We start from the raw sequence: 72,089 nt of genomic DNA on the forward strand, positions 1-72,089 counted from the left end.
CCCCGAGTCCCTCGATATCTGTGACCTTCCCGGATCCTGAACACTGTCAGATCTAGCTTTCCTTCCCGGCATCAAAGGCTCTCCAACATTTTAGGAAGGGTCTTCTACCCACTGCACTCTTAAGAACTCTTGGCACTTTTCGTGTTGTTTCATCTATGACTAATGCGTTTTCTCCTAAAGAAGGGTGAGCCTGGTACTCTTCTAATTAGACGTGGCTCCGGAGCGCCAGGAGGTCGAATGAAAGGGAGTTTGCCAAGAAATTAAACAAAACCGTTAATGGGATCTTAGCTGCCTGGTCGCAGGGAGCAATTGTCATTCCCGGAGGCAGAAGTTCCAGGCGAGCCCTGTCACGGGGGAGGAACCTGGGCTTGGGCAATGTTGAAGGGACTGGGCAATGAAGATAGTTTTATATCCCATTGGGGATAATCCTGTGATGCGCAGTCTTAAACCTGAGGAAAGAGTCAACAACACATAGGCAAGAAGCCAAACATGTTTTCTTACAAAGTTTCCAGGCCACCCTTTTCCGGTGTTGGTGTGCCAGAGGAGATGTTCTGTTCAGAGTGGCCATTCCCAAAGACAGTGGTGGGTCTGGGGAAGAAAAGGACAGGGATGCCTGGAGGCAAACACTGTTTCAAGGAGTCAGTCTGAAGTTCTAGTGTTGGCTCCCAGTCCTCTAAGTATTACTTTGTCATTGATACAAGGATCTGCAGGTTAGGGCCTTGAAAGGCAGTTTCAGCTGTCCAGGCTAAAAATTCAGTAAGAAAAACAACAACAGAAGGGGAAAGAAGGAAAGCGTGATAAACAGATCAGTGGGAGGACATTTGGAGGCAGAGCAGCAGAAATTAAAGCCAGCTTGACAGTCCATTTTTAACTCCCCTCAGGCAGCTGTACTGCCTGAAGGTCAGGCAAGCCAAAGAAGGAGATGCTGATAGGCTGGTCTTTGAAAGCAGATTTCCATTTCTATTTCAATAACAGAAAAGTGGAAAATAAAAAAGCCCATTTAAGCCGATTAAAAACAGTTTCTGTGGCTAGTGTGTTCATTACCAATGGATATGTGCCCCTGGTCAGATCTCAGGTGTCAGCTGACAGACAGTGGGAAGGGGGCTGGGTAGGTGCAGGCAGAGTGTGCTTTCCTTATCCCTGGGACATTATAAATGGGACTGCCTCTTAACTGCTTCCATGGAGAGTTGTTAGGATTAATAATTTAGGATTAATGAGTGGTCTTAACATGTACAGTGAAATAAAGAAATTGTCCATTTCAATTTCCTTAGGGTATTTAGGCACAACTCATAAATTAAGTACTCCCAAAGGGCCAGAAAGATTATTCGTCGGCAGCCGTCCGTCTCGAGAGACGATGGTGTAGCTTCTTAAGAGTCTATCTGCACCGCTGAGAATGGCTGTGCAGTCCGACTCGGGAGTGACACGGTATCTGTCTCCTCCCGTGTTGAATCGACATCTTGCGATGACGCTGGAGTGTCCTCTCCAGTGAAGCTGAAGCTACAGAGCCTGGGCAGGGTGATATGGAGGGTCTGCTGTTGCCCATGCAGCAGACCCCCCCCTCTCTTCGCAGCTGAAGGGTCCAAGGGAAAGACGGAGTCGATACAGCTTGGCTTCAGGTGCGCCGCAGGAGTTGCCGGTGTTGACTACAACGTCAAACCGCCTTAGGGACTCCGGCTCCGGATTTTCTGTCGGGGTTTACTCCCCTAGCCTTTCCCCTGAAGAGGTATGCCGCAAGGCAGCGGAGGTTTTTTGGAGTCAGAGTTTTCCTTCTCTGCAGAAAGATTATTAGACCTTCAGAAAGTAGTAGTTACTCTCAGATCACCTAACTAAAATTTTGCAAAGCCCTTTGGGATTTTACTACAAGAAATAATTTACCTGTGTTACAAAAGACTTCAAATAATATTCTTTTGCCAAATGGGCCTTGCTCCCAGAAATTACAGGGCATAAGAAATGATTGCTGTGGAACACCTCTGAAATAATTAGTGGGAATTGTCCTTTTTAATCTACTTAAATAGGTAAAAAATAAAAAATCCAATCTGTTACCACAATGTTTGTATCTTTGCAGTGTTATATAAACAGAGCTGATTTTTAAAAAGGAAGCATATAACAGAATTAGGGAAAACTAAGTGCCATAATAGTGTTGTCATGAGATGACATACTTATTCTTGATTTTTTTTTTAATGATGTGGATACAGTTAATTATTTATAACTGAAAGTTCATCATATTAGTGTATTTCAGGTATTCATCAGGTGCAGTGATGAAGTACACTTCATTACTATTTTACTATATCCTCTATAGTTAATACTTAAAAATAGTTCATGAGGGTGCTTACTTGGAAATAATAGTTGTATATGAAGGGAAAATCTAATTGATTAAATACTTTGTTTTGTCTTTTATATTCCAATATATTATAGCAAACTACCAAAATTGTAAGCATGCTTGCTTTTTTTCCTTACTATGATTTACTCATTCATCTTCTTACAAAAAAGAAAGAAGTAGCAGTAACAAATGACAACAGTTATGTTCATCTGATGTACATGCAAATATTTAAGTTCCAGTTCCCCTGATGAATAAATATAATATTCATAATATTATTGCTTATATCAAGTATAAATTCAGAATCAAAGATATTTCAAAAAACAAAAAAAAAGTATTATTATAGGAAATACTGGTGTCTTGTGTATTCATGATATGGAGTGTTGAATATTTACTACATCTTTTACCAGTCAATTTTCTCTCTTTACCCAGTATGAGCCATTGTTCCTTAGGTCTCATTAACACATTTACATTCAGTGTTTTGCTTATTTCATTTCATAAACTATGACACCAAAGGAAAAATGACTTTCTTAGTCTGTACAGTAGATTCAGGGAGCTATTTACAGGACATGAAGGTTGATTTCTACAACATCTTAAGACTCTTAGCAAACTCATAGTGTTGTGAGGATTAAAATAGGTCCTAATAAATGCCATATATATATATATATATATATATATATATATATATATATACACTTTTTAATAAACAAATCTGAGCTCTTTTAATGTACATTGTCACCGGCTTTCCTTGGCTATACTAAATTGGTAAATCTAGTGCCCATGTCATGTCTTAGAACAGGGCCCGATATAGCAAATGTTTAATGAGTGATAGTTATTATTACTGTAGTTATTATTGTTCTGAATTATAGTTCTGTGGTTCAGTGCAGCAAGCAACAAAGGGGCAAAGGGGGTTGTGTAAGTATTATTAAAGTAGAACAAACATTATGATCTTTGCTGTTGGCAGGAAATCTGGAAAATATTTGCCATTGACTGGGAAAGGCTTTTCTATTATAACACATACATAACTGTATGGCAGAGCAGGTGGGAGATCTCCCAATGTAAGAAATGATGTAGGTAAATATGCAATATGAATCATTCTATAGAATGATAAAAGATGTTTCATTAAGGTAACATGGAAACTTATTTAGTTTATATTGGACAAAAAAGGCCCAATATAAAATAATTAGTAACATTTGCTGCTAAAAGCTGAATCATTCAGTGGCAGAAGGCATTGCCTCTAAATTCAAGCAGAGAAATGGTTACTATAGTGACTTACCTCTTAAAATAGTCATATGACTTTTTTCATTTCAAGAACAATACTATGTATTATCTTCCAATAAAGAAAGCTGACATGTTTAAATGCACACAGCCTCTGTTTTTTCTTGAATATGCAAAGATTTATAATTCAGATGACCACGGAAGAGAATGTCAACCAAAAACATGGAGTGAGTCCTTACCATATTTTCTAGGAATACATCCTACAATCTTTGCACATCCCAAATTTAGAATACCACCATAACGTGTCATTTCTCTGGAATTCTTATGTGCAAAAAGATAAGAACAGAAAAATGAAATAAAGCTATATGTTCATGTAGGTGCTGTTCCTTCATTGGTCTCCCTCCCTATACCAGTCAAGTGTCCTATTATGGTGAACAGCCTTTGCATAGCTTTTATTGTGTCTCAGAAAATTCCACATTGCTTATAACAGACACCTGTGGGGTTGCAAAAAATAGAATTAAGTCCAGGAATGTCAGTGTGAACTAGATAGAGGATCCTGCAGAGTAGTCTTTACAATGGGTCTGATCCCCATTTTGCAGATGTAAAGCATATTAAGATTAAAAAAATCTGACAAAGTCACAGATTTTTTTTTTCCTTCATTTTCTTAGTGTTGGAGTTAGATGTATAGACTGCGGAGACTGACTGCCCAGGTTCATATCCAGCAGTGACACTAGCTGTACAAACTTTGATAAGGTACTTAAAATGTCTATACCTCTTTTTCTGCCTTTAAAATGGGAATTATAATAACATTACCTTATAATAACATTACCTCATAAAGGACTTTTGTGGGGATTAAATGAGTTAACACACAATACACTAAGAAAATTAGCCATGTATATAATTATGAATTTTGTTCTGATTTTGAAAAATCACTAATGACTTGGTGACATCTTTATGAAAAGGTAGCTACAGGAACATTTACATTTATTTTAGGATGTATATAAAAGTGTATCTTGTACAATTCATTCATTGGTCGATCAGTATTAAGTGTTTATTGAATATTAATTATCCACTAGGCACTGAAATACAAGTGTTCCTGTCCCCTAGGAGATTATAGTTTAGAAAGGAATGTAGACAAATCAATAAAACAAATTACAATTAGTGTAATAAGTTAGGGGCAGCACAATGATATAAACACAAATCTATTTTGAAGGAAAGTTTATAGTCTTGCTACTCAGTTTGTCTCCTGGACTAGGTTGTAAGAAATGTAGGACCTCAGTCCTCAACCCAACTGAAACAGTTTCTGCTTTTTAAAAATGATTCCTAAGTGACTTATGTTATATACAGCTAAAATGTGAGAAGCACCAACTTTTAAAGATAGTAAACAAAACAGACCATTTAAGCATTTGTAAAACTTTTTTCTGAGCCAATTAATAAAAAATATTTATTGAGTTCCTACGATAAGCAGAGCATGGCCTTGGTGAAAGATGGGTTCCCAGCCTTGCCCTTGCGTGGGTGGATTCTCCATAGCTCCAGTCAGACTCACTAGCGATAATGAATCTAATCAGTCCTGTGTGATTCTTAGCCATTCACAGCTATGTGGAAACAGTGCAGCTTTTTTGAGAAAAGTAAATCCTGCTTAATAATCTTAGGACACTAACAACATGTAAATTGTTTTCAACCTTGATGAAACAGAAGCCAATTATGTAACATCAGGAATGGGCTTACATTGTAAAATGTATTTAAAATGACTGATCTGTGGAAGGTTATATTGGGAAACAAGAATTTTGACCGAAAAGGTATAATGTACAAAGATATATATCTTGTTACTTCCAAGTTTACTGGAGAGAGTAAATACAGTTATGCAAGTATTAACCTCTTCTTCTACAATTATATCATAAATATACTTTAAAACATTGGCTTGACTTTTTAAAATATTGTGCTGATAATTAAGAACAATTTTTTCAAGATGATATATATTATGGAGGAGGTTCTAAGTCATAGATGGCTAAAGCAACTTTTCAGGATATGTTGGTATAGCTCTAAGCAAACTGGAGTGCATTCAGTGTGTGACACTGTTGATGCATCATATCTAAGCTGAGTAATAATGATTACTTAACAAACTTATTTATAGCTGTACCTAATTCCCTTTGAAGTAGATTTAGATGTCCATATGCTGAACATAAGCACTTCTGTATGTGTAGCAGAGTAGCACACCTTAATAACTTGACTTCAGGCTCTAACTCAATCAGACTGGGCTACAAATTCTCGCTGGGACACAAGAAGGCATTGAGATAAAATCCTTTGTATCTGAGCTTCTTCATCTATAATATGGAAGAGTCAAAGGAACAATGTATGTTGAGTTTCTGGCAACATGACCCCTACATGTTAAGAGTTCAGTCAAAGGTGACCATCCTAAGTACACATGGCTTATGTGAATTTATTCGTGTGAATGCACATTCTCTTGCAGGAAATAACTCATCATGTGCCTTTTTGGATTTTTCAGAATGGTAGTAGATTTTACTTTGTACATAACGGATAATAAATAGTGTCTAGCTAGAGTATAAGGAGACCTGGACACATATGTAGCTTTTATACTGACCTGACCTCTGATTTGGACAGGATAAGTCTCAGAATCACCTAAGAGTTTAAAAATACATATATTTTCTTGATTATGCTATTATAGTTGTCTAAATTTTTCCCCCTTTGCTCCCATCACCCAGCACCTCCCACTCCCTCAGGCAATGTTATGCTCTAACCAATGGAGCTACTTGGCCAGGGCCAGAGACCCTGTTTTAATTGGTCCAAATTTGGCCTGGAATCAGAGTTTTTTCATGTGTGTGTGTTTAAATTATATTTTATTGATTATGTTATTAGATGTCCTGACTTTTCCCTCTTTTTCTACCTCCATCCAGCAACCCCACTCCCTCAGGTAATTCTCCCACCATTGTTCATATCCATGGGTCATGTGTATAAGCTCGTTGGATACTCCATCTCTATACTGTACTTTGCATCCTGTGGCTATTCTCTAACTATCTATTTGTACTTATTAATTCCCTCAGCTCTTCACCAATTCCCACACACACCCTCCCATCTGGCAACCATCAAAATATTCTCTGTAGGCATCATTCTGTCTCTGTTCTTATTTGCTTAGTTTGTTTTTAGATTCAATTGTTGATAGAGAGTTATTTTTTTCCATTTTATTGTTCATAGTTTTGATCTTCTTTTTCTTAAGTAAGTCCCTTGAACATTTCATACAATAATGGTTTGATGATGATGAACTCCTTTAGTTTTGTTCTTGTTTGGGAACCTCTTTATCTGCCTTTTGATTCTAAATAATAGCTTTGCTGGGTAGAGCAATCTTGGCTGTAGGTCCTTGTTTTTCATGACTTTGAATATTTATTGCCAATACCTTCTGGCCTGCCAAGTTTCTTTTGAGAAATCAGCTGACAGTCTTATGGGAACTCCCTGGAGGTAACTAACTGCTTTTCTCTTGCTGCTTTTAGCATACTCTGTTTATCTTTAAACTTTGGCATCTTAATTACTATGTGTCTTGGAGTGGGCCTCTTAGCATTCATTTTGGTTGGGATTCTCTGTGTTTCCTGGACTTGTATGTCTATTTCCTTCACCAAATTACAAAAGTTTTCTTTCATTATTTTTTCAAATACATTTCCAATTGCTTGCTCTTTCTCATCTCCTTCTGGCACCCCTAAGATGCAAATGTTGGATCACTTAAAGTTGTCCCTGAGTCTGTATACACTATCCTCATCTTTTTGGATTTTTTTTCTTCTTGTTCTGATTGGTTGTTGTTTGCTTCCTTATGTTCCAAATCATTGATTTGATTCTCGGCTTCATCCACTCTACTGTTGTTTCCCTGTAAATTATTGTTTATTTCAATTAGCATTCCCTTCATTTCTGACTGACTCTTTTTTATGTTGTTGAGGTCCTCACTAAGTTCCTTGAGCATCCTTATAACCAGCCTTTTGAGCTCTGTATTTAAAAGAATCTTATCTCCATTTTGTCTCCTGCTTTTTCTGGAGTTTTGATCTTTACTTTCATTTGTGCCATGTTTCTTTGTGTCCTTATTTGGCAAACTCTCTGTGTTTGTTTCTATGTTTCTTTGTCTCTGTGTCTTGGTAGTGTGGCCTAATGTAGTAGGTGTCCTGTAGGGTCCAGTGACACAACCTCCCCTGTTACTCAAGCTGAGAACTCGAGATATATCCCTCATGAGGGCTGAGTACACCTCCTCTTGTAGTTGAGTCTTGAATACTGTTGGCAGATCAATGGGAGGGATTTACCCAGGCCAGTTAGCTGCAAAGACTGGTGATGGCCACCAGCTTCCACCCTTCATGGAGGATCAGCTATGCAGAGGCAGGGTGGTGGTGCTCTTACATAGTCTGTACTGGTCTTGGATACACAGATTCTTGTGTTTTCCGGATGGTGCCGGCCAAGGTCATCCCACCTGTGTTCTGCCTAGGGCCATCCTACTTGAACTATAAAACAATCTGACATGGCTGCTACTTGTGCTAGACTTGGAGATTTCCAGGTGAAGCCAAGCTGTTAATCTAGGCTTGTTGTTGCTAATTGGGGGTCTGGGGGCTCAATGAGACTGGCTTTAGCTTGTTTGAGAAGATTTAGGAAGTTGTGAAACATGAGCCAAACCCAGCCATTCATATGGAAAAGCAGCTTGGATCGGCCCATACATTTGCTGGGACAGAATCTTTGGGATTCTCTAGGGTGGGGCAAACAGGGGAACCAGGTTGATGGAGTCTCCAATATAGCACCAGGGTGCTGTCTCTGTGGCTCTGTATGGGGAGGGTTCAGATAAGAGACAATGGTTCCCCTTTCCCTCTAGGAAAAGGCTGTTCCCCAGATCTCCTTGATGCCAGACATTTTGCATTTTCCCTGTATGCCACTGGTGCCTTTCAAGATGCTACCTGGTGTTGGAGCTCAGAGGGAGTGAGTCTGAGTAAGTCTGTGTGTGGGTTCTTTAAGAGAAACTGCTTGGAACTCCAGAAGTTTCTTCCATTGACTCAATCCCCACTGGTGTGTGCAGCCAGATGTTGTGGGGACTCATCTTCCTGGCACTGGAACTCTGGGCTGGGAGGCCTGTTGTAGGACTGGGTCAGAATAATTACTAAGATGGATTAATTAGACTTACAGTCAAGATGGAGGTGTAGGTAAACATGCTCACATCCTCCTACAACCACATCAAATTACAACTAAACTGTAAAACAACCATCACTCAGAACCATCAGAAATCAAGTTGAATGGAAGTCTAACAACTACAGAATTAAAAAAAACAACATCCACTCAGATTCATAGGAGGGGTGAAGATGGGGAGACAAGAAGGTATGGAACAGGCTGATCCCATACCCACCTGTGGTGGATAAAAATTTGGGAGAGTTATCTTAGGAACGAGAAGTGCCAGCCTCACAGCTGGCTCCTCAGCCCAGAGTTCCCATACCAGGAAGATAAATTTCCATATTTTCACATTGTAAAAACCAGTGGGGATTGGGTAGGTGGAAGAAACTGCTGAATTCCCAAGCAGTTCTTCTTAAAGGGCCCATGCAGAGACTTACTCAGACTCATTCCCTCTGAGCTTCAGCACTGGGGAAGCAGCTTGAAAGGCTTGAGTGGCATATGAGGAGGAACCGAAATGTCTGGCAGCAGGGCAAGAGCTGGGGACAGCTTTCTTCCAGACAGAGTGGTGAACAGAGGACATTGTTTCTTTTCTGAGCCTTCCTCCAATAGAGCCACAAAGCTGGCAGTCAGGTGGGTGCCATATCTGAGACTCTGTTTGCCCCACCCTGGGGATTCCCTGAGGCTCAGCTTCACTCAATTTACAGGCCCACACAACTGTCAACAGTGGCTTTTCCATATGAATGATTTGTCTTGGTGCATGCAGTACAGCCTCTTAAATCTTCTCAAACAAGTCACTGCTAGCCTCAGGGAGCCCCTAGCCACCATACCACTTGCTGAATGGCTTCAGGCCTGGCTAGTAGCAGCCAGCCTAAGTTCACAGCTTGGCTTTACCTGGGAACCTTCAAGCCCAACACAAGTAGCAACCATCCGCAGATTGCTTTATAGCTCATGTTGGGTGGCCCCATGCAGAACACAGATGGGGGCTGACCTTGGCCTGCAACACCTCAGGAACCCCAGAGCCTACACACCCAGGACAGCTACAGTCCATGTAGGAGCACCACCACTCTGCCCCTGTACAGCTGATACTCCATGGAGAGCAGAAATTGGTGGTCAGTGGTCACTGCCAGTTCTTGCAGCTGACTGGCCTGGTTAAATCCCTCCAATTGACCTGCCAACAGTATTCAATACTCAACCACAAGAGGAGGGTGCACTCAGCCCACATGAGGGGTACCTGTCGAGTTTCCAGCTTGGGAAACAGGGGAGGCTATAATACTGGACCCTATAGGATACCTACTAGATTAGGCCAACCTACCAAATACAGAGAGTCTGCCAAAATGAGGACACAAAGAAACATGGCACAAATGAAAGTAAAGATCAAAACTCCAGAAAAAGCATGAGACAAAATGGAGATAAGAATCTTTTAGATGCAGAGTTCAAAACGCTGGTCATAAGGATGCTCAAGAAACTTAGTGAGGACCTCAACAGCATAAAAGAGATTCAGTCAGAAATGAAGGGAATACTAATTGAAATAAAGGATAATTTACAGGGGATCAACAGTAGAATGGATGAAGCTGAGAATTAAATCAATAATTTAGAACATAAGGAAGCAAACAACAACCAATCAGAACAAGAAGAAAAAAATCCAAAATGATAAGGATAGTGTACACAGTCTCTGGGACAACTTTAAGTGATCCAACATTTGCATCTTAGGGGTGCCAGAAGGAGATGAGAAAGAGCAAGCAACTGGAAATGTATTTGAAAAAATAATGAAAGAAAACTTTTGTAATTTGGTGAAGGAAATAGACATACAAGTCCGGGAAACACAGAGAATCCCAACCAAAATGAATGCTAAGAGGCCCACTCCAAGACACATAGTAATTAAGATGCCAAAGTTTAAAGATAAACAGAGTATGCTAAAAGCAGCAAGAGAAAAGCAGTTAGTTACCTCCAGGGAGTTCCCATAAGACTGTCAGCTGATTTCTCAAAAGAAACTTGGCAGGCTAGAAGGTATTGGCAATAAATACTGAAAGTCATGAAAAGCAAGGATGTATAGCCAAGATTACTCTATCCAGCAAAGCTATTATTTAGAATCAAAAGGCAGATAAAGAGGTTCCCAAACAAGAACAAAACTAAAGGAGTTCATCATCATCAAACCATTATTGTATGAAATGTTCAAGGGACTTACTTAAGAAAAAGAAGATCAAAACTATGAACAATAAAATGGAAAAAAATAACTCTCTATCAACAATTGAATCTAAAAACAAACTAAGCAAATAAGAACAGAGACAGAATGATGCCTACAGAGAATATTTTGATGGTTGCCAGATGGGAGGAGGATGTGGGGAAATAGGTGAAGAGGAGAGGGAATTAAGAAATGCAAATAGGTAGTTACAGAATAGCCATGTGAAGTACAGTATAGGAAATGGAGTAGCCAAAGAACTTATACCAATGACCAATGGACATAACAAAGGTGTGGGGATTACCTGAGGGAGTGGGGTTGTTGGGTGGAGGGAGATAAAGCAGGAAAATTGCAACAACTGTAATGGCATAATCGATAAAATATAATAAAAAATGATTAAGTATATGCTACCATGACACAATGGAGTATTCTATTATAAAGATACATCACACCTAATTTTTTACAAAATATAAAGTATTACATCTTGTGAATGTTTTAATTTTTAAAACATAAATTAACTCATATTTGAAATTTACTTTATAACCATTACAACTCTCCTTTGTGAGTGGGAGAAGAAGGAGAGTTATTTTTAGCACGCATGTCATTGTGTATGGGGGTGTTTCATACATGTAAATAATGCCTGTTCAGTTTGTAAAGGTGGATCATCAATTGGCATGAAGTGTGGTGGCCATGAGTTAAATGGCTAATGGTTATAGGAGGCCACATTCTTAACCCTAGCCAACCATCTTACACTAAAAGAGCCAGGAAAAAGAGTAGAGTTGCTCACCACAAATACATGACTGCTGTTTTCTGTAAGGAAAACAGAGCAAGCTCATATCTCTTCAATGGAGGGTTAGTTGTGACCTTTTGGGAACATCAAAAAGACATGTAGACATAGGAAGATCTTGTTCTGAATTGATTTCTACATGCACATCTTTTCAGAACATTGGGCTCATAGCTCAACATTTTTCTGAGTGGAATTGCAGATGTTTATTGACCAGCATAATAATATAAATGAATTTTTATTTTTCCTTTTGCAGCAGCACATGAGGTTTTATAGACCTGCAAGATTATTAGAATTGCATGATTCTACTTCCTCATTAATAACATTTTAGACTATGCATTGTTTATATATGTTTCTCAGAAGATGAATTAGCTTTTATATACCCACCTTTCAAAAAATAAACATGCCCAGATGGAGATTTTTCCTCGGATAAAATACTTTTTAGATTATACACTTCAAAGAAAAATTATCATACTAAGCACTTCTGGAAGGAAATGTTTTCTTGAGTTCCTGTTTAGACATCCCTACCTTTGTACTAGGAATGCAACAAATCCTAATTTTTGGTATGCTGATTCAAGGTTAAAGAAAATCTTCTACAGTCCCATCTTATTGTTGACCCCTCTAAATGCGGAATAAAGGAGAAATTTTACTGTAATTGAATTCTATAAAGTGAAGTTAGCAGTGGACAAGGAATGGACACTTTTATTTAGCTCCAGGGCTTGTGAAGAGACCACGAGAGTCAAGGCAGCATGACACTGATTGAACTGACACACATCGTTCTCTTACATACTAGAACTGACATTTAAAAACGTTAAAAGTGAGAGGAAAAAAAAATCAATGATTGACAGTCTAACAGGACTAGTTGATTAGGTCAACAATTTGTCTCATTTCTGGAAGGAATCCAACATTAGTTAATTAGATTTTTTTCTGGAAGTTGAATCGGTAAAAGCAGGTCAGTCGCCTTGGACTTTGTCTCCTCTTTCAGCTACGGTCTGACGTAGCACAGTTTGTCTCCTCACACGTCCCTTAAAGCTCAGAGATGTGGAAGGGTTTGCCAATACTGTCCGCGGGTACTCGCTCATTTTCGGAGAAGAGACCTGACCAGTCAGTCTCTGCATATAGCAACGTTCTTGAACAAACATTTTGTACCTGAACAAGGAGGGTCAGTGGTAAAACTAAATAAAATGGGTGGATTTTACCTTTAATGACCCTCCACCCTTCTTCTCTATGCAAACTGAGCACCCTTTACTCATTTCCACCCTGGCTTTCCAGTGTTTCCTGGCTTTCTGAGACACAAACTGAAAGCCCTGGCTTCCTCAGGTGGGACTCCTCAGCTCTGCTCTGCAGTGCATCAGGCTCTAAACCTCTCCCATTTCCTCAGTCTTGCTCCAGAATCTCCCTGGCTTAGTTCCACTCCCTAAGTGTTCTTATTTTTAGGCAAGAATGGGTGGCCACTACACACTGGACATTCTATAATTCCTGTTAATACATTAAATTGCTTATATTTTTATCTCTCCTGGATAATATGATGTCTTAGTCTAGTTAAAAAGGTAGAAAATCAAAACATTTTGACAGACAAATGGGGAGGGCCTTTACAGGCCACTTAACTTATGTTCTTTCAGTAATTGCCTATTTCACAAATGCCTAGAACTAATTTTGTGGATATATTTATGTTTCTTTTTTCCTTCAAGACATTTTAAAGTGACCATAATTTAAATAATTTGGGAGTTACAAAAGAAAAAATAAAGGAAAAAACATTCCAGATAAGTCTTTAGGATTGAAATAGTCTCAGAGGTTACACAGATTTTGTCTATTAATCTTAGTACACTTTAAAATATAATCTAGTCTAATTGTCTTGCTTAAAAAGCCAGGAAACAGAGATACAGGGAAAATTAATATTTATATGGTCACAGAGATTGGTTAACTGGCAGAATGGGAACAAGAACACAATTTTAATGTAATTGATGTAATACTTTTCATTTCAATAATGATCAATTGTTTTAAGTATTTATTATAAATATAAGGGTAAGTGCTGTTATAAAGACAATTCTCTAAACACTACCCTCTCATTCTTTTCCATAAGCTGTATCTCTAATTTTTTTGTAAATCTCAAATTCACTTTCTTATAAGAAAAGCGTGTGACTCCTTTACTACAAACTTGACATTTCATCAGCCTTTTGTTAAATATTTTTAGTATGTTTATGTTTAGCATGCATTCATTTATTTACAAAGGAAGTTATTGTCTAGTTTGTCTTATTTACCCATAAATAAGTGTTTTCCTTCAGAGCACCCAATGGATGCTCTGAAATGCTGATGCCAAAATACTTTTGATTGTTCTCCTTTTCTCATCCTGCATCTTCTACCCTCTTTCTTCTGGGCCACAGGATTCTGAAAGCAGGGTTGTAGTGAAGAAAAAAACCAAGCTTTTTCAGGGCTGATTGCAATAGAAAGCAACTTCATTTGGTCTTCTGAAAAGTGTAGCCTAAGGGAAGCTAGTATCTTTTTACTTACAGTACATTCACAGCCAAGAAATATGTAAATAAATTGTCTGGAGTTACAAAAAGGTAGTTGTAATGGTGAAAAAAGTACAAGAGTTTTAAAGGCATGAGGAAAACAGTATTCAATTTAGGTCAACCTCCTATCTCTGCTTTTTATATTGTTACTGTGAATTCAGGAAAATGAGCTCCTGATTTAATTATACTGTGGGTGTGTGACTATATTCAGACATCTCCTAAATTTTTGCACATCAGATGATCCCTATAATTCCCTGAAAGAACCCAGGCTTCCTGGAAAATCCCAAACTTGCTCCTTGGGAGTTTATTTCTCCCTGATGCAATCTGATTCATGATGATATTTATAGTGGGTGTTTTGATTCCTGGCTGGTGTTTTAGACTTACAGTGCATTTTTCTACATGGTGTTGTCATGAAATGTGATTTGCAAAGCTATTTAAAGGCTAAAGCAGACTTTATTATTTATTTATTTATTTAAAGATTTTATTTATTTATTTTTAGAGAGAGGGAAAAGAAAGGAAAAAGAGAGGAGAAGAAATGTCAATGTGAGAGAGAAATATCTATCAGTTGCATCTGGTATGTCCTCTGACCAGAGAGACTGAACCCACAATCCAGTCATGTGCCCTGATTGGGAATCTAACCAACCAGCAACCTTTCGCTTTATGGGGCAACACCCAACCAACTGGGACTCACTGGTCAGGGCATATTTTGTTTCATGGTTGAAGGCTGCACTATTTATTAATAACTTCCTCTACTCTTCCTTGCCTCTGCTAGACCCTGACCAGGATATTGATGCTTAAGGAGTAATACAAGAAAACAGCAGAACAAATAAGATACAGAATCTCACTCTCCTATCACTAATTGAGGGTATAGATTTTAGTTCCTTTCTCTGAGTTACTAGAAGTAAAAGTCAGTCTGATTTAAATCTATTATTGAAAAAGTTATATCATTTTGGGGTGCTTATCATTGAGGAGGCTTGTTTCCCCACTTCTGAGGTTAAACAGGGTGTAAAAATATTTTGAGCAAAGGTGATTCTCTGTCTCTTTCTCTTCTTCTTTCATTTTATTCCATGGGGAGAAGGTATAGAGGCAGAAACTTTGTTTAATAATACTCAGAAATTATTCTATAAAAATATTCAATATTAGCAAGACAACATTTTTTTCTTGCCATTTTTGGGGGTGGGTGGGTAGAAGATGCTTTATTACGAAGAATCGGAATGACTTAAACTTAGCCCTGCAATTGTCAGTAAATATTGTGCACCAGGTTTTCAGGACAAAAGCAAGAATAGGGGTCAGTGCAAACTTGAGAAGCCTCTAGGATGGAGCCTGAATGTTGTGGGAAAGTCATAGGAGTTGCAAATACACATGTGGAATCGAAGGCAGGAAAGAATAGGAAGGGAGGTCAGAGAAGGGAGGACTATAAAATACTCATCCCAGGCAGACTCCAAACCAGTGATTCAACAGGGACATTTTACCCCACCTTTATTTGGCAATGGGCGACATTTGACTATTTTGTTGTTACAACTTGGAGTAGTGAGCAAAGCCAGGAATGCTGCTAACCATCCCATGGTGCACACACAGGACAGCCCCTATAACAGAGATTCATTGACCCAAAATATCAAGAGTGATGGGGCTTAGAAACCTTCTCTAAACAAACTGAGAAGAAACTCGATGGGTACCATTAAGTTTTGCAGTACCCTCTCTACCTGCATTCACATCAGCTAATGATAGATGTTTTCTTTCTGGTAATATACTGGACCTACAAGCCCTCCAAAACATTGCATGCATAGCTGAGGTTTTACATTATCCTCTACCCCATTTTAACCTGAGACTCTATATAAAATATAATTAATATTTCATTAATATATACAATTTATAATTATATGTACATATATAGTCTGCCCAGAAGGTATCCAGCCATGTAATATGAAAAACAGAGACATTTACTGAAGAAGATATAAGATCTAGGAAACATTGTACATAGGACAGTGATGCCTCAGTCCCCTTCAAGGTGGGCACCTTGGGATCTCACACAGTTCTCCCAATCGCCATCAGCTGCCCCATCATATTTTCCTAAATCTCATTGATGATCTGAAATCTCTTCCCTCTCAAAGGTGATTTTATTTTTGGGAAAAGCCAGAAGTTGCAGGGTGCCAGATCTGGGCTGTAGGGTGGCTGAGTCAGCTGGGTGATTTTATGTTTCACCAAAAACAACTCTGCATGAGATGTGATGCATGAGTGGGCATGTTGTCATGATGAAGCTGCCAGCCACCAGTTGCCCATAGCTGCGGCCTTCTGAACCATCTAAATAGTTTCCATGGAGGGATGTTCAAGCCTAATGCAAAATTTGATGCAGATCTGTTGCTCTACTCACTCAGTCATTTTGAATATGACAGCCACACAGTACACATGCTCACTTAATGGTGTCTACTTCCCATTACTGTTCATGCATGTGCATTGCAGTTCACTCACCTTGGCTGCCAAGTTACATCGATATCACTCAAACTGTTCTCCTTATATTAACAATGGTTGGAATTAATCTTTTTTGGCATGTTGTATTTCTTTAATATTCTTATGCTTAATCTTTAGTAGTTCTACTCTGGCCCTTATCTCATCAGCAGATATATATATATATATATATATATATATATATATATATATGTATTTTTAAAGAACACTTCTTGAATCACTGATTCATTCATTTCTTCAACAAAATTTTTGAGGGCCTACTGTATATAAGGCGTTGTAGATTTTTCAGATATATCAGTAAACAAAAGAACACCACTAGCATCCATTCTAGCAAGGAAGACAGTCAATAAACAACATCATAGATAAATACAGGATATAACATAGTAGAACGTTACAAGAGGAAAAAGGAAAAAGGTAAGGCCATGAAGGAGCAGCAGGTGGTGTGTGCTCTTAGCCAGCATAGTGAAGGAGGCATGCACCGACAAAGGGGCACCTCGAGCAGAGGAGATGCAGGGAGGAAATGGTCACATGCATTCCTGATTTCCTCCCAAATGCTAACCTTCAGTAAACAGAGCTCCGAATGCAGTGACATGCTCAGTAATCCTGAGTGCATCCAGCAAATTTTCTTTCAAGGAAGCTTGCATCCAGGGCCATGTTTTTTAAAACAGCTTTGCCAATCCAATTTGTGAATTGGTTCACCGGTCTTAAGTTTAAAATGTAGTTCATCTGGAAGCACAGGAGTTGGTTATGGTTCAGTAATTTCTTAAGGCCTCTGTGGTTTTAATGAAAGTGAGTGAAGGTGGATTTCCAAAAGCATGGCTATCTGGCCGGCACAGTTCCTGCTGTCACTCTTGCTGTGCAGTCATGAACAGCACACATCAGCATTTTAACCCTCGCAGCCGTCCTTTATTCACCCACTTCAGAGAGGTTTCCAAATACCTATCAAGGGTAGGGCACTGTGTACAAAGACGTGGAAGGCAGGTTTCTGAAACTTAAGAGCTCCCCTCCAGAAGAGGTAACATGGGTCACATTTCCTCCTAGAGTGTAGTTACACATAATCAAGACAGAGACCAAATACCATAAAAATACAGGCATACCTAGTTTTATTGGCTTCACTCTATCATGCTTATTGGATATTGCATATTTTTACAAATTGAAAGTTTGTGGCAACCTTGTCTCAAGCAAGTCTATTGGCACGATGTTCCCAACATGCTCAGATGATAGCTACCATTTTTTGGCAATGAAGTATTTTGAAATTAAGGTATAGGCATTGTTTTTTAGACATAATGCTATTGCACATTCAATAAACTATGAAATAGTGTAAACATAACTTTTATATGCACTGGGAAATCAAAAAATTAGTGTGACTCACTTCACTGCAATATCTGCTTTATTGCATGATCTGGAACCAAACCCACATTATCTCCAAGGTATGTCTGTACAGAGGACAAAGAAAAATAAATCACAGCTGAGGGCACTGAGGAGGCTCCATGGAGAAAGTGGCATCTGAAAAAGTCTTAATGGATTCACATAGTTGAGATAGGCAGAAAGGGGAAGTGGGGAGGGTATTCCCAGAATTAGAAAGACTAAGAACAAAGCAGTAGAGATGGGAGGTTGCCAAGAAGTGTTTTAGAAGCTGTGGGATAAGCGTACGTTTTGTGATCACAGGCAAATTTTGGGAAAAGAATTGCTTAAAGCTGTTAAGGGCCAGATGTGTTCAGACAATAGAACCTGGGACAACAAAGTTCTCTCATCCTCTTCCCAGTTCCAAAATGTGGGCCAGTATGTCAGCAAGATTATGGGACTATTTGGGAAGAGCTACATTTTCTTCATACTATTTTGCTAATGTATACTTAAGTTTTTCACTTGAAGATCCTTGTCTAATTAAAAGATTTCATTAGTCTGAAGTCCTCATCACAAGGCCCCTGTGCTTATCTGAACTTATACCAAAATCATGAAGTCTGCATTTCTGTGAACCCTCCCTCCCCTTTTGGAAACCTTCCCCTCAAATTCATTCCTCATATTCTGCCTGGATATCATTCATTATCAGTATCATCACTGTTCTAGCCTGCAACTGTATTCTTTTCATTGTTAAACTTTATGATAATTGCTTAAAAGGGAAATTATATATTAACTTAATAGGCCAATAACTGTTACAGAGTGGGGGCCCGCCCAAATCCCCAGAGCCTGTGGGTTGGGGAATGGGGAGAAGGGAACAGCTTTTAAAATGCCTTTGCATAACTATGGCTGGTAGCTAGTGTCTTAGTTATGCAAATGGCTTTGGTTCTTCCAAGGCCCCAAGGAGATGGGAGGGGTCTGACCATGGAATGGTGCAGAAAGAGCATACAAAGCCTGAACAAGGTTCTGTGAATGGTCAGAGCTGGTTACCATGCCCACTGAGTCACAGACTATGGTCAGGAATTTAAAAATAAGGCGACAGGCATTTAGGAGGAGGATACAATGCGGCTTTGAAAGGGCAAAGGGAGAACCATGAATGATCCAGTGCAACATGGCACATGTTTTCCTGGACTGTTACACAGAGGCTGATGTCATCACACCCCAGATCCTGAAGGAGAAAGCGGACAGATAAGGGATGGGGAATGTCTGGGCATGTTTTTGGCTTCTAGCCTTTTGGGGAGCAAGGAGAGTACTGGGTCCCATGGGAGAACAGGGCTCTGAGCTGAAGTGCTCACTGTCCTCCCCAGGTTGGAATATTGTAAATAAAGACCTGTTTTCCTCAACACTAGTTGTTAGGTTTTACACCATGGTACCACGTGAAAGAACCCCCTTTCCCTCTGTAACAGCTATGGTACAATAAAGCAATTGCTTGAAATTTTGTTACATTTAAAACCAGATTTTGAAAATGTATTATTCATTCTTTACATGAAACAAAATATATGCTCAAAATCTAATAACATTCATTACCCTGTTCATTTCATAACTGTAGATAAGCCTTTGAGAAGTCATGTATAACAGTTAAATCTTCAGAACTGTGTTACTTGATTAGAATGAATAGTTATTCAGCATTTATTAAAAGTTCTAGGAACTTTACTTATTTTTTTAGCATTGCCACCTTATTTGTTTCTGACAGCAACTGTGTGACCTAGGGATTATTATTGTGGCTAGTTTGCAGATGGGGAGACTGAGGTTCAGAGAGGTTAAGTAACTTGTCTATGGTCCAGTAAAACAAAATGTGCAGCTATCTGAAGACCTATTTCTTTTAAAATAAACTTTGGGAGAATGGGACCCACTTGGTTATCCTATGTTGCTAGCAGGGAAATTGTATTTTTGCATCTCTACTTAAGAAGTGAAATGCTCCGACTTGCAGAGGGGTAGCTTCCTTATTTATCTCTTGGCTGGTGTTCTCAGTGTTCAGTGTACCTGGGCTACCATTAGGTCTTCCTTGATTTTGATTTAAAGAGGAGGAAAAAAAAAAAAAAGGAAGCCAAATTAGGTTTCCTGACATCTCTACCTTATCAGCACTTACTCCATGCACTCTTCTTTTTAATAGCACTGAAAAAATGAAACTTAATTTTTCCATTTACCTCTCCTGACTCCTTCCACTCTCCTCTAGTTGATGAACTTCTTAAGGATAAAGGCTGCCTCACTTAATTTTGTATCACCAGACTCCACATGGTCCAAACAATGTCTGGAAAGTAATAAATATTCAATACACACCTCTAGAATTGGTGACTGACTTGACCGATTGTGTATATTGTCTTAAATACAAAAGATTTCCCAGGCCCAAATTTGCAACTGTTTGGCAGTACAGTAATTAGAGAATTCCACACTTTATGGTACTTTATTTATTTATTTATTTTGTGGTACTTTATTTGTAACTTCCCTAAAGTCACAAATAGTGATCCATTATTCATCTAGATCTGTTGTTTCATGCTGAACTGCTTTAATATGAGGCTAGTTTTTGTGCTTAATGGTAAGAGCATCTTTAGAAGAAGTTTTTAAAAATATTTCTAAAGATAGTTGGAGGTACAGAGTCTTTTCAAAATTGGCATTATTATTTAAAAACTTTCATTTTCATAATCCGTACTTAGGTTGACTTAGTGGTAAGTTTGTATTTAACTAAAGCACTTTATAGAAGATGAGATGGATATTTTCTTTTGGAGAGTAAATTTGCTGAAGGATGATAAGCTTCTACTTCATCTTTTTAAAAGTTTTGTTTTCCTGTTTCTAGTCAAGCATTTATTAAATAAGTAGGAAGAAATTTTAGGTCATTCTTTTAATGTGCAATGGTCTTTCTACTTTTACTTTCTAAGCAGCAATTTGAACTGGATTTATTGGGGAAAGTAGATGTTCAGTCTCCCATTAAGCCATAGAGCACAGAACAAGAAAAATTTACACAGTCTAGCTATGCTATGCTGCCCCTTTCTCCCTTTTGGTGTCTTTGATTCTAAACTTTCCTCTCAGTACCAAGGTCTTGTTGGACCAGGACTAGATGTGATTAACTTGTTTGGTCACAGTACATGATCTTCTATTAAAAATTTTATAGTGATATTTTTTATATAAGCATGGTAATGATTCTAAAGTTGTGATGTTGCTAGAATCCTCCCCTAAATTAAAAGGGCACATTAACCAATAACTTTTTTTTAATAACTTATTTATTTGTTTGTTTGTTTAATTATTTTAGAGAGAGGGGAAAGGAGGAAGAGAGGGAGAGAAACATCACTGTGTGGTTGCCTCTCTTGTGCCCCCAACTGGGGACCTGACGTGCAACCTAGTCATGTGCCCTGACTGGGAACCAATAACTTTTTAGTGAGCAATGGAAGTAAAGATCAGTGGCACACAGTGTTCATTGGACAGTTTGAAATTGTGCATCTGACACCCTCAATGGTCTCTACTGCAGTTGTGATTTCAGATCCCTAGACGAGGATAGTAGTCTTGTGTGCAGTATTTTTTTGTCTTTATTTTTTTTATTCTTGTTTATTCTATTGCAGTTGTCCCAATTTTCCCCCTTTGCCCTCCTCCGTCCACCTGACCTCAGCTCCACAGTCCATCCCCATACTGTTGTCCATGTCCATGGTCATTCATATGTGCTTTTTGACTAATCCTTTCCCCTTCCTTCTGTCATTCCTCTCCTCCCCCATTTCCTCTGGCAACTTTCAGTCCATTCCTTGTTTCTGGTTCTGTTTTGCTCATTAGTTATTTTGTTCATTAGATTCCTCTTATAAGTGAGGTCATATGGTATTTGTCTGGCTTATTTCACTTAGCATAATTGTCTCCAGTTCCATCCATGCTGTTGAAAAGTGTAAAGCTCCCTTCTTCTTTCTTTCTCCTGCATAATATTTCATTGTGTAAATGTACCAGAGTTTTTAAATCCATTTATCTACTGATGGGCACATGGGCTGTTTCCAGCACTTGGCTATTTTATATAGTGCTGCAACGAACATAGGGGTGCACCAGTTCTTTTGAATTGGTGTTTAGGGATACTTAGGGTACATTCCCAGAAGTGAAACTGCTGGGTCAAAAGGCAGTTCCACTTTTAATTTTTTGATTAATTTCATACTGTTTTCCACCGTGGCTGCACCAGTCTGCATTCCCACCAACAGTGCACTAGGGTTCTCATTTTCTCCACATCCTCGCCAGCACTTGTTGTTTGTTGACTTGTTGATGATGGCCATTCTGACAGGTGTGAGGTGGTATCTTATTGTGGTTTTGATTTGTATCTCTCGATGGCTAGTGATGTTGAACATCTTTTCATTTGTCTATGGACCTTCTGTATGTCTTCCTTCGAGAATTTTCTGTTCAGGTCCTTTGCCCATTTTTAAATTGGATTGTTTGTCTTCCTGGTGTTGAGCTGTATAAGTTCTTTATGTATTTTGGAGAATAAACCCATGTCCAGTGTATCATTGGCAAATATGTTCTCCCATATGGTCAGTTCCCTTTTCTTTTTGGCGATGGTTTCTTTAGCCATGCAGAAGCTTTTTAATTTGATGTAGTCCCATTTGTTTATTTTTTACTTTATTTCCCTTACCCTAGGTGATATATTGGCAAAAATATTGTTACACGGGATATCTGAAATTTTACTGTCTATGTTGTCCACTAGGACTTTTGTGGTGTCACAACTTATATTTAAGCCTTTTATTCATCTTGAATTTATTCTGGTGTATAGTGCAAGTTGGTGGTCTAGTTTCAGTTTTTTGTATGTACTCTGGTTCTCCCAACACCATTTATTGAAGAGTCTATTTTTACTCCATTGTATTTCTCAAATAGTAGCTGACCATAGATAGAGACATGGGCTTATTTCTGGACGCTCTATTCTGTTCCATTGATCTATGTGTCTGTTCTTATGCCAGTACCAGACTATTTTGATTACAGTGACCTTGTAGTATTGTTTGGTATCAGGTATTATGATCCCTCCAATTTTGCTTCTTTGTTTGTTTGTTTTTTCTCAAGATTGGTGAGGATATTTGGAGTCATTTTTGGTTCCATATAAATTTTTGGAATATTTGTTCTAGATCTGTGAAATATGCCACTTTTATTTTAATAGAAATTGTATTGAATCTATAGATTGCTTTGGGTAGTGTGGACATTCTAATGATGTTAACCCTTCCAATCTAAGATCAGAGTATATGCTTTCACTTATTTGTATCTTCCTCAATTTATTTCTTCGGTGTTCTATAGTTTTCTAAGTACGGGTGTTTTACCTCCTTGGTTAAATTTATTCCTAGGTACTTTATTTCTTTTGTTGCTGCTATAGTAAATGGGATTTTTTTAGTACTCTTTCTGATATTTCTTTGTTGGTGTACAAAAATGCTATCAATTTCTGAATATGGACTTTGTATCCCACTGCTTTGCCAAATTCACTTATTGGGTTGAGTAGTTTTTTGGTGGATTTTGTAGGGTTTTCTATGTACACTATCATATCATCTGCGAATAATGACAGTTTTACTTCCTCCTTTCCATTTTGGATGCCTTTTATTTCTTCTTCTTGCCTGATCACTGTGGCTAGACTTTCCAGTACTATGTTGAATAAGAGTGATGAAAGCAGACACCCTTGTCTTATTCCTTATCTTAAGGGGAAAGTTTTAGTGTTTGCCCAATGTGTATGATGTTGGCAATAGGTTTTTCATTATGTTCAGATATTCTCTCTCTATTCCCTCTTTGCTGAGTGCTTTTATCATAAATGGGTGCTGGATTTTAACAAATGCTTTTTCAGCATCTGTTGATACGATCATATGATTTTATCTTTCATTTTGTTTATGTGATGTGTCACATTTATTGGTTTGCAAATATTGTACCATCCTTGCATCCCTGGGATTAATTCCACTTGATCATGGTGTATGATCTTTTTAATGTATTGCTGGATCCTGATTGCCAATATTTTGTAAAAGACTTTGACATCTTTGTTCATCACTGGTCTATACTTTCCTTTATTTGTTGTGTCTTTACCTGGTTTTGAGATTAGATAATACTAGCCTCATAAAAAAAGTTTGGGAGTCTTCACTCTTCTTGAATTTTTTGAAATAGTTTGAGAGGATAAGTTTTAGTTCTTCTTTGAATGTTTGCTAAAATCCACCTGTGAAGCCATCTGGACCAGGACTTTTGTGTTTCAGTAGTTTTTTGATTACTGCTTCAATTTCACTAATTTTTAAAATTTTGATTCATTTATTGTTTTTCTATTACAGTTGTCCCACTTTTCCCCCCATTGCTCCTTCCTACCCCACCCACCCCTTCTCCCACAGTCCATACCCACCCTGTAGTACATGTCCATGGGTCATTTATATTAGTTCCTTGACTAGACCCTTCCCCTTCTTTACCCCCTTCTCCCTCTCCCCACTCCCCCCTTGGTCACTGTTAGTCTGCTCCTTGTTTACATGCCTCTGGTTCAATTTTGCTTATTTGTTTGTGTTGTTCATTAGTTTCCTGTATTAGGTGATAGCATATGGTATTCCGTAGTTGTTATTAGTCTAATCAGGTTTTCTGCTTCTTCCTGATTCAGGTTGGAAAACTGTTTCTAGAAATTTATCCATTTTTTCCAGGTTGTCCAATTTCTTGGCTTATAGTTGTTCATAGTAGTTTCTTACAGTCCTATTTATTTCTGTGGTATCAGTTGTTACTTTTCTACTTCCATACCTTTTATTTTTTTGGATCCTCTCTGTTTTTATCTTGATGAGTATGGTTAATGGTTTTTCAATTTTGTTTATCTTTTCCAAGAACCAGCTCCTAGATTCATTGATCCTTTTATTTTTTTATTTTTTATTTTTTTGGTCTCTAGGGCAGCTAATTCAGCTTTGATCTTGATCATTTTCTTCCTTTACTTGTTCTGGCCTTTGTTGTTGTTCCTTTAGTTCTTTTAGATATAAAGTAAGGTTGTTTATTTGAGATTTCTCTATCTTTTTCAGGTAGGCCTGCATTGCTAAGAACTTCCCTCTCAGGACTACCTTCTCTGTGTTCCATAAGTTCTGGATTGGTTTATGTATATTTTCATTTGTTTCCAGATACTTTTTGATTTCTTCCTTGATCTCAAATTTAACCCATTTATTTTAATAACATGTTATTCAGCCTCCATGTATTTGAATGTTTAAAATTTTTTTCTTGAGGTTGGTCTCTAGTTTCAAGCCAATGTGACCCAAGAAGATGCTTGGTATGATTTCAATGTTCTTGAATTTGCTAAGGCTTATTTTATGTCCTATCATGTGGTCTCTCTTTTTGAATAATCCATTTGCATTTAAGAAGAATGTGTATTTTTCTTTTTGGGGGTGAGAGGTTCTGTATACATCAATTAAGTCTATTTCATCTAGAGTGTCATTCAATGCTTTAATTTCCTTTTTGATTATTTGTTTGGAAGATCTATCCATTTTGACAATAGGGTGTTAAAATCTCCTACAATGACTGTATTTCTGTTATTTAATTCTTAAACACCTCCAATATTTTATTTATGTATTTAGTTGTACTTATATTGGGTGCATATATGTTTATAAGAGTAATATACTGTTGTTGGACTACTCCCTTAAGTATTATGTAGTGATCTTTGTCTTTTGTCATGGTCTTTGTTTTTGAAGTCTATTGTTTTCTGTTACAGTTATTGCTACCTCCACATTTTATTCATGTCATTTTGCATGAAATATTTTTCCATCACTTCACTTTCACTATTTGTATATCGTTTGTTCTGAGGTGGGTCTCTTGTAGACAGGATATATGCAGGCCATGTTTTCTTATCCATTTAGCTACCCTATGTCTTTTGACTGGAGCATTTAATCCATTTACATTTAAGGTTATTATTGATGAGTACTTGTTAACTGCCACTTTTCATTTGTACCTGTGTTCCTCTCTCTCTCTTTTTCTTCATCTTCTTAAAGCAGTCCTTGTAGCATCTCTTGCAATGCTAGTTTGGGGGAGATGTACATATATATATATATATATATATATATATATATATATATATATATATATATATATATATTTGTCTGGGAAGCTCTTTATTTCACCTTCCATTTTAAATGAGAGCCTTACTGGAAAGAGTAGTCTTGGTTGCATGTTCTTGTTTTTCATTACTTGGAATATTTCATGCCAGTCCCTTCTGGCTTATAGTGTTTCTGTTGAGAAATCAGCTGATAACCTTATTGGAGGTCCGTTATATATTACTAGCTGTTTCTCCCTTACTGCTTTTAAAGTTCCCTCTTTGTCTTTATATTTTAATATTTTAATTATGATGTGTCTTGGAATGGGCTTCTTTGGGTTCATCTTGATTGGGATCCTCTGTGCTTGCATGACATTTTCCCTCACCAAGTTAGAAAAGTTTTCTGTCATTATATTTAAAATGGGTTTTCTATCCCTTGCTCTTTTTCTTCTCCTTCTGGTATTCCTATGATGTGAATATTGTTACATTTCATGTGGTCCCAAAGCTCTCTTAAACTACCTTCATTTTTTTAAGTCTTTTTTCATTTTGTCATTCTGGGTGTTTTTAGTTCCTTGTCTTCCAGCTTGCTTATTCAACCCTCTGCTTCTTCTGGCTTTCTTTTAATTCCTTCTAGTATGTTCTTCACTTCAGATATTACATTTTTTATTTTCATGTGGTTCTTATTCAAGGTTTCTTTATCCTGTTTCATGTTTATGTAGGTTCCACTGAGTTCCTTGATCTTCCTTATAACCATTACTTTGAACTCTATGTCTGATAAATTTCTTGCCTTAATTTCACTTAGCTCTTTTTCTGTAGATTCCTCCTTTTTTTTTTTTTTTTTTTTTTTTTGTTTGAGGGTTGTTTCTTTGTCTCCTCATTTTAGTTGTCTTTTTGTGTTTTCTTTTCTCTTTCTATGTATTGGAGTGATTTGCTTTAACTCTGTGTCTTGTGGAGTGGCTTTGAGTGTTAGGAGTCCCGAGGAACCCATTCATGCAGACTCCTTGATCTCCTTATCTGTATACTCTAGGAATGTTCTAAGTGTGGCTAATGTGGACTCTCCTATTATATTTGGTTCCTGATTGCTATTGGCCCACTCATTAATGGGAACTCCCATTCATATGGCTAAGAGGCTCAACCTCTACCACATGTTGTGTGCTGTTGTGTAGGTGCTGGCATAACAAAGCAAAAACACACAAAAACAACATAAAAACAAACAACTCCTCACTGATTACCACAGCAATATCAACAACAAGAGAGAAAAGAATATTAAAAGGAGAGAGGGGGATGGAATAGTAGTGAAAGGGAAAAAGAATATGAGAGGCCCAAGGAAAAGAAAACAAAATTGATTATGAGAGGAAATATGGGAAGAGAACTACTACTTATAATGAATTGAAAGAGGAAAATGGAGAAAAGAAACACAGAAAAGTAATAAAAATACTAAAAGGTGAGAGGAAGGGAACAGTGGCATAATCAAAGACAAAAGTAGAATAGAAGATATGAAAGAAAAATTAGAGCACCAAAATAAAAGAAAAAATAGGCTAGAAATAAATTAAAAAGCTGTGAAAAACATAAGTAGCTAAGATAACGAGAAAAGAGCCAAGTGTATTAGTCTCAGCACAGTTTAGATCTTGCCTTCTGGCTTCTCCCTTTGGATACCACTCTGGCGTCTGAGTCTGGTGTAAGCCAGTTACAGGTGCTGTCCACTTCTGACTCTCAGCCACCTTTCTGAAGCTATTGGCCATCCACAATTTGTGGCTGATTCCTTCAGGCTTGGCTCCCAGGATGGACCAAGCTGCTCTGCAAAGCTGGCTTTTATCAGCCCTGGGTCCAGGGGTGTGTCAGCAAAGGTCTCCAGTTGCCACAGAACTGCCTCTGCCTGTCTCTGCCTGCTGACCTGCGGTCAATCTTATACTACTCACAGACCCAGCTATTTCTGAGATGGCTTCCGGCAGAAACGGGGGGCTGTGATTCCTGGATCTCTCATGGCAGGTGCCTTTCAGACTTCAGGAAAGTGATGGGTTTATTACCTCATCCCTGAGCCACTAGTCTGAGTCTGTCTGGGATTTTTTTCCTGTACTCAGCAGGACAGGACCCCTACTAGGCTCCCAGAGTCTAGATTTTGGGTCTGCCAAACTCTGGGAGGATTTTCTGTGGCTCTCCCATAAGGGAGAAGCATCGGTTTGTTTTCCAGAATAGTGTATGTGTTGGCTGCAACCTACTGCCAGCCTCTGATGACTCCTGAGTCTGTTTATGTTACTGTCTCCTCGGCAAGTGTTAAGATACAGGATGGGAGAAAAGAAAAAAAGGAAAAAAGATGCTGCTATGGAAATCAGGTATATCCAGGCCCAAAGAATCCCACAGCCACTCTCCCAATATTCTCCCCCGTTCTTCCCACTCCAGACTCTTCGCTTGACTCTGGTCTGTACTACCCTCTCTTTGCTGGGGCGCAAGGTAGGTAGCTGCGAACACAAAGCCTGTACTTTGTTCTTTTAAGGAAAAAAACGATGATGGTTTTATCTTCAGTGGTTTTCATCTCTCCCCAGAGCAGAAAGCCCCTAAGGTGCAGACTCCTTGATCTTCTGATCTGGGTGCTCTAGGAATGTCCTTTGTGTGGGTTATATGGACTGTCCTGTTGTATTTGGGACCTAATTTTTGATTGGCCTTTTTTTTGGTGGGAACTTTCCCCATTTGGCTGTGGCTGATTAAGTGGCTCAGCCCCTACCATACCCACCTCAGCCTTGAGAGGGCTTCTAGGTGTGGGTTGGAAGTCCAGTTGTGGCACGCACAAAAGGCCCCCTATCGATTCCTCTCACACTGATGCCTCTCCCCCATCTCTACCAAATCAATAGATTATATCATCTGTGCATTATCTTCTTTTAAGTCTCGAATCATCCTGATGGCATGTGAGGAGGGAAGGAAAGAGTCCAGCAACAAAACAATAACACGGATGGTGGAGGGGCACTTGCGCTGCTCCCTCCTGGAGTTTCAGCCTTAGACTTTCACTACTGCACTCCCCCTGCTACACTGACTCCCTCTGTGGTCCCTGCTGCTAGCACCACTCCAGCTGCCTCTCTTCATCCCTCAGGATCCCAGCTCCCAGTGATCTGCAGCCTCCTCAGTCAGACTCTGTCCTGTTCATTGTTCCAGTAGCATGCAGGGCCAGGGAGACTACAGCCCCCTCCATGGCAATTACTGCAGTCACCTGGACCATGGATCCTGGCGGAGGTGGGGTGTGAGTCCTGGACTGGCTGGCAGGTGAGGAGGTCACAGAGGCAAGTCCAGGTGCCAAGGCGCCACTGCTCTGATATTTTCTTTCAGATGAGGATATTGCAAATTCTATAAAATGGCTCCCACTCCAAATCTGTGCAGCCAGAAGCACTGGGTTAGGTGGTGGCTGTGGTGGTGGCAGTAGCAGCTCCACCAGGAGAGACTTGGGCTGCTTGCACCTGAATGCTCTTGCAGGCAGACAGGCATGCACACACTTGCATACATACCCACACACTCGTCCAAGCACACACTCACTCATACATACTACCACTCACATTCAGCTGAATTTTTAAGTTGATTGCTCTGTGATTTAGCTCCAAGACTGGTCCAGGGCTGGGAGCAAGTAGATGGAGCTTCCAGCTACTCTGCAGCCATCTTGGAACCAGCATATGTGTAGTCTTGATAGACAAAGAACATTTATATCATTCCTTTTCTTTTATTTTCACATTGATCACAAACTTATTTCTAAATGACAATTCAAGCAATTATTTAAATTTCTTGGAACAATTCTTTTAGAAGTCTTAAGTCACATGGATGATGGCATAGTTTAGATGAATATGAGGTCTGTCCAGAAAAAACCCAGCCATGGTTAATATAACGAGAATGGCTTGTGTGACATAGATGTAATCTGACAGGCAAGGAGAATGGACTGGAATACACATGCATGAACAATGATGACTTCCCTGTACTAGCCAGTGGGGGTGGTAGACACTGTTGATTGAGCATGTATACTGTGTGGCCATCGCATTCACAATGACTGAGTGAGTAGAGCAATGAATCTGAATGACATTTTGCGTTAAGCTTGAACATTCCTACCTGCAAACTATTCAGATGATTCTTAAGGCCATAGCTATGTGCAACTGGTGATTGGCAGGTTCACCACAACACACCCATGCATCAAATCTTGTGCAGAGTTTTCTGGTGAAACATCAAATCACCTGGGTGACTCAGCCACTCCCTACAGCCCAGACTTGGCACCCTGTGATTTCTGGCTTTTACCAAAACTAAAATCACCTTTGAAAATGAAGAGATTTCAGACCATCAATGAGATTCAGAAAAATATGACGGGGCAGGTATTGGCAATTGTGAGAACTGTGTGAGGTCCCAAGGTGCCTACTTTGAAGGGGACTGAGGCACCATTGTCCTATGTACAATGTTTCTTGTATCTTCTTCAGTAAATATCTCTATTTTTCATCTTACATAGCTGTATACTTTCTGGACAGGCCTTGTACAAGCAAATGGTTTCTTGTTTTAGTGTTGACAGCCTTACTGCAAAATTGTGGCTGAAATATAGAGATCTCAAAGATATTTGACTTGGTCACCAGTCTTCCATTGTCTTTGTTTTATCTGGTCAATATGAATTCAGGGGAAATTTGGTTGAACAATACATTTTATGTAAATTTTGTTTGATCATATTTACATTTTTACTTCTAATCAGGCACAGATTCTTAAATCAGCCTACTCGAACTAATACAGCAGAAAGACAATGCACCTTAACATAGTCAGCTTTCCCTGTTCTGAATTTATGTTCTCAAATAGCCTACATTATTGCTTGTTGAACAAGCCTGTCTTCCTTAGTTGTACAGTTTTTGAAATTGGTTCTGATGTCCTGGCAGTGTCTTGGGAGCCTAGAGCAGGGTTTCGGGAAGAGCCTGAGAACCTCCCACCTTCCCTCCTCTTAGCCAGCACTGTCTCTGTTGCTGCACTTCCCACTCTATCCTGCCCCTCTCTTCAAATGGTTGGCCACCACTAGGGTGTGGACAGACTTACTGGTTTTCTCCCCATATATTTTTATTTCACTCTTCACTTGGAAAAGCTATAGTCCTCATGTCCGCTTTTGGAAATCCCACCCATTCTTCAAGGCTCCACTTAAAAGCTGTCTTCTTCTTAAACCCTTTCCCTACCAAACAAGTAGCTGGAAATCTCTCTCTTCCTCTGATCTTCTCTGGTGTTATTGTTGGCACTGTTTTTATCACAGCTATTCTCTCTTCCTTATTACTAGGATATGCTGTGCCCATTCTATTTCCCCTGCTAGCCTGTGAGTCTCTGAAAGGTGGAAACTCTGTCCTCATTGACTCTTGAGTGCACAAGTCATTCCCTGGTACAAAATAGGACAGTGATTTTTTTTTTTAGTGTATAGATATAGTATTTTAGGGAATATGCACTCACATTAGCAAATTTCACACCGCCACACCCCAGCCTGCATCTCTTTCTTTCAGCTTAGATCACAGAGGTAGCAGACAGGGTACAGAGGTGGAAGTTCTGGCTTCTTTGTGTCTTGTGTCTGGGTTCAGTTGACTGGAGGTTCACCGTCAAAGGGCCCCGATAAAAGGAAGTCACATCCAGGACATGAGATAAGAAAACACAGTTAATTTTGATCTCCATAGTTTCAGTGCCCATCTCATAAACATAAAATATTTATTGTCCTATTCTCCATTTAACTCTTGGTATTTAAAAAATGTGTTTATATAAGAACAGAAAAGACAAGACACTGCTCCTTTTATTTTTTATGAAAATTTGCATTTAGAGATATTGTCATTTGATTTCACAGAGGAATAAAAATCTTAATTATTAGACTGTGAAATATTCCTAAGCAAACTTTTTCTACAATCTCATTAAATATAACTTCTTTAAGTTCTAAACTCTAATTTAACTAACAAAAGGCAATGTACTAATGTAACTACAAAAGTTTAAGACATTTGAAAGAAGAGCAATAAGATACTGAAAATCCAAGCAATTTATCCAAACTCATAAGTAATAAATGCAAAATTACTGCTGTCAAAAATATAATTATAGGCATTAATCTAGGGGAAAATGTGCAGGAAGGTTGCCATGACTCAGACACCTTTTCATGGTAAAGCCTACACACCACTGGGTGTATAGTGTGGGATGTGTAATGATGTTGCGTAGGAACTCATATAGCATTCTTTTGCTGAACTCCAGGGAGAACCATTGTCAGTAAGTCTTGCAAATGTACTTCATGCCGAGAGTAGGACATAAAGCATTATTGTCAGGAAAGGAACCTCAGGGTGACACAAGGCAAACCCAGGATCATAAAGAAGAAACAGAGTGCAGGAATACATTGGAGATTCATTAAGTCAAGTGAGCCTATGGGGACTTAGAGCAAGTATGTTAGCAGATATAATAATAAAAGGCCCCGATAAAAGGAAGCAACATCTAAGACACAGATGAGAAAACCTGGGACATGCAGAGGAGGAGCTTTGAAAACATGAAAAAGAAGAAGCCTAGACCAGAATAAAGACAAACAACTAAGGGTTCTTCCTGCTTCTTCTAGAGGTTAAAATGAAGTGTGAGAACCTGAATTTGTATATTTGAAGAGTCTATAGAAAGATGGCGGCCCCCGGGAGTTGCGCTCTATGGGCGAACCGCGGCCGTGGGTGGTCGCGGGTGATGCAGGGGCTGCGGGCTCCCCGGGCTTCGTAACTCCTGGCCTGGGAGCCCACTGGGTGTGCGGCTCTTGTCCCAAGAGAAGCGGGCAATGGAAACGCACTTCGGGTTTGAGACTGTGTCGGAGGAAGAGAAGGAGGGCGAAGTCTATCAGAGTCTAACAGGCGGCGGCTAACGGTCCAGGGAGGCGGCAGAAGCGGCAGGAACCGCTAGGCAGAGAGAGACCAGGACCTACTGCTGTGCATGAAGGTGGTGTGAGAAAAGGTATAATCTTGGACGGAAAACGAAAACTCGGGCAGAGGAAACGGCGGCAGGCGCCCTGCCTGAAAAATCCGGACAAAAGGCGCGGACCTCCGTCCCCGCCGGTTGGCCGCCGGGCTCCTGGCACTGCCGCCCTAATCTGTGCCCTGCCCTGGCATCCCTCCTACGCTTACCCCTTTCCCATGCCTTCTTGCAGTTACGCAGATTATGAAGAAAGGAAGGCAGAAGCCACAGATAAATAGGAATATGATTTGGATAAGGCAGGCAAGGAAAGTGGGAAGGGACCTCTGTGCACTTTGGAATCACCTATGCCCTCTGGGGCCAGGAGACCTCATACAACCACCACCTTGACTCCTGAGAGCTGATCAAGCCCAAGCCTTCCACCCATCCCCCTCTGATCAGAATCAGGGAATCAGGTCCTGGAAGGGGCAGGTGGCTCAGACACCAAGTGGGCCATCTCTACTCCTGTAAAGGAGGAAAGAGGAAGGACATCTCTAAAATCAGGGAAGGAAAACTCTGACTCCAAAAAACCTCCGCTGCCTTGCGGCATACCTCTTCAGGGGAAAGGCTAAGGGAGTAAACCCCGACAGAAAATCCGGAGCCGGAGTCCCTAAGGCGGTTTGACATTGTAGTCAACACCGGCAACTCCTGCGGCGCACCTGAAGCCAAGCTGTATTGACTTTGTCTTTCCCTTGGACCCTTCAGCTGCGAAGAGAGGGGGGGTCTGCTGCATGGGCAACAGCAGACCCTCCATATCACCCTGCCCAGGCTCTGTAGCTTCAGTTTCACTGGAGAGGACACTCCAGCGTCATCGCAAGATGTCGACTCAACACGGGAGGAGACAGATACCAGTTATAAGCTCATCCAATTGGCGAAGGAAACGAGCGCCAGGGGTCTCCTCTGACGGTGGGAGAGGTCATCGCACCTCACTGGACAGCTACCGCCCGCCTCAAGCTGGGCAGCCCCAGCCAATTAGGTGCCGTCTCGCCATGGCTCGCCTGCCCCACTGGGTGCGTGGGGATCAGAGAGGCGCCTCTCGAAAAGTGGGCCACAAAACACCCGCACCAGTTAATTCCAAGCAAACAACAAGAAAGAAGCCTCCGGCTCTTCGCCTCGCTAGCTGGAACATCAGGACCATGTGCCCCGGACTTACTGCAGACCTTCTGTGGATCAAGGGTGCCAGGAAAACTGCTGTCATCGATAGGGAATTGGCACGACTAAGCATCGACATTGCGGCTCTACAGGAGACCCGGTTGGCCGACAACGGAACTATCAGAGAAACCAACTACACCTTCTACTGGCAAGGGAAGTCTCCGGACCAACCAAGACAGCACGGTGTTGGGTTTGCTGTGAAGAACACGCTTGTTAGCTCCATAGAGCCACCCACAGGAGGCACAGAGAGATTACTTACCCTCCGATTGTCAACAACTTTTGGCCCAGTCAGCATTCTTAGCGCGTACGCCCCAACCCTCTGCGCCACCATCGAAGAGAAAGAACAGTTCTACCATGCACTGGACGAAGCGTTATCCAAGATCCCCAGAAGTAACGCTCTCTATCTCCTTGGAGACTTCAACGCAAGAGTAGGAGCCGACCTGGGCCTGGCCCACCTGCCTTGGAAACTTTGGGAGAGGAAAGATCAATGAGAATGGTCAGCGACTGCTTGAGCTTTTGTGTCACCACGGCCTGTGCGTGACAAACACATTCTTCAAGTGCAAAGAGATCCACCAGGTGTCATGGAGGCACCCCCGCTCCCGCCATTGGCACCAGCTTGACCTCGTCATCACCAGAAGAACGGATATTGGCAGCACCCTCCTCACCCGCAGCTACCACAGTGCAGACTGCGACACAGACTATGCCCTCGTGGTAAGCAAGGTGCGCATAATGCCGAAGAGGTTGCACCACTCCAAGATGAAGGGTCGCCCACGCATCAACACCAGTTGTGCCAGCAACCCAGTTAAGACCCAGCAATTCATCAACAAGATGGAAGATGCACTCGGCGAGGGAGTGGCGGCAGATGACATTATCGAATCCAATTGGCCACGTCTCCGCGACGCCATATACAACTCCGCCATTATTGCTTACGGGAAGAAAGAGCGGAAGAACGCTGACTGGTACGAGGCTCACTGGGAAGAAATGGAACCCGTGATCGAGGCTAAGAGGAAGGCCCTACTGGCTTACAAGGCCACGCCCACTCCCAGTACACTTCAAGCTCTACGGGCTGCCAGGAACAAAGTCCAGAAGACCGCCCGCCACTGTGCCAACACCTATTGGCTAAACCTGTGCAGAGGCATCCAGGAAGCCGCCGATATAGGCAACGCACGAGGAATGTATGAGGGTATCAAGAAGGCAACAGGCCCAATCCCCTCCAAGATCGCCCCCCTTAAGTCCAAGACAGGTGAGGTCATCACTGACCAGGAACAGCAAATGCGGCAGTGGACCGAGCACTACCTCGAGCTGTATGCAACGAAGAACACCGTAACAGACACTGCTCTTAACGCCATCCCAGACCTACCAGTCATGGAGGAGCTAGACACCCCACCTACTGCGGCAGAGCTCGGCAAAGCCATCGACTGCCTCGCTTGCGGGAAAGCACCAGGAAGCGACGGAATCCCTCCAGAAATCCTAAAGAGCGGGAAACCAGTCCTGCTACAGCCGCTCCACCATCTACTCTGTCGCTGCTGGAAGGAGGGTTACATCCCCCAGGATATGAGAGATGCCAACATTATCACCATGTACAAGAACAAAGGAGACCGCAGCGACTGCAACAACTACCGGGGCATCTCTCTCCTCAGCGTCGTCGGCAAAGTATTCGCCCGGGTCGCTCTTGCCCGCCTGCAGACCCTTGCTTCCCGCGTCTACCCAGAGTCCCAGTGTGGCTTCAGAGCTGGCCGATCAACAGTGGACATGATCTTCTCCCTACGCCAGCTGCAGGAGAAGTGTCACGAGCAGCATAAACCACTCTACCTCGCCTTTATCGACCTTACGAAGGCGTTTGATCTGGTCAGTCGAAGCGGTCTCTTCAGCTTGCTACGGAAGATTGGCTGTCCACCACATCTGCTTGCTGTGGTCATGTCCTTTCACGACAACATGCACAGCACGGTGTCCTACAACGGCGCAACCTCTGAGGCCTTCCCAGTCAGCAGCGGAGTAAAGCAGGGCTGCGTCCTCGCGCCTACGCTGTTCGGAATCTTCTTCTCCATGCTCCTCCAATACGCCTTTAAGGACTGCAGCGAGGGTGTCTTCATTCACACCAGATCCGATGGCAAGCTCTACAACCTGGCCCGTCTACGAGCCAAGACCAAAGTCAAAGAGGTGCTCATCCGTGAGATGCTCTTCGCCGACGACGCAGCTTTGACATCACACTCCGAAGAGGGACTCCAGCAGCTAGTCACTTGCCTTTCCCACGCATGCAAGGAGTTCGGACTAGCCATCAGCCTGACGAAGACGAATGTTATGGCTCAAGGCACGGGGACTCCCCCATGCATCACCATCGACGGGTACACCCTGGAGGTTGTCAACGACTTCACTTACCTCGGGTCCACCATCTCGAGCTCTCTGTCAGTCGACCTGGAGGTCAACCGGAGAATCGCCAGGGCAGCCACAGTTATGGCCAGACTGAACCGGCGAGCGTGGAACAATTCCAGCCTCACTGAGAAAACCAGACTGCGCATCTACCAAGCCTGCGTACTCAGCACTCTCCTCTATGGCAGCGAGACGTGGACCACCTACGCAAGGCACGAAAGGAAACTCAACAGCTTCCACATGAGGTGCCTGCGACGCGTCCTGCATGTTGCCTGGCAGGATAAGGTCCCCAACACCGAGGTGCTGAAGCGAGCCAATATGAGCAGTTTGCATGCAGTTCTTAGCGAGAGATGCCTCAGGTGGCTCGGCCATGTCAAAAGAATGGATGCAGGCCGTATCCCCAAAGACCTCCTCTACGGCGAGCTAGCAGAAGGCAAGAGGATGACAGGGCGCCCAAAACTGCGGTTCAAAGACATCTGCAAAAAGGACATGACACAATGCTCCATCAATCTCAACACATGGGAAGTTCAAGCAGACGACCGCCTAGCCTGGAGGCTCGCGGTCAGGCAAGGTACGTCACGCGCAGAGGCTGCGCACAACGAGGAGGCGGTCCAGAAAAGATCGAGGCGGAAGCAGCGTCAACAGCAGCAACAACGGCCATCTGCCTTCACCTGTAACAAGTGTGGCAGGGATTGTCACTCCCGAGTCGGACTGCACAGCCATTCTCGGCGGTGCAGATAGACTCTCAAGAAGCTACGCCATCGTCTCTCGAGACGGACGGCTGCCGACGACGATAGAGATGTATACCATGTAACTATGGTTATTTTTGTAGTGTATGGATTTGTTCTTTTTAGGCAATCCTTAGGTTGTACCCCTAAATTCTCAATACAAAGAACCATTCTAGGAATGGAAGTTGCTGAAAATTAGAATTAAAATTTTTGTGAGTAGGCAGGAATGGGGTAGCAGATTCACAAATATAATTCATCTTATAATTAGAATGTACAATAAAAATATAATTTCTTTACTGCATCCATAACTAACTGGCCTTCCTCCAAAATCCCTATCTACTAATTAGCAAGAAAAAGATTTCAATGTCCTGTGTGGTTTAAAGCTCGATTGGTTCCAGTAACTTAGATAATTTATTTAGAAAATAGTCTGTCTTTCTCAGATTAAAATGCCCAGTTGTTCAGTAGCTTCCCTCTCTCTGCTTTGTTTCCTAATGCTTATAGAGACTTATCTGGTTTATGGAGATGAGGAAGATCAGCATTATAAAACTGGATGATCCTTGCTGACCTGATGTTTCTTGCATGCTGTCAAACACAGTTAAAGTTTATAGCCAGTGCAACTCCCACTTTGGGTTGGAACCATATAGCCTTGGAGATGTAGCTGGCTTGGCATCACCTGGACCTTTGTTGGAGCTATAATTCTCTCTCAAGTTTGGTGGGAAATAAGCATCTGGCCTTGACTTTGGTGGGCTCTTTCTACAGAGTCCTTTGTGATTAGTCTACTGAAAAGCGCCTCCTATTCTCCTCAGCCCAAACTCCCAACAAGTTCTCCATGAGCCATTTGGGCATCAAGGGTACTTCAGCACCAAGGGCTAATTCTCAAGCCCTTCAGCCTGCACTTGTCTACACTTTCCTAGACAGTTGAACTGGCCACACACTAGATAGATGTTGGAACACATTAGCCCTTTCCTGAATTGTTACAGGAAGTGGGCACAATAACCTGTTTCTGACCTGTTTACCCTCAAGGATATGAAGCTATTGTTCTTCCTATCTGGGGCAAATTCCCAAAGGGGCATATCAGAATTCATACTAGGCCACTTAACTGTTCTGTTTTCCCCCACTTTCTTCTTTCCACTATCACTGGGACTGAAAAGGGAGTATCTTTTCTTTACTTCTCTTATATTTTATTTTCCCTCTTGATTCTAGCCAAGACTTAGTGGAAGGCAGGGTTATCTCTCTATACTTTATTATTTTTTTTTTGTAATGAATGTATTTATTTATTTTTATTAGAGAAGGGGAAGGGAGGGAGAAAGAGAGGGAGAGAAACATTGATGTGAGAGAAAACATTGACTGGTTGCCTCTCACAGTGCCTTGACTGGGGACTGAATCCACAACCTGGGCATGTGCTCTGACTAGAACCACACTGGTGACCTTTCTCTTTGCAGGATGATGCCCAATCAACCAAGCCACACCAGTCAGGGCTTATATTTTTCTATACTTAGAAAGATTGTGAGGACTCACTCCTCTTGGACTGGAGACTGATTTGTCAAAGATGGTTGGACTTAAATTATATAGGGACTCATTTCTCAAAACAGTAGTTGGAACTTGCTGCTTAATCCCAGTCTGAACATCAGAACTGGCCCTTCCTCTTTGCATTTCTAATCACTAGTCACACTTTCTTTTAGAAAGATGTACTAATTTAAAACATATTATATTTATTACACAGCACTGCACTCCTTGTCTCAAGTTCCACATAAAGTTACTTTCATCCTCTTATTTCAGTCTGAGTGTGCCTCAGCTTATATCATGATAGCACTGGGGTACTGCGGTGGCAGATCTGGTAGTTCCTAGAGATGGACATGCATAACAGGTTACAAACACACTTCTTGGGAAAAATCCTGCAGCCTAACATCCTCTACCAAAGCAAATAAACAAAAAGAACAAAAACTCTGTGTGTGTGTATGTGTGTCTATGCACACAGATATTTAATTTTAAATTATTTATTTAATTTATTTATTTTTATTTTTCTATAAAATGATTCACCAAATAAATGTTCATTATTATAAGAAAAAAAAGTATTTTTAGTTGTATTTTTACTTGATTGATGAAAAAATGTGGATATTATTTTACCTTTTTACTCAGAGAATCATGTAAGACATAATCAACTTAAAAGCAGTTTCATGATGCCACAGTTATAACATATTAGCTTATATTGTTTAAACATTGTAAATTATTTTCCCATAACAATTAATAATCTCTACCTTTATCCCAGTATCTTTCACAAATTTGATGCTTGCTTGTTATTTAATCTTAAGGAAACCATAGGAGAACGATTCATAGCACGTTGACTAAAACAGAGCACCATTGTTTTATCTATGAGTGAAAAAGAAGTTTGCCTTTTCTTTCTGGGTAAACGTGATTAAGAAATCTGTGATTTCAGATATTTGAAAAATATGACTGCTATTGATATGCTAAAGGTTATGCTTCTTAACACTGGCCTTCCAAATTTAAGGTTTTTATTTTCAGTTGTAAATAGCAATGTAATTCTTTGCATATATATGTTATTTATGGCCTATACACATTCATATTCATAATATATATAATGTTTTCAATATCTTGATATTAGATACAATATTCTATGAAAAGTTGCCTCTTAGTTATGAACCTTCTAATATGTTTTCTGGATTTGAAATAATAGGTCTGGTGATCTATACCCCAAACTCCAGCCATCTGCTGAAAAGTAAAACATCCCTAGGATCCCTTCTGTTTGAGTTGGAAGGGACTTGAGTGATCATCTCTCCTTTCTAATATAAAGACCATTCTCCTGCTCCTTGGGGGAAGAAAAGAGCAAAAGACAGACTTCTAACTTTATTCAAACATCTATGAACATAATACAATTTTCTGCAATAAGGCATATTTTACCTTCCTGATTCTACTTGCTTGAAATCTAACTTTAAAAGTGCCTTTAATTATATTTAGCTTTTTTAACTTTAAAATTTTAGCTTTTCTGCCATTATTTTAGTTCTGTTATTTTTTAATTGTATCTTTCATTGGGTGTACATCTCTCTTTTCATTACTTAAAAAATCTGAATTTACCAGAAAGCTTCCTTTGCAAAAAACTGGCTTTACTGGACACATTTCTTTTTCCTTTCTCCAAAATCCATCCACTATTAAATAATTAGGATTTTACTCTCAGGTTGACATTATTCTGTTTAAACACAAGGGCAAGCAAAACATAGTTTTCTATAAAACTGTAATTATCATAATTGTGTCTGGGAACACCTGGAATTTTTTTTCTGCATCATTAACATGATGTAATTATAGGAGAAATTAAATAGAAAGGTACAGGAATCCATGTTTAGTGTTCTTGCTACTAAATTCCAGAGATAAATTTTCCACTGTTTCTGTTTTTTTGTTGGTGGTGGCTAGCCTTAAAAATTCCAGTTTCTCAAAATATTCCTTTTGAAAATGGTATAAAAAAGTATCTTACATACCCAGAGTTTTTAAAAAGTGATTATCTCTGGTGGTTATTAATGGGAGATTTTTCATGTTCTTTCTGCCTCTCTGTTTTCTAGTTGTTGTTTTTTAAACCTATTATGTTTAAAAATTGAGTATTCTTAGTTCTAGAAAATAAATCAGTGCATTCCATTAACTCAATTTATATATCAGTGATATTTATCCTAATCAAACAGTCATGCTTTTAGCTGTGCTATCTTTTATTGTGGTTTCTTATTTCCAAAGTTCAGAGACCCCCTGAGTTTCTCTTTCCCCAGGGGCCATATTCATAGAAAACCAACAGAGCCCATGAACATGTTTATTCATTTGGTTGTTTGGTCAGCTGCTGTTATTGACATATATTTTTTGATGAACTAAATTTAATTCAAATGGGTTGTTTTTCCAAAAATTGCCAGGAATTATTTCTGAAACAGATTTTCTCTGACACCCAAATACTGACATACAAATAAGTGCGGAGTCCAGTTGTCATCAGCATGGCTGTCTGATCTGTAACTGCTCCTTCTTGGATGTGGAAAGTCTTATTTTCAGGGTTGTTTTGACATCTGGATGCATCCTAAATGCTAGAAACAGACCAGAAAGGAGAATCTGACTGTTTTTATAACTCCCCTTTCCTTCTACCTTTCTGGCAGGGAGCGCACCCTGATGTTTTCCCCTTCGGGCTGAGGAAAGATGCTTTGGAATTCAAAACCTACTCCACTGGTTCTTTTATTCATATTCTTGCTCAGGGACAAATGGGAATATGTAGTAGAAAATGGTCTCAATTGTAATCAATACTTTTTGTACAATGGAGGGGTGAGTAAATAAGTAACAGAGACCTGCCAATTATGTAAACTCTACTTAGTGGTCTGAGATTATGAACTTGCTCAGTGCTGTTCAGATCATGCTTGGAACAGTGTGTTGAAACTTGGGCATATCATTTTACAGAGAATGGACAAACCACAAGACACACACACACACACACACACACTGGATGACCACAGCAGCTATGTAGCATTTTCTTGATATCTACTATGACTCAGGCACCTCATTCTGTGTACCTATAATATTATTTAAAAGGTAGGTATTGTTATTGCATTTTTTCTTTTTTGTAGATTAGGAGACTGACACAGACTTTACTTGCTCAAAGTCATATACATACAGCATAGATGTAAGATTAAAAATCTTATTTTTCTGATTTTCATAGCCCTGCTCAAAGCCCATGGGACACTACTATTCACAGTGGCCCTGATCAGTGAAAGGACCTAGAGTCATGGTCTATGACAAAAGGCTGAAGAAACTGCTGTAGTGATTGTGGGAGGGAGAGCGGAGGGAAGAAAGAAACTTGGGATAGTAGCAATGAAAGCTGTTCTCAAATATTTTCAGGGCTATAATATAGATGAGAGGATAGACATTTTTTTGTTTTTATGACTCTAAATAAAAGACTTATTGGGTGGAAGCACTAAGCCATAGATCAAGGAAAGACCTTAATTCTCACTGGTGTACAGAATAGGTTTGCTTTTGGAAAACGTGAGATCTCTGCCTCTAGAGTATTGCATAAATGGCAGGGGCAGAATGGGAAATATGCTTTATATGGCTGGTCAGCTATTTTTTTAAATTCCTTTCAACAGTGGAGTAGGTGTATAAACACATTATAGATTAGAAAAATTTGATCTGGGAACATATACATTTTAACAGGATTTATACTTAGTGCTGTTTTCCTAGTTACAGTGTGAGCAAACCACATGCATTGTCTTCTTCAGTCTCCTGTGTGTTCAAAGGTGTGAACTTATGAGATGTTTGCCATGGTAGTATGGGTCTATGGTTGGGGAAACCTAATTGATTCTTCTAAAATAGGCTGGTATTCTGGTTTCTTTTTTCTCTTTATCCCCCTTTACCCACCTTCCCCCAGCAATCACAACACTGTTGTCCATGTCCATGAGTCCTTTCTCCTTCTTGCTCAACCCTCCACCCCCTAACCTCACCCCCTTATAGCTGTCATCCTCCTCTCTATGAGGCTGTCTCTATTTTCCTTGTTAGTTCAGTTTGTTCATTAGATTACACATGTAAGTAAAATCATATGGTATTTGTCTTTCTCTAACTGGCTTATCTCATTTAGCATGTTCTCCAGGTCCATTCATGCTGTCACAAAGGACAAAATTTTCTCCTTTTATATGGCTGAGTAGTAGTATTGCATTGTGTAAAAGTCTCATCATCGGTTTTTTGGTTTTTTTTTTGCCTTATTTTATCATTATATTAAAGCTGTCTCACTTTTTCCTCCATTGCTTTCCCCAGCCCCACCCACCCCTAACCCCACAGTCAACCCCCACCCTGTAGTCCATGTCCATGGGTCATTTATACATGTTCCTTGACTGGACCCTTCACCTTCTTTCTCCTCTCATCTCCTCCCCACTCCTCTCTGGTCAGAGTCAGTCTGTTCCTTGTTTCCATGCTTCTGGTTTAATTTTGCTAATTTTTTTGTTTTCTTTGTTAGGTTCCTATTGTATGTGAAATCATATGGTATTTGTCTTTTGCTGTCTGGCTTATTTCACTAAGCATAATACTCTCCAGTTCCATCCATGCTAGTGCAAAAGGTAGGAGTTCTTTCTTTCTGCTGCATAGTATTCCATTGTGTAGATGTATCACAGATTTTTTTTAATTCACTCATCTACTGATGGTCACTTAGGCTGTTTCCAGCACTTAGCTATTGGAATTAACACTGCTATGAACATAGGGTTACATAGGTTCTTTTGAATTAATGTTTCAGAATTCTTAGGGTATAATCCCAGAAGTGGAGTCACTGGTTAAAAGGCAGTACTATTTTTAATTTTTTGAGGAAATTTCATACTGTTTTCCACAGTGGCTGCACAAGTCTGCATTCCCACCAACAGTGCATTAGGGTTCCCTTTTCTCCACATCCTGGCCAGCACTTGTTTGTTGACTTGTTTATGATGGCTATTCTGACTGGTATGAGGTTTATCTCATCATGGTTTTGACTTTCATCTCTCTGATGGCTAGTGATATTGAGCATCCTTTCTTATGTCTATGGACCCTCTGTATGTCCTCCTTGGAGAAGGGTCTATTCAGGTCCTTTAGCCATTTTTAAATTGGATTGTTTGTCTTCCTGGTGTTGAGTCATATGAGTTCTTTGTATATTTTGGAGATAAACCCCTGTTCAAAGTATCATTGGCAAATATGTTCTCCCATACAGTCGGTTTTCTTTTCATTTTTATTTTGATGATGGTTTCTATAGCCAAGAAGAAACTTTTAAATTTGATGTAGTACCATTTGTTTATTTTTTTTTTCCTTTATTTCTCTTGCCCCAAGAGATATATTGGCAAAAATAGTCATATGGGATGTCTGAAATTGTACTGTCTCTGTTTTCCTCTAGGACTTTTATGATATCACAACTTATATTTAAGTCCTTTATCCTTTTGACTTTGTTCTGGTGTATGTGTAAATTGACGGTCCAGTTTCTTTTCTTTTTTTTTTTTTTTGCATGTATCAGTCCAGTTCTCCCTACACTATTTATTAAAGAGACTGTTCTTCCTCCATTGTATGCTTGTGGCCCTTTGTAAAATATTTGTTTGCCATAGAGACCAGGGTTTACTTCTGGACTCTCTATTCTGTTCCATTGATCTATGTGTCCATTTTTGCCAAGGTTGTCCAGATTCATGGCATATAGATGTTCATAGTAATTTCTTACAATCCTTTGTATTTCTGTAATATTGATTGTAAATTCTCCTCTTTAACTTCTGATTTTACTTATTAGTATCCTCTCTCTTTTTTTCTTGGTGAACCTAGTTAAAGGTTTGTCAATTTTGTTTATATTTTCAAAGAACAGCTCCTGGATTTATTGATCCTTTGAATTTTTTATTTAGTTTCTATGTCATTTAATTCTGCTCTGATCTTGATCATTTCCTTCCTTCTAATTGCTCTAGGCTTTGTTTGTTGTTGTTCCTCTAGTTCTTTTATTTTTTATTTTTTATTTTTTTTTTCAGATTTGATGTGTTTTATTGATTAAAATATTACATTTGTGCCAATTTCCCTTCCCTCTGCTCCCCTCCACCCGGTGGCCCCCCTCCCTCCAGTTGTCCCCCCCTTTTAGATTATGTCCATTAGTTGTGCTTACAGTTCCTCCCAACCTCTCTCCGTCTATTCCATTCCCTCCTACCTTGATCCCCAATTCCTATATCATCTCCCTCCCTTTCCCCATTCCCCCTCCCTGTTGACCTCCCCCCAATATGCTTCCCGTACCCACAGTTCCTTTTCCACTCTCGTTGCCTGTTTAGTTTGCCTTTGTTTCATCTCCTTAGCTTCTGTTTTTTAAACCAGTCCCTTTAACATCTCATATAACAGTGATTTGGATCTAATGAACTCTTTCAGTTTTATTTTGTCCTGGAAACACTTTCTCTGTCCTTCTATTCTGAATGACAATTTCGCTGGATAGAGTATTCGTGGTTGTAGGTTTTGGATTTTCATTACTTTGAATATTTCTTGCCAGTCCCTTCTTGCCTGTAGGGTTTCCCTTGAGAAGTCTGCTGATAGTCTAATTGGGACCCCTTTGTACATAATTCTTTTCTTCTCTCTTGCTGCTTTTAAGATTCTCTCTTTATCTTTACTTTTTGACATTTTGATTATAATGTGTCTTGGAGTGGTTCTCCCTGGGTCCAGTCTCTTGGGAACTCTCCTTGCTTCCTGGACCTGCAAGTCTATTCCCTTCCCCAAGTCTGGGAAGTTCTCCTTTATTATATTTTCACTCAATTTTTCAAGTTCTAGTTCATCTTCCTCATTCTCTGGCAAACCAATGATTCTTATGTTGGGCCTTTTATAGCTGTCCCAGAGGTTTCTGATCCTCTCATTGTTGCTTCCCATTTCCTCTCGCTGCATTGGTTGACTGCTTGTTCCTTCTCCATATTCCAGTTTGTTGAAATGAACTCTGGATTTTTTTTCCTCACCATCTGTCTCGTATACAGTTTTGTTCCTTTCGTTATGAAAGTTATTCGCTTCTTTCTTATCTTTTTCCTGCTCTTTTGTGAATTCTGTAAGCCACCTGATAACAATGGCCCAGAACTGAGCCTCTGACAGGTTTCTTATCTGTTCATCTGTCAGGTTCTCTATCTGCTGCCTGGTGAGCTGTGTCACCGGTATTTCTATAGTTGTCTGCCACATTTTGACAGATGCGTTTTGTTTTCTTGGGCCGGCTGTCGGGGGCAGTGCCTGTGTACTCGTAATGACCCAGCGACTGGCGCCGTTTGGCGTCACAAGTCAGCGACCGGCGCCTGCCTGTCCGCGACCTATTTCGCAACCCTGTGGTGCTTTCTTTGGGGGCGGGGGTCCAAAATGGATTCACACAGTTATTCAGCTAGGAGACCGGGATCCATCCTCCCGCCCCCCTGGGCCTCACTGTTCAAGGCGATGCGGTGGCCGCTCTCCCCAGCGCTGGGGTCGTGCACTGCCAGAGGCTTGACTGCCGCTGGGATTTTTCGCGCCGCCGCTCCGCAAACAGCTTTGCCCTCTTTAACTCTTACCTGCCCGAATGGCACCGCTGGTTTATAACTTCATATGTTGGGCTTCCATGTAGTTTTATTTTCTGGAATTTCTAGTTATCCTTTGTTTTGAAGTAGTTGTATTCCTCTCTAGTTGTAGAGGGAGACTTAGCGTGTCCGTCTAAGCCTCCATCTTGGCCGGAAGTCCGTTCCTCTAGTTCTTTTAGATGTAGGGTAAGGTTGTTTATTTGAGATTTTTCTATCTTCTTTAGGTAGGCCTCCATTGCTATGAACTTCCCTCTCAGGACTGTCTTTGCTGTGTCCCATAGGTTTTGGGTTGGTCTGTGTATATTTTTGTTTGTTTCCAGACACTGTTTGACTTCTTCCTTGATCTTGTTGTTAACATATTCCTTATATAATAACCTGTTGTTATTCAGTCTCCATGTATTTGAATGTGCTTGAGTTTTTTCCTTGAGTTTTGTTTCTAGTTTCAAGCCATTGTGACCTGATAAGATGCTTGATACTACTTCAATTTTCTCAAACTTGTTGAGGCTTGTTTTGTGTCCTACCATGTGGTCTGTCTTTGAAAATGTTCCATGTTCTTTGAAAAGAATGTATATTTTGTTTATTTTGGGCAAAAGATTCTGTATATATCAATTAAGTCCATTTGATCTAGAGTGTTGTTCAATGCCTCAATTTCCTTGTTGATTCTTTATTTGGAAGACCTATCCATTATTGAAAGTGGGGTGTTAAAAACTCTTATAATGACTGTGTTGATGTCAATATCTTTCTTGAATTCCTCCACTATTTTTCTTACATATTCAGGTACACCCATGTTGGGTGCATATATGTTTACAAAGATTATATCAATTTGTTGGTCTATTCCCTTAAGTATTATGAACTGACCTCATCTTTCTCTTGTTGTGGCCTTTGTTTTGAAGTCTTTTTTGTATGATATAAACATTGCTACCTCCAATTTTTTTTAATGTCCATTTACTGGGAATATTTTTTCCATCCCTTCACTTTCAGCCTGTATATATCTTTTGTTTTGGTGTGGGTCTCTTGTAGACAACATATATACAGGTCTTCTTATTTTTTTTTTTTTAATCCATTCAACTATCCTGTGTCTTTTGATTGGAGTATTTAATCCATTTACATTTAAGGTTATTATTGGTGGGTACTTATTCATTGCGATTTTCTCCCTTTGTACTTGTAGTCCTCTCTTTCTCTCTTTCTTCATCTTCTTAAAACAGTCCCTTTATCATCTCTTGCAATGCTGGCTTGGTGGAGATATATTCTTTTATCCTATTTTTGCGTGTGTCTGGGAAACTCTCTGTTTCTCCTTCCACTTTAAATGAGAGCCTTGCTGGATTAAATAGTCTTGGTTGCAGGTCTTTGCTTTTCATTCCTTGGAATACTTCTTGCCATTCCCTTCTGACTTGTCATTTTTCTGTTGAAAAATCAGCTGATAGCCTTCTTGGAGCTCTCTTGTCTGCTACTAGCTGTTTCTCCCTTGCTTCCTTTAAGATTCTCTCTTTGTCTTTAACTTTTGCCATTTTAATTATAATGTGTCTTGGAGTGGGCTTCTTTGGGTTCATCTTGATTGGGACCCTCTGTGCTTCCTAGACCTGCATGACTTTTTCCTTTGCCAAGTTAAGGAAGTTTTCTGTCATTACTTTTTACAGTGAGTTTTCTATCCCTTGCTCTCTTCTTTTCCTAATGGATTCCCCATGATACAAATATTACTATGTTTCATGTTGTCCTGCTGCTCCCTTATACTATCTTCATTCTTTTTGAGTTTTTTTTTCATTTTGTTGCTCTGTATGGGAGTTTTTAACTACTTTGTCCTCCAATGAACTGATTCAATACTCTGCTTCATCTAGTCTGCTTTTAATTCCTTCTAGTGTATTCTTTATTTCAAATATTGTATTCTTAATTTCCTCTTGGCTCTTATTGATAGTTTCTATGTTCTTGTTCATGCTGATGTATTTCCCAGTAATTTCCTTGTAGCTTCCATAAGGTTCCTTGAAGTTTCTCACTGAGCTCCTTGAGATTCCTTATAATTATTATTTTGAACTCTGTGTCTGATAGATTGCTTGCCTCAATTTCATTTAACACTCTTTCTGAGTATTTCTCAATTTCTTTTGTTTGGGGGTTGTTTTGTCTCCCCATTTTAGGTGATTCTTCTTTTATGTTTCTGCTTCTTAGATAGATCTTCTTTGACTCCCTGTCTTCATGGTGTGGCCTTCTGTAGTAGAAGACCTGTGGGACTCAGTGGTGCAGTCTCTTTGATTCCCACAATCTTGGGATGCACTTTATGCCATTTATGTGGGCTCTCTGGTTGTAATTGGGTTTTGCTTGTTGTTGGGTCATTTTTTGGTGGATTATTACTTTCTGCTGGCTGACTGAATCACACCATGTACCATGTCATAAAATCTGTTGCATGGTGCTGCCAGAACAGAACAAAAACAACCTAGGAAACAAAACCCACACCCACAAAAATCACCCCCATCTACAACCACACTATCAACAATAAATGTTAATAAAGGTGTAAAGAGATTTAGACTATTATAAGAAAAGGAAAACAAATACGAGACGAGTAAATTATGAAAAATAATTTTGAGAGGAGAAAAACAGGAGAAATAATAAGACTAAGGAATATAAAAAAGCTGAAGGAAAAAAATAGAATTGACAATACAAGTAAAAAAGGGGGAAAAGGCAAAATGGAGTAAGAAAAGGGAAAAGTATAGTATAAGGCTTAAAAGAAAGTTAAAAACATAGGAACCAAATTGGAGAAAAAGACCCACCACATCAATGCCCACAACAACTGAGCAAAGGTTAACACCAGTGGAACGGGAATAAGAAGGAAAAAAAAAAGGACAAAAAAACTTATGTGATGTCTAAAGGAAAAAAAAGTGATTTGAGAAGATAGAAGGAGAAGAAATAATAAGAGTGAGGAATGAAAACCAGGCTAAGAGAAGGAAAAAATAAAATTTAAAATAAAAAAAAAGAAAGGACAGAAGGAAGGCAAATAAAGTAGGAGAGGGGAACAGTAAAATTTGAGATTTGAAATATAAAAACAGTGATGATCTAGGAATACAACTGAAGAAATGCAATAACAACTGCCATATCAACAACAAACATGCACAGATTAATAAAGGTAGAGAGAGAATAAGGGTATTTTAAGAACAGGAAAAAGAATGTGAGATGCTTACTGACAAAAAATGGTTTTGAGGGACTGGAGAAGGGAGAAATAGTAAGAGTGTAGAATAGAAACAAGTCATAGCAAGAGAAAAAATAAAATAAAAAATGTAAAAGGAAGGAAAAAGAATTGAGTGAAAGAAGGGGGGTGTAATTATGAGATTTGAAATAAAGTAAAATTACAAAAACGATTGAACTGATAGCAACAAACTTGAAAGAAAAGAAATTAATGTTAAAAAGCTCCGCAGGAGAGAAAATAACACAATTAATGAAGAAGGCCACAGTGGAATTCATCTCAGCAGAGTCCAGTGTTTACCATTGTTTCATCTTTCTGAATCTACCACTGGCAACATCGGATGGTGTCCTAGTCTGGCCCTAGGCAGCCTGTTCAAGATTACAAGTGATCCACAATTTGTGGCTCTCCTTCAGACTTGCCTGGTCCCCAGTTTTCTGCCCTACTGGCTTTCCATCAACACAGAGTCCGTCAGTGTTTCATTTAATGGCCCAAGAGGGCTGCTAGTACCTCCTCCACCTGCTTTCAGAGGGGGTGTCTGGTGCAATCAGGAGGATGAGAACCATGCGTCACCCCTGGAAGGCACTGTTCAATCTTCAGGGAACATGGTGGAAGTGCTTCTCTGCCCCCTCACCACATGACTTGGTTTGTCCCAGATTCTTTCTAATGATGTATGGTTTCTGGGGAATTAGCTGTCCGTTTCCTATGAGGGGATAATCTGTGTAAAAAGGACAACACTTGCCTGCTTGACCGGGATAGCAGCTCTGTCTAGGCACCAAGGCTGGGCAGGACCCTGAACACCCCTGGTTGCACCTATCTCTAATCTCTCTGCTCTGCTGGTTTCAGTGGATCAGGGCCCAAGAAAGAGTGTAGCTTGTAGTGTCTGATAGAAAGGGCCCTTTCAGAGCTTTTCCTTCTTTCCCCTGTGGATATGTACCAAGCAGGAGGATCCTGGGTCTGGCCTCACTGATCTGCTGAGCCTGTACTCCCCTGGGTGGGGGTTGGGCACACCTGGCTGCAGCAAATCTCAGGTGTTCAGCTCTGACCATCCAGTCCCCATCCTGCTGCTCTCACAGGAGACCCGGGCTCAAACTCCCCACTCTGCACAGCTTCCTGCTCACCAGCTGTGTTGCGTAGAGTCCCACAGTCCCTTCGGTGTGATATCATCACTCTGGTTTCTTTCTTGGCAGAGCTGCTGCACCTACGTGCATGTGCACACAAGCACAGGGTCCTTGCCAAGTCCTGAGTCCTGTGTCAGCCCTTCTTTTAAAAGAGTCTCTGTGTGACCCCCACACTGCAGCACCAAGCCCTGGGTGCCCTGTTCTCCATGGGCTCTCCCTTCCCAAAAAGCACAAAGTTTCTTTCTTTCAGGGTTGTTCAACAACCTTCCAGAGCCTCCAACAGTTTAGGTAGCAGTTGGCAGGGTGCTCTCCCCACTACTCTGAGTCTCCACCTCGGGTGCACCTGCTCCTATCACTCTATCTCTGGAGCCAACCTCACCCCAGCTGTCTCTCTCTGCCCCTGAAGCTCATGGCTCCTGAGCAGATCTGAAAACTCCTCAGTCAGATTCTGTCCCATTTTTGGTTCCTGTGGTGCCTGAGGTTAGGGAGGCAATAGCCCCTTCTCCAGTAAGTACCACAACCCTCAGATCCTAGATCCTGGCTGCTGGCAGTGATTGGGGCTCCTGGCATGTCCCTGCCTGGGATGGAGGGCACAGAGACATGTCTGGGCTCCCAGGTGCAGGCACTCTGGAGGCTTCTTCCTGAGGGTATTTTTAAATTCCAACTGGCTCCCACCCCAAATCTGCGTAGCCAAAGTGTCCAGGTGGACAGCAGCTGCGCCAGCTGCTCTGCCAGGGGAGCCTGGGCCGCCTTCTCCTGAGTGCCCTGTGGGCAGGGAGGCTCTTGCCCACTCGCACATACACCCCACACACTCATCTGTGTACACACTCACACATGCTCTCACTCACTCTCCACTGTATTTTTGAGTTGATTGCTCTGTGGTTTAGCTGCAAGACTGGTTTGGTCTGGGAACAAGTGGACAGAGCTTCCAGCTACTCTGCAGCCATCTTAGATCTCCTAGAGTTTTCTTTAAAATGATGGTGAGCTAAGGTTTTCATCCCTTGATTTTATCTGAGAGGTAAGTCACATAAAAGTGTAGCTTACATAAAGAATAGCTTTTCATTATTCTTATCTTTTTATAGTTTAAATTTTTATGAAAAGAAAAAAAACTCTGAACTTTTTTACTCTAAATATGCCACATGTCCTGACAGATTTAAAGTGATATGAGTAATGAAGTGAGCATTTCTGGGTTGCTTGAGATGGAGAGGAAAGTTTTAAATCTTTTGCCTGCTCTTGATTTAACACAGGTGGAATCTCAAAAGGCCTTGCTCATGATTAGTGGTATTTTTAAAAAGAAGTGTGAATTGATGCAGCTGCAATGGGAAGCCCAGCACAAATCCTGATGGCCCAGGGTCTTGAATCTCATCTCATTCAGTCATGGCCAGGACTAAAGAACTCAATAATACTCTGCAGGCATGACAGACCTCGGCTTCACCAGACCCAGAACATGGTCTCATGTTCTTATAAATAGAGAAATACCTCTTTAGGAAAGAGCTTATTATATTCTATATAAAATAAAAATTATTCTTCTTGGACAGTATTCCTGCTGGAGTCCTGAATCACTTTTCTCCATTCTTTTTTTTAATGATTATAGTTGTTCTGAACATGTTGTATATCTAGTTAGTTTTAGGAAGCTGCTTCAAGGAAATGCCTTAGGAACCACTTAGGAATCCTCAGCTTCGTGTTCAGTGTTCTTGGCTTTAAATCCTTGACAACCTGGTATTATCTAACCCCAAATTTCTGTCCCTTTACCCTCACAATTTTGATCAATACCAACCTCTCACACTTTCCTCTTTTATAGCTACACTTAAGCACACTTTTGTCCACCATTGTTTGCATTGACATGGCTTTAATAATTGGAAGAAGGCCTCTCAGGGAGCACCTCCAAGCTCCATCTGGTCTTTAGCTTTATTTGCTTCTGCTCACCATCCAAACTTTCTGGCTTCTCGGGAATATTCCAGACATAATGTGGGAATCACCAAAGAGACTCCTAGTGGCTAACTGGGCTCAAATAAAGAAAGCAGAGCTAAGCAGCCCTTTCTGCACAAAAGCATCTCATGCAAACTGCACTTCATAGAGAAGCCTCTGCACTAAACTGATTGCTCCTGCTGCTATGCTACTTCTGCGTTAGTTAACTGTCTGTGTCTGCCTCTGCACTGAACTGCCTGTCTGCCCTGTTTCTGCTATCTGAGCTAACCCTTATAAAGGTTTCCTGGAATCTTATTTCACCCAATATGATTGAGATTTTCCCCATTCAGTTAGAGCTCTGCAGCTCTGACCAATAAGAGTAGCTATATTCTGATTAATCAGGACAGTACCTTTTGGAACAATCAAACTGTGAGGATTTGACATCCTTATTTGCATGAGAATGGACCAATCAGGGACCAGGGAAAGGGGCTTCTGTTCATATTAGCCAGCTCCCCTCTGGCTCAGAGGGCACACTTTCCATCAATGAATACGTTTACTGGCTAGAGCTGAAACACCTATCGTGTCTCACTAGAGCATAGTGAGCACACCATCTCCAGTGGAGCAGACCATTTTGGATCCGAGCAAAGCTACCTAGCTGCAGAGGGGTCTGACTCCAGGCCTCCTAGCCCTGAAGCAGCCTCACAGCCATGCTGTTTTGACAGTCATGCTGTAGTGCTATTGAGTTGTTCCACAGCAATGCTGTTTTTACAACCATGTTACATCACTGTTTGCACTGAATAAAGCTTCCCTCTTCACTGCACCCCCAAACTTGGGATTCCTGTAGATGTTGAACTGGTGACAATGACTGTTGGTTGACAGTATAAACCATAAAAAATTACTAGCCCCAATTAACTGGACAATTTAAAATTAACTCTCATTAAACCCCTATTTCATCTTTACTGATGTCTTCCAATTGCCTATATTTGTAAGGTCTAGGTACATTTCTTCACTATTCCACTTGATGAAGAGATGGGGGGAGGGTAGACGGTGTACATAAACAACTAAGCAACTGATGGGAAATCTCGATAGATGGGCTGTCAATTTGCTTTGCTGCTGTGCCCTAGTTCTAATTGTGGTTTTGAATTATTTGAAGACTAAAGAGAAATTCCTGTATTTGACAAGTGAACTGGAAGTTCAACTAGGGAAATAATATGGCTGAACACTGTCAATGCATGTTGCTAACATAGGTTGCATTTATAGATGGGGAGAAAACTAAACCTAACTAGTCTTTCAAAAGATGTGTGAGTTGGCTGACAGGTGTGACATCTCAGCACAAGTTGAAGAAACACTGAGCAGTGGGTTGTGTCCAGTGAGCTTTGATTAGGCACAGATGACAATTCCAGCTCCTTGGGCTGCTTCTCCAGTGTCTGATTAGTATCAAATGTCAAGTAAGACTTTCTTCTAACAATAAGGTTAAAGATATATTCAGTTGAAACAGCATAGGATTTAAATTTTCTATAACACGATCAAGGTATCTGGTCACTTCCTAGGGTAAACTAAGTAAAAGGAGAGCTACAAGGGCTTTCTTCCAGAAGAAAGTCTTCAAGCAGTGCACAACGGAAACATACCTGTCACTTGAATAAGGAATGGTGGAACTGGCACTTTTAAGCCAAAGGTATTGGATAAGCTAAGGTGGAAGATTCTGAAGTAGACTCAGACAAAACCTGGATAACATACAATCATGGAACAAATGGTTTCAATCAAAACCAAAGTTTCATTACTATTTTCAGAGTGGATAAAGAAGAGAGGTTCTCTGACTTTTTAGTAATTGATATATGTATACATTCTGCAGCATAATGACTATAAATGTGTGTGTGTGTGCATATGTATATATATTTGATGCCTATAATAGCCGAGGGTCTTAAAAGCATTAGAACCAAGAAAATGTATATACTTATTTTACTACAAATATTTTTATAGATGTTTAAAATTAGATGTACTAATTTAATATAGTTTGTGTAGAAGACATAAGGTGGTTTTCCTTTTTTTTGTCTCCAGATGGGGTTATTCTCAAGCCCTAAATTGTGGATATGTTCTTGGTTTAGGCTTTGTGGAGTTTGTAGAGGTTAGTTATCATATAATTTTTAATTCTTTAGGTCAGTGTTTTAAAAGAAGCCAAGAAAGTTTGATTTAAACATCCACTTTTTTGGTTGCCCCCCTACCCAACTTATCACATTTATATACATGCCTCTTGCTTTATGTATTTATTCATCAATATTTCCCAGGATTTGAAGCTGCTTAAAACAGGAGTGTAAAAAATAAAATAATAATATACAAAATCAAGATTAAGTAAGTTCTTATGATAAATAAAGGAAAAATGGTTTCTAGGAAATTGTTTAACATGCATACACAACTAGAAATCTGAATTTGAGAGTGCCTGACAGAAGAATCTATCCAAACTGCCATTGCTTTAGTCAGACCAGATCTTTGTGTATCATCAAAGAAATGATAATTGCCTGAGATGCTTTTGTGGTTGGAGGACAACTTGATACATATTATATACCCATAAATAAGGTTAAAACTAAGTTTACATGATACCAACATTAACAATTGAAAAATAAAAAAAAAACCTATTTAGTCAATTCTCTTTATCTTTATCAGCACAATGCAAGTTATCTGGCTTGATGAAGTCTCTTAATGGGATAATTTTGTTTTATGTAAATTCTGTGATGTTTGCATAGTCGACTAAAAAGCTAGTCCATAGGATATGCATTTTTTTCTGGGCTATTTGCCCTTTTGTCATGCTAGCACAGTTGTTTGCAACCTCTCATCATTATGAGTAAATCATCCATTTAAAAACCAACTGCTGAAAATTTTAGTTCCTAATACTATATTCCTGCTAGATTTGTCCATTTTCTTCCCCACCACTATCTCTCACCCCACCACTACCTTTCTAACATTTTCTCTCTGTGCCTCTGCATGGACACTAGACTGGTATGTGGGATTTATCTTATTTAAGACCTATCGCAGCATGGTGGCACTAAAAGTGTAATCCACTGCTTCTCAAACTTCAATGCCCAAATAAAGCACTTAAGGATCTTGCTGAAATACGGATTCTAATTTAGTAGCTCTGGAGTGAGCATTTCTAACAAGGTCCTAGATGATATAATGCTGCTAGTCTGCAAACCACATTTTTAAAAAAGATTTTATTTATTCATTTTTAAAGAGGGGGTAAGGGAGGGAAAAAGAAAGGAGGAAAAACATCAGTGTGTGGTTGCCTCTCGTGTGCTCCCAACTGGGGACCTGGCCGGCAATGCAGGCATGTGCTCTGACTGGGAATCGAACTGGTGACACTTTGGTTCACAGGTCAGACAACATTTTTCATAGCAATGTATATCTCATCCAGAAGCAGTATAATATAAAGCAAGGTTGTTTTAACCTTCACTCTATTGATTATTCAGGCTGAATAATTTGTTGTTGTGGGAAAGTGTCTTGTGCATTGTAGAATGTTTAGCAATATCCCTGGCTTCTACTTACTAGATGTCAGCAATATTCTCCCCTTCCAGTTGTGACCATCAAAATTATCTTCAGACATTGCCAAACATCAACACTGTTGAGAACTGCTGTTATAGAGGATTAAAATTCTAGCTCACCAAGTTATTGTATGAGCGATGATGTACAATTTATTTAACTTGTCTGTGCTTAAGTTTTCTCTTTTTTTAAAATGAAGATAATAAGAGTATCTACATTAGATATTGACAAAACAAAAATGATGACACAGGAGGCTCCTGAATTTCCCTTCTCCTACTTATGCACTGAATATGCAACTACACATGTATTCCCTCTGAGAGTAATCCAGAAACTAGCTGAGTGACTCCTACATATCAGGTAACTGTGAAACTACTCACCTGAAATGAGTACAGAAGGCTGAGACACACCATAAGCCATACCCCCAGCACAGCATCATTCATGGGGAGGGAACTCCCAACCCCCATCTTCTCCCTGAGGAGTGAAAAGTTTGGACCACATGTCTGGTGCTCCAACTTCTAAGGCTGCTACTCACGAGACAGGTCCCAAATCGCCTAGGTCTGAAAGCCAATGGGTCTTGTGTTCACAAGTCTCACAGAACTATAACAAGCAAACAAACAAAAATCCCTGAAGACTATCAAAAAGTCTATTAACACTACTAGAGTAAATTAGTTCATTAATGTTGCCAGATACAAAATCAATATACAAAAACCAGCTGTGTATCTATACATTAACAGTGAAATATTAGAAAAACTAAGAAAACAATCTTATTTTCAATAGCATCAAAAGAATAAAATGCTTAGTAATAAATTTCACTAAGGAAATGAAAAGCTGTACATTGAAAACTATAAAACAGTGATGAAATAAATTGAAGATGCCAAAAAATAAATAAGATATTCTATGTTCATAAATTGGAAAAAGTAGTATTGTTAAAATGTTCATACTACCCAAAGCCATTTACAGATTTAATGCAGTGCCTATCAAAAGTCAAAATGGCTTTTAAAAAAATAGAAAAAACAATCCTAAAGTTCATATACAATCGAACCACAAAAGACCCCAAATAGCCAAACCAATCTCAGAAAGGAAAACAAAGCTAGAGCACCACACTTTCTGAGTTCAAACTACATTACAGAGCTATTACAATCGAAACAGTGTACTATGACCATAGAAACATATATATATAGGAATGGACCAGAAATAAACTCCTGCATATATGATCCATTAATTTACAGCAATGGAGCCAAGAATATACAAAGGAGAAAAGAGAGTCTCTTCAACTAGTTGTGCTGGGAAAACTGTATATGCATATGCAAAAAAATAAAACTGTACCCCTAGCTTACACCATACACAAACACCAGCTCAAAATATTGTAGATCAAAGCTCTGGCCAGGTTGCTTAGTTGGTTGGAGTGTCTTCTGTACACCAAAAAGTTGTGGGTTTGATCCTGGGTCATGGCACATACCTAGGTTGTGGTATGATTCCTGGTCGGGGCATGCATGGGAGGCAACTGATCGATGTTTCTCTCTCACATAGATTCTTTTCTCTCTCTCTCTCTCTCCCTTCCTCTCTCTCTAAAGTCAATAAACATATCCGCAGGTGAGTATTAAAAATAAATAAATCAAAGACTTGAGCAGATGATCTGAAACCATTAAAGTCCTAGAGGAATATAGAGAGAGTAAGCTTCTTACTATTGGTCTTGGAAATGATATTTTGCAGTTGGCACCAAAGCAAAGGCAACAAATATAAGCAAATAGAAATACATCAAACTAGAAAGCTTCTGTGCAGCAAAGGAAATCTTTGACAAAATGAAAACTACAGAGTGGGAAAATACTTGGAAAACCATCTATCAGATAAGGAATTAATGTCCAAAACATACAAACTCATATATAATTCAGTATAAAAAAAAAAAGCCACAAATAACTCAAAAAATGGACAAAGGACAGGATAGACATTTTTTCCATACAAGGCATACAAATAGCCAAGAGGTATATGATAAGGTACTTAACATCACTAATCACCAGGGAAATGCAAATCAAAACCTCAGTGAGATATCACCTCACATTTATTAGGATGTCTATTATCAAAAAGCCAAGGAATAACAAATGCTGGCAAGGATGTGCAGAAAAGGGGATTCTTGTACACTGTTGCTGGGAATGTAAACTGGTGTAACTATTATGGAAAACCATATCAAAGTGACTCAATAAATTAAAAATATAACTATTATATGACCCAGCAATTTTACTTCTGGGTATACATCAACAAAACCATGAAATCAGTATCTGGAACAGATATTTGTATTTCCATGTTCATTGCAGCACGCACACACACACACACACACACACACAAACACATTATTCAGTTTTAAGAGAGGAAATCCTGTCATTCTCAACAACATGGATGAATCTGTGAACCTGAAGGGTATTATTCTAAGTGAAGTAAGCCAGAAATAAAAAGACAAATCCTGCATGATATCACTATACATGGAATCTAAAAAAAGTTGAACTCATAATAATAGCAACAAAGAATATAATGGTGATTGCTAGAAGCTGGAGAGTAGGGGAAATGATAAGTTGGTAAAAGGGTATAAACTTTCAGTTGTGAGGTAAAGAAGATCTGAGGATTTGATGATTAGGATGATACTCTATTGTATAATTGAAATTTGCTAAGAGAGTAGAAATTGTCTTCTTACCAAAAAAAAGGAAAAAGAAAAAATTAAATATGGGGAGTGATGGATGTGCTTAACTTAATAGAGGGAATCCTTTCACAATTGAGTATGTATATCAAGTCATCATGTACACTACTTTAAATATATTACATTTTAATTTATCAATTATACCTCAATAAAGCTAAAAGAGGAGGATTGAGAAAAAAGGAAAAAGGACTCATAGATAGCAGTGTGGTGATTGCTGGGGGGAGCGGTATAAGAGGACTAAATGGTAATGGAAAAATACAATAGAGATTAAATTTTTAAAAAGGGGGAAATTTATAAATTTCTTGGAGGATTGACTATTAAAGACACATAAAGATATTTATGCATGTGAATATCTAGAAACCAAAAATGCTAGCAAATATGACTAGGAAGGAGAAAAGGAAGAAAGAGAAAGAAAGAAGAAAAAGAAAGAACGGAAGAAAGAAAGGAAGAAAGAGAGAGAGAAAGAAAGCAAGAGAGAAAGAAAGAAAAAAAGCAAAGAAGTGAAAGGAAAAAAGAACCATGTGTCATAGAACCATGGGTTTTCTGACAGAACTATGAAAGTAGCAGCACTGCATGGTTTCAGATGTTAAGAATTCGAACCCATGACTGGTTATCTAGCTCTCTTCTCCTATTTATGCTTACATGGGGACTAGCTGGTGCTTTCTCAGGTATAGGCTAGCAGAGGAAAAAAACAAGCTATTGTCCATCTCTGTTTGCCTGACTCACAATGAGTAAGGAGTTTTACTCTTCCTCTCACTAAAGATGTGAACTTGGATCATAGTTTCTTTATCAGTCAAACAAGGAGGTAAAGACAAATGATATTTAAGATACAGCCATCTTTAGTTGGTGAAAACATAACTTTTTCCAGGCACTGCATAACCCTAAAAGCATGGACAGTTCACAATAATGAATGTTGTACCGGCTGTGTTAGAGCCGGGCAGTCCTGAGAGGCAGAGAGCACACCCACTGGTACATGCAGCCATACTCCGTGTGGCAGGCGGAGCTTGCTAAGCAAAGAAACCTAAGTAGGACTGAAAAGTTAAAATGGAAGAAGAAAAACATTTGTGTTTCCCTACTAAAATAACTGTAACTATTACCTCATGGAGAACCTGTCTAGAGGAAGAATTTGTTCACTTTCCTGATAGAAGTTTTTTCTTATTCTAAGAATACCTTGATCTTTAGGAATACACGTTTTTCTAAAGGACCACTTATTGACAGGTCAACTTGAAAAGAGGGTTTTTTTTCTTTTCATAGTATTTTGTATTTCTCAAAGTAAAAATATTCTTTAAAAATTATTTTATTTATTTGGTCCTGAATAAATGCATATTGCTGTCCCTGCCATGTTTGAGGGCTCTTATTGGAGACTTTTACTTGGTGGTTAATGTGATAAAAATTGTCATTAAATGAAAATAAGAAAACTCCCAAGGCTAAGGTCAACATGAACAGTTTAGTGTGTTTCATTCTGGTTATTCATATATAAAATTTTTGGTAAATAAATAAGATAATGCTATTTACATGTTAGTATGGTGATATTTCTATTTCATTCGATAATATATTAAATGCATTTTTTAAAAGATTTTATTTATTTATTTTTAGAGAGAGGGGAAGGGAGGGAGAAAGAGAGGGAGAAAAACATAGATAAGTTGCCTCTCACATGCTCTGAACCTGGGACCTGGCATGTGCCCTGACTGGGAATTGAACCAGTGCTCCATCCACTGAGCCACACCAGCCAGGGCTTAAGTACATTTTTTTCCTTCTTAGAATATGCACAGCTCCCTATTTATTGAAAAGTTTAATGTAAGTATAGCATACATACACAAAAATTGCATAAATCATTGATAAACAACTTGATGCATTTTACAAAAAGAACACACCCATGTAACCAGCACCAAAAAATAGAACATTCAACACCTAAGAAATGTCCCTCTTGCCCCTCCTTCCATCCCGTTACAGGCCTCCTCCAGCTCAAGAGTAACTACTATCCTGCCTTCTAACTTTGTAAATTAGTTCTTCCTGTTTTGAACTATATCCAAATCTGAATCACACAACACATATAATTTTGTATTTGGCTTTTTCTTTGTTTTTCAACATTATGCTTGTGAAATTAATCCATATTCATGCATGTAGTTGTAACTTCTGTTCAACAAGTCAGCACTAAAAGAATGAAAAGGCGACTCACAGAGTGGGAGAAGATATTTTCAGTATATAAACCTGACAAATAACTCATTCAGACTATGAAAAGAAGTCCTATAGCTTAAAAGAAACAGGCAGACCTGATAGAAAAGCAGGCAAAAGATCTGAACAGGTGCTTCACAACAGATAATAATCAAATAGCCAAAAAAAAAAAAAAAACCATGAAAAGTGCCCAACTTTATTAGTCATTAGGGAAACAAAAATTAAAACCACAATGTGATACCACTACACACATGCTGGAATAATTAAAATTAAAAAGACACAAAGTAGCAGTATTGGTGTGGAGGCAGAGTAACGAACTGGCACACATTGCCAGTGGGGCGTGACAGTTGGAAAACTGTTTGAAAGTGTCTATTGTCTTGGCTCTTCTGAGAACTAGATGCCAGACAGAAGGAGATGTCCAAGACAGTTTTGTGTGTGTGTGTGTGTGTGGGGGCTGTTGAAGAATAAAGGTAGAAACCATGAGGAAGCAGGGGAGCCTTTGAACTACTGTGAAAGGATGGGAGAAGCAAGGAGGATTGAATAAGAAGAGTCTCAACCTGCAACACAGTTCTAAGAAAGTTTCAGCCAAGAAGATTGAGAGTTTTGAACTAGTTGCCTGTTAGACAAATCCTATGTGCCACAGGAATGGGCTTGCTATAGAGCTAGCTTTGTGCTCAGTTTTTGGCTGGGAGCAGTTTGGAGGAGTGTGGCCTTGGTGCCATCACAGTGGTGAGGCAGAAGGGCAGTGTCTGGGGCTGTCAATCAACTATGCTTCCCAAGGAGGGGTATCTGAGCAGCCAGTTTCCATGGCTGCCACAGTAATTAGCTACTACATCTGAATATACACACCTTAGGATCTAGAAATTCCACTCCTAGATATACAATCACAGAATGTGTTTATATATTCATCAAAAATGTGTACAAGGAAGTTCACAGCAGTGCTATGTGTAGCAACCTAAACCTGGAAAACATCCAAATGCTCATCAGCAGTAGAATGAATAAATAAATTGTGGTATAATCAAGCAATAAATTCTATACAATAATAAGATGAAGATGTCTTATTTTAAAAACACCTACATAGCTTTAATGATATAAATATACTATAATTTATATAACCATTTCTTCTGGTGTGCATTTGGTTATATTCAATTTTTCCCTCTTACAGATATTGTTGCAATGAATGTTTCTGAAGGATAAATATCTAGACGTGGCATTGCTGGGCCAAATGACTCAAGGATACCAGCGTCTTTGTTTCATTTACCTCTTTTAGTTGACATCCTGTGATCAGAAAATATTAAATTTTGATTAATAATTGCATATAATTTCTTTCCCATGTATATTGTCTCATTGTTTACAAAGCGCTTTCACACATCATTTTATTAAAATCAACCTGGTATGGTAAAGTATTATTACCCATATTTATAAATGAGACAATGAGGACAGGGATTTAGAGAGACTTGCTTGCACTCATGAGCTAATAAGGGTTAGAACTGAAACAAGGACACTTGTTTCTTGATTCCAAATTCAGTTCTTTGTTTCATCTTACCAGGTGGCCTCCTAGTCACCAGTATTCATACTGCCTCTCAACTTCAATGGTGAATATGTTTCAAGGTAATGGTGAAGCTGGAGTGGGCCATGCCGTTCTTGAGGGTTTGCAGCCAGGTTTCTTGCATGAAGAAATCATGTTCTCAGCCTGCCAAGTGTGACAGGTAGAGGGCATGTGGCCTGAGTGACTGGCCAGATACAGGGTCCCAGGGAATTTGGATCAACACAACCATTCACCAAGAGATCAACTTCACTCCTTCTATTTTAGATAGGTTTACATAATACATGAAGGTACAAAATGCAAAAAGCATGAGGCCAGTGAACCAACAAAGATTTATCAAGTTACTATGATCCTTGAAGGGCCCAGCAACATGTAATTCCTGTACAATGTTTAATCAACTATATGGATCAGTAAGGGTTTCCTTTAAAATGATGTGAATCAAGGCTTTCTTCCTTTGGTTTTACCTGAAAGTTAAATCACATAAAAATGTAGCTTACAGAAACAATAGCTTTTCATTAACCTTACTTTTTTCAGTTTAAATTTTTATGAAAGGGAAAAACTCTCAACTTTTTACTGTGTGAATAAATCTGACACATATCAGGACATGAAGTGATATTAGTAATGAAGTGAGCATTTCTGGGTTGCTTGAGATGGAGAGGAAAGTTTTAAATCTTTCACCTGCTCTTGATTTAATACAGGTGGAATCTCAAAAGGCCTTGCTCATGATTAGTGGTGTTTTTAAAGAGAAGTGTGAATTGATGCAGCTGCAGTGGGAAGCCCAACACAAACCCTGATGGCTCAGGGTCTTGAATCTCATTCTCATTCCATCACGGTCATGACCAGGACTGCAGAACTCAAGACAATTAAAATAAACAAAAAGTAAAATTAACATATTTATTTCATAGATTTTGTTGCTGTAATTACTTTTTTTAAAATTTGACATTCTTGGTATAAAATAAGGTGCTTTATTTTTGCCTTTTAAGATATTAATTAGGCTTGTCAGTAAACTTTTATTTCTAATTGCATCCAGTTGATCAATATCCTTTTGAATAAGTTCTCTACCATGTGACTGTACATAGCTGTCTCAAGTTCCGACTCAGCCCTTATGTCTCAGGTCAAGTGGCTGCCCTCCAGGATTGGCTTCCCTTGTACAGGAGCAACTGTGGCATAGAGGAAAAAGCACTGAACATGCACTAGGAAGACATGGGTTGAATGCTGCTTTATATACTATATTAACTAGGGTTCCTTTGGCTGCACATGTTAGAAAAACAAGAGTGGTTTAAACACACAAGGTTTTATTCTTGCTATGAAATAAGTTCCAAGATGGGAGTAAAGGGCTGGTAGAATGGTTTTTGAAGTTGTCTCTGCTGTCTCTAGGTCGAGATCCTAGTCCTTATGTTCCAGGAAAGTGTCTGTGCACCAAGAATTATGTCTGATTCCAGGCCAGTAACAGGAAGAAGAGCTGGGGAAGCTCAGGAAACCTGATTTGTTAAGGCCAGTTGTTTAGTATCATCTGTAATCTTTTCACTTACAGATCATTGGGTCAACCTACTCACATGGCTATGCCTAGCTGGAAGGGGGTCTGAGTAAAGTGTTACTGGTAAAGTAATTGTTAGTGAGTAATGCGGTCACTAAAATTGGGTGTGTATTATTTAGAAAGAATGAATAATGAGGGAACTAGCAGTCTTTGTTGAGTCACTAAACACAACTGTAATGTGTGCCAATTCAATTTTTCCCATAAAGAAAGAAACATTGTTTTTATCATTAAAATATTCTTCCATTGGAAATGATTCAAACAAATCAGAAAATTTGAAAATAAGGATAAAAAGTATTTGAAATTCTGTAACTCAGTATTAGATTTCTATTATTATCTCAGTAAATATTTTCACATACCTCTTTGTACATACACTACATAATTTTACGGAAAGGGCATTATTTCACACAATCTTTGCTTTCTCTAAATCTGCTGGGTGGGCATGTTTGCCTTAGGGTATTTGCACTCATGGCTGTCTATCTGCAATGCCCTTTCTTCAGATGTTAGCATGGCTTTCTCCCTCCCTTTCTCAGTATTGCTAGCTTTTCACTCATTAATGTGGTAAGCTACCTCACTTCCTCCTTCTGACCAGCACCCTCCCTTCCCTAGTATGATTATTTCTCTTCCTTCTTCACTGTGACTAACTTCCTATTTCCTTAGCATGGCCTGCATTCGCACTTCCTCAGTCTGACTAGTCCCCTTATTTCCTCATATGAGTAGTTTCTTCCTTTCCTCAGTGTGGCTAACTCCTGACTTCCTGACTGTGGTGAGCTGCATTACTTCTTTCAGGGTTTTGCTCAAATGCAATTTTCTTAGTGAGGCCTTCCTGATACCTACTCCATTTGTAATTGCACTCATTTTCTTCTTTTTCATATTTTACTTAATGTTTTTCTATAGAACATAATCATATTTTAATGTAATATAATTTAGTTATTATACTTTTTTCTGTTTCTTCCCAAGACAATGGAAATTCCATGAAAGTAGGGATTTTTCTCTTTGCCATTGTTTATCCAGTTCATAGAAGAATGCTCAGCACATTGTAAGTACTCAGTAAATCCTTGCTGAAGAATGAATTCATAGCACTTACAACACAATTGCATCATTAGTTGTGAGGATTAATTAACATGGGTGACATGGATGACAGCTCTTATAGCACAGGGACAGATGGCAGAGGCTCAAAAGAAGGATGTTAAAGCTGCTGTTATGTTTATTTAAGCTTTCCATACCTTTACCAGAACACTTACCACCATATCTTTAAAATAGTATTCATATGTTTATTTCATCCATGAGCCCCATGAACTTTTGAAGGTTTAAACTATTCTTATTTGTCTTTGTATCACTAGCACTGATGATAGCTTAGTATCCAGTAGGCAGCCTATAAGTCTGAACTGATGTGAATCATTTGTGGCTATTCCTAAATCTGTAGACACTGGTATGCTATTAAATTTCTAAATGCTTCTCCCACTCCCAGTACTAAAATATTTATGAAGCTATTTGGTACACAGAGGAAATCAGGTTTTAGCACAGCTGAGGCTGTCTTCTCTTTCTAGTCAATGGTTTTGTTGAAAGCTCATTTTAATGAATGCACTAGAGAGGCATTTTTGAATAGGAGAGAGTCATCAGCTTTGTGAAATGTCCAGGTGGAATAAGTATTAGATGCTTTTGTTATTTCTGCTACTTTGGTTAATGAAGCTGTCCCCTTTATAATATAATTAGAGTAAGAACAAGTCTCTCAGCAAATATAAAGTGGCACACACAGGATCTTGTTACTAGAGTGGTCCTCTGAAGAGTCACAGGAAACCGTTCAAACACAGGACTTGACGTACTAGGGTAAGTGGTAAATAATTTCATAAAGAGAAATTGCAGTTCTTACTAAAGATATTCAATGTCTCTTTTGTATCAAATCACCTTTTATTTTTTAAGGTCTGGAGGACGTTGTTGCTTAAACCTGTTTGTGTTTTCCTTGGGGGAAGCATTATTCTAAGGCCAGGGTAACATCTATACTTTTAAATACAAAGTCATAAGTTGAGGGGGAAAAAAATGCGGCTATAGTGATCTTGTTGAGACTGAAGAAAAAATTAATCTTTTAATTTCAGTAGTGTATTTCCTGAGACTGTAAGATAAATCAACAAGTGGCGAAGACCTCCCAAGAGAAACAATACAGTTCTTCGCAGTCTATTAGGCCAGATGCTTTTCTGTTAAAGAAGACCTTCTTCAGTCTACTTCACAGAAATTGGTGTTAAATATAAAGTGTAAACTTCAGAGAGGACAGGCCCAGTTGGCTTTAACATTGGTGTTGCTCTGTGCTGGGGCGATAGGCCAGCTTCTCTTTCGTGGGAGTAGATACAGTGCCGGTGGTCAAGGGCATGTGTAGAGCCACTAGCCATGTGGCATCACCCGGACACCAAAGCACCAGGGTCATTGTGTCATGAAGACAATGCCAGGTAGGACTCTGACAACAGCTGAGGCCACTTTATCCCCAAAAGGGCTCAGTGGCTTCCAGGTGAGTCTTGACTTGCACTAGACCTTTTCTTCCTGAACCCAATGCCAAGGAGCAACACTGAGTAGACTGCTAGAGGGGGCGGGCAATGGCGGCCTCCACCAGCTCATAAAGGGAATCCTGGATAATAAGAGCTCTACAACTCCCTCTAAGGTGGCCTTGGCCAAACAGCAGCCAGGCAGGAGTGTCTACCAAAAACTTAGACATTGAATTCTGGTTAAAACAGAGGTGTAGGTAAACACAGCTGGCCTTCTTGTACAACCACATAAAAATTAAAACTAAACTATAGAACAATCATCACTCAGAACTTTCAGAAATGGAAGTCTGATAACTACAAAATTAGAGAAACCACATCCATTCAGACTGGAAAGGGGGTGGGGATGAGACATGGAGATACAGAAGGGGCTGGTCCCACACCAACGTGTGGTGGATAAAAATTTGGGAGGGATATTTCAAGAGCAAGAGGTCCCAGTCCCACACCTGGCCCCCCAGCCCAGGCTACTAGTGCCAGGAACATAAATCCCAACACCTTCTAGCTGAAAAATCCAGTGGGGATTGAGTCGGTGGAAAAAAAACTGCTGGATTCCTAAGCAGTTCCTCTTAAAGAACCCACACGCAGACTTACTCAGACTCACTCCCTCTGAGCTGCTGCACAGAGGTGGCAGCTTGAAAGGCATCAGCAGCATATGGGGAGGAACTGAAGTCTGGCATCAGGGAGAAAGCTGGGGGACAGTGTTTTTCCAGACATAACAGCAGACAGAGGTTATTGTTCCTATTCTGAATCCTGCCCCCACAAACCACAAAGCTGACAGGTGGGTGCCATATTTGAGATTCTATCAACCTGGCTCACATTGTTTGCTCCATCCTGGAGTTTCTCTGAGGCTCTTCCCAACCCAATTTATGGGCCCACCCAAGCTGTTAACAGTGGCTTTTCCATAGGAAAGGCCGACCTTGACTCATCCTTCACATGCTCCTAAATCCTCTCAAACAAGCAACAGCCAATCTCATAGAGCCCCCAGTCCCTATACATCTGGCTAAGCAGCCCCAGGCCTGGCACTAGCAGTAGCTAGTTTTGGATCACTATTTCGCTTTGCCTGGGAGCCTCCAATCCTAGCACAAGTAGCAGCCAACCACAGATTGCTTTGTAGATCATGCTGGGAGGCCCCTGGCAGAACACAAGTGGTGGCTGACCCTGGCCTGCACCACCTGGGAAACCTCAGAGCCTGCACACCTAGTGGACAGCTACAGACCACATCGAAGCACCACCACCCTGCCCCTGCGCAGTGGATCCTTCACAGAGAGTGGAGGTTGGTAGTCAGTGGTCACAGCCAGTCCTTTCAGCTGACTGACCTGGAAAATCTCCCTCATTGACCTGCCAACAACAATCAAGGCTCAACTACAACAGGAGGGTATACTGAACTCACACAGAGGGCACACCTCAAGTACCTAGCCTGGATGATAAGGGAGGCTGTGCCATGTACCCCTACAGGACACCTACTATATTAGGTCACACTATCAAAACAGGGAGTCATAGCAGCTCTACCTAATACATAGAAACTAATACAGGAAAGCTGCCAAAATGAGGTAAAAAGGAAACATGGCCAAAATGAAAGAACAGATGAAAACTCCAGAAAAAGAACTAAACAAAATGTAGATAAGCAACCTATCAGATACAGAGTTCAAAACACTGGTTATAAATATGCTCAAGGAACTTACTGAGGACCTCAACACCATAAAAATAAAATAAAATAAAAACAAAAACATCCAGTCAAAAATAAAAGGTTTACTAATTGAAATCAAGAACAATTTATAGGGAAGCGACAATAGAGTGAATGAAGCCAAGAATCAAATCAATGATTTGGAACATAAGAAAGCAAAAAAGGAAAAGCAACCCATTAGAACAACAAGAAGATAAAGGCATAAGGAGCCTTTGGGAAAACTTCACGCATTCCAATATTTGCATCATAAGGGTAATAGAAGGAGAAGAGAAAGAGCAAGAAATTGGAAATCTGTTTGAAAAAATAGTGAAATAAAAATTTCTTAATTTGGTGAAGGAAATAGACATGCAAGTGCAGGGAGCACAGAGAGTCCCAAACATGATGGATACAAAAAGGCCCACTTCAAGACACATCATAATTAACATGCCAAAGATTAAGATAAAGAGAGAATCTTAAAAGCAGCAAGAGTGTTACCTATAGGGGAGCTCCAATAAGACTGTCAGCTGACTTCTCAAAAGAAACTTTGCAGTTTAGAAGGTATTGGCAATAAGTATTTAAAGTCATTAAAAGTGAGGACCTACAGTCAATATTACTCTACCCAGAAAAGCTCTCTTTAGAATCGAAGAACAGATGGTGAGCTTCCCAGACAAGAAAAACTAAAGGAGTTCATCACTATCAAACCATTGTTGTAGGAAATGTTACAGGGACTTATTTAAGAAAAGAGAGAATATCAAAACTATGAACAATAAAATGGCAATAAATACATTTCTATCAACAATTTGAACTTAAAACTTCAAACAAGACAAGAAGAAGAACAGAGACAGAATCATGGATATGGAGAGCAATTTGATGGTTGCCAGATAGGAAGGGGATTTGGGGGAATGGATGAAGAGGTGAGGGGATTAGAAAGTACAAATAGGTAGTTATAGAATAGCCACAGGGAGGTACATTACAGTATAGGAAATGTAGTAGCCAAATAACTTATACGCACGACCCATGGACATGGACAAAGGTGTGGGCATTTCCTGAGGGAGTTAGGGTAGCTGAGTAGAGGCTGCAAAGGGGAAAAATTGGGACAACTATAATACTGTAATCAATAAAATATAATTAAAAAATTAAGCATTAACTCCACACGAAAACTTGGTTCACATATTGATTCCCTGACTTTTCATTCTATCCATCCAGCCCTTCCCCCAAAATGCCCCATACACATTTTCTAGAACAAGTATTTTTTCCCCAGGACTTGATAAGCTTGTATATTCTTCTTAGCCCCAAATGTCTATATACAGTCATGAAAACGGACTCTGCAGAATTGAAACATCTTGAGCTTTAACTGAGACACATTGATTTTCCCCACTAGTGTGAATGGCTTGAGATCTGTATTGATCATTTAGAGATACTGTGGTTGATGTTTCATGAATATTTTTTAAGCCATGAAACACATATCGTTTTGGGGTATGGCAGAAATATGCATCAAATCTTCAGACATCTTTTAATTACCAAAGCAGGATGAAGACAGGTTAAATCATGTTTGAATTTGTGACACATGTGAGATTTTAGGTTTGTAGGACTTTGATATAGTATTTCATACTGCAGGATATCAAGAGGTAGATATCCTAATGTCATTTCTCCTCCCAAACTTCCTCCCCTTTTGTTCAAATCTGCCATGCACTGTTGTGGGTAGTGAGGTTAACTGAAAGAGCCTGAGCTTGCACCTTGGAGAGAACTAGATTCACATTTTATTCTGTCATTTATTAGCTCTGGGGTTTTGGCTACCTCTTAATCTGAGTCTTATGAAATGTATCCAATAACACCGGTTTTACAAGATAAGTATAAGGAGAAAACCAACATTTTTACACATCTGTTGGTTTTTATTTATAGTAAAGGCTAAATAAATGGTAGAGGCTTATTTACCATGTTGCTTTGTAAAATTTTGACATTTTGCTCAGGGAAATTCTCTGTAATAAATGCCATTTTATTTGAATAAAACAAAAAGCACATTGGAATTTATAGCAGTCTTCATAGATAAAAATATTTTTACAGCCATCTCAATTATCCTGAAAGTCTCATTATTTTTAATATTTACTGTAGTCACTAAATAAAGGCTACTTAGCACATTATGATTTTACATTCTATATCTATAGATCAATATGACTGTTCCTTCCAGGGCTATTCGGAATTGCCTTTCACCTATGATGAAATCATTTGTGTATATTTTATAAAAGAAATACCTAGTTATTATTTTTGGGAAGAGGTGAGATGAGAGCAAATATGTGCTTGGGAATCACTTAGAAATAAACAGAGTATGGATAACATAGGACACCTACAGGTCAGAATGACTAAACTGTTTTAAAGTTTGATGTAGGAGGACATTTATCAAGACAAGAAGCAATATGAGGTTCATTGCAGAAAGGAGTAAAATGATAGGGATGGGAGTGGTAAAACCATGCTGCTGTTCTCTTAGACTTCAGTAGGTCAGGCTGTGGGAGTGTAAACAGATTAAAAACTCAGTTTACTTGTTGACAGAATAGCCACAAGAAATTACATACAAATGAGAAAAGACACTTTGGGTCATGCTGTTATATTTGAAGCGAAAATTTTACAGAGAAACAATGCTCACAAAGAATGAATTTTATAAATTAAGCCTGGATTGTTGGTGTAAATGTGCATGTGTGTGTGCGCGTGCATGTGTGTGTGTGTTATTTTTACCCTGAGGCATTCTTCAGAGAACCACAGTCCATCTGAGTTATTTTTCATTGGATTTTGTGTAATTTCCCCCATTCACTTGAGCAGCGGTGTTACTGAGGCAGTGGTGTTGGTTTCTAAAAGCCCTGGCTAGCTTATATATGACCTCATTGGCATTTAATTCAAACAAGAGTTTGAAGCCAGAGGAGGAGAAAATTCCTGTTTTATAGGTAAATGTCTGTAAAGTCTAGAGTGCTAGGTATTGAACACAACAGCTAAAACAGCTACTACTTTGAATTTTCTGGCATAAAACTATCACATGTGTCCAGTGTGTTTGTTGAAACTGTGTGTTAAAACTAAAGCCTCATATTTGGCTATGTTCTTTTACAAGTATTTTAACAAAAGGCCAAGGGGAGGCAGTCTAAGGTAGAGTTGGGGGTGGTGACAGTGGAAGGTTTCTATGCTGGGGAGGCTCCCTCTTCTCCAACAGAGCCCTGCTGAGGCATTGCTGCAGGAGTGACTCTGACACACTGTTGCTGTGAGTGTCATGGGCCAGAAGAGGAAAAATAGACAAGTCACATCCTAGAAGAGATGCAAAGGGCCAGTTAAAGGAGCATTTTTAGGAAGCAGGGGAGGTGAGGGAAGGAGAAAAGCCAGGTAAAGGAGGCTGAGGGAGCCAGCCAGCTGAATTGGTCTATAAAGATTCTGGAGATGGAACACTAATTCTTTCAGTAGCTCTTATGCTTCCAGAACATTGGCAAGGTCAAATGATGCTTTTTGAATGACCTGGGAGGAATGATCAGAATCACTTAGTGAACTCCAGCTCTGGTTACCAATATGCCACCACAAACTCACTATATGACTTGGAACTAGTAATTTAAGTGGGAAAAACTCCAAAAAAGGACCCAAAACTTATTTATAAAAATTGTGTATTTATTCTTATGTGTTTAAACTTCAGTCACCTTCAAAGCATTCTCCATTTGAAGCAATATGCCTATTGAGACCTTTTTTCTACTGCTCAAAACAGTTTTTGAACTCATCAATTTTGATGCCTTTTAGTGCTTCCACTGTTTTTTGTTTCACCTCTTCCACATCAACAAACTATTTCCCTCTGAGGACTTTTTTCATCTGGGCAAATAAACAAACAAAAAAAGTCACGCAGGACGAGATCAGGTGGAGCATGGGGGCATGCCATTTTTAGTCAAAAACTGCTGAACACTCAGCACAGTGTGGGCAGGTGCGCTCGTAAATCACCCATCATGAAATGGGCAAACGTGTTGAAAGAGTCTTCAAAAAAAAATTCACTGAAACTGAATACAGCTTC

Source organism: Furipterus horrens, unplaced genomic scaffold (genome assembly GCF_987537825.1).
Source record: "Furipterus horrens unplaced genomic scaffold, mFurHor1.1.pri manual_scaffold_2, whole genome shotgun sequence".
Classification (NCBI taxonomy): Eukaryota; Metazoa; Chordata; class Mammalia; order Chiroptera; family Furipteridae; genus Furipterus; species Furipterus horrens.